The sequence below is a fragment of the Akebia trifoliata genome, chromosome 4 (assembly GCF_017979445.1).
Source record: "Akebia trifoliata isolate Shusen 1 chromosome 4, ASM1797944v1, whole genome shotgun sequence".
NCBI lineage: Eukaryota > Viridiplantae > Streptophyta > Magnoliopsida > Ranunculales > Lardizabalaceae > Akebia > Akebia trifoliata.
This window is the reverse complement of record NC_141378.1, coordinates 15022841-15083788: the sequence shown is the minus strand read 5'-3', so window position 1 is coordinate 15083788 and position 60948 is coordinate 15022841. Positions and strand designations below refer to the sequence as shown.

Sequence of the window (60948 nt, the reverse complement as noted above, 5' to 3'; positions counted from 1 at the left end):
TATCTGACGTGACATTGGCTAAAACCATAAATATGTTCATTTATGCATCCTGGGGGAAAAATCTATAGTTCTAGCACATGTCACGCTAGGGAGCATATGTCAGAGGGGGGCGTTAAAAAATCATTATTCTTTTTTAATCAACCTGATCTTGGTACATGATCCAATTAATTCAGTCAAATTTGTATTAACTTGGTCGAGCCATCTCGGATTTCACGAGTCAATATGATGGGACAATTCACATTGATCCTCTCTATAGGTTGCCCCTGAAACCAAAATGATTCACTTGAATCATTTCAATCTCAAATGAATCATTTTATTTAATTATTTAAATATTTGTTTAAACTAGCCATCTAATTATTGACATTTTAATACTTGTAATACTGTTATTGACATAAAATAAGATCTTGTGACCAAGCATCTAGTCATCCACTTTATAATAAGAAAAATTATAATATTTAAAATATAAATACCTGATATTAATAGTTTTAAACCGATTTAAGTTATTTCGATAATTCAAGACAAGATGACTCCTACTTTAAAATCATGCTTTGGTATGTAAAATATGTAAATGCATCATAGAACCATAGATCATTTGCCTCTGGATACACCAGTAAAAGATATATGATCATGCATATCCCGAGGCAAATTATCTACAATTTTGTTATGGGGGCGTAGGGAGACGTACGTCAGAGGGTGGCATCAGAAAATTATTTTTCTTAAAAAAAAATGCATCAAGAATCATTTGACTTGGGACCGAAAGAATGCCATGTTGCATTTTTTTATGACTCGAATCATTCGAATAGGGTTTTACGCTAAATCAAATATTATATATAAAATGTACAATTTCAATTAAACCCTAAACTTATAATTTTTTAATATTTCCAAGAAAAAGTCGATGATCTTATTCTTAATTTTCCCTCTAATTAGATAGACCATCCATTTCATGGATCCCTTTTGACCAAGACTATATTATCATATTAGAATTATGGACCATCAAACATTTTTAATTATTAGATACGAAAAAGGTGACTTAAACGTATGCCTTCTGACCTCAGTCATCTTTGAGAGACTAAATAACACATGATCAAAATACCATTATCTTTAACCTCTACTCAGAAACCTTTGATACTTTCTCTCTCAAAATTGGTCATCTTTAACTTCTACGGTGATTTTTCTTTTGAACTTCAAGAATAATATAAGATTTTGAAGGTAAATAGAAGATGATGGATTTTTAGATTAAAAAAATGAATTTTTTTTATAAGAGTTTGAAGACAATGGATTAAAGATGAAATTGAAAATGTTGAAAATAATTTACCTTAGAGGTTGGAGAAGATGTATTTTCGCAAGAAAAATTTGCTTGGGTTGACCATGATGACATTTTACCATTTTGGTCATTTTATGTCAGTCTTCCATGGTAGACTGATGTCTATGGGTATGTCACTAATTTGAAAACACAGGGATTCCACAAATATTCATTGAAAATGTGGAGGTCCGTGTCTAAACTTTATAATTAGGAAAAATAAAAATAAATCGATTCATCCATTTCAACCACCACTCTCATACATTCTATCTGTTTTTTCTTGAATCACACGTGTGATGTAACAGATTCCTACAAATCAGTATTGTTTACACGTGTTTCAATAGTTTGAGTTAATCCTAAGCTCAAGTCTTACAAAAATTGCTTATGAACGCATTAATAAAGAGTGATGATAATATGATTTGTCAAATGGGATACTCAATCGACTTCATGACAAGGACAAGTTCTCAATCAATAGATCTATACACCTCGGGATACACTTTTTTATGGGAAAGTATAATCATATATCCCGAGACATACATATCTATGATTCCCAAACTTGTCATGTCATGGAATTGGTTGAGTATGCCACGTGACGAGTCATATTATCAGGATTCATTAATTGATCAAGTTGGATGATTATCAATCACATTATGAAAAATACTTGAGTCCATCGATGGAAACAGTGGAATAATGATACTTAAAAAAAGACTATGTTTAGAGTATTAGAATTTTTTTTTTTTTTTTTTTTGTGAAAATTCTCAATTCAAGAAACATAATAATGATATAATCAAGTTTTGAACAATTAACATATGGAGATGACCTGTTTAACAAAATATTTAAAAGATTGAATTTGACAGGAGACAAAAGGATAAATGAACAAGTTTTGATTTGACGATAACAAACACAAGTATCGTCGTCGAAAAGAAGTGTAGGCAAAATCGAAGTTGTTCTCATAAGAACAAAGTCTCTGATACCATGAAAAGTTTATTATGAATTGAAAATCTAGATCAATGATCTCGAATTTAAATTCTTATTAAATAGAAACTTGATACATGTAGTTAAGAAATCACCTTAACTACAATATCAAATTGATTAAGTGCATCTCCATGGATCTTAATACATTATGACATAACTAATTCCATGATTTCATATTAATTAAATTAGGATAATGATTTGGTACTACTTGAAACACTCTAATACGATACAACATAAACTAATATTCTAACAATTACTTAGTAGTTACTAGTAATAGTCAAATCGATTTTATTAAAAATCCGGTCGAACCGTTTGGACCGTAAATTTGCTGATTTTCTCTCGAGCCTTTATAGACCTTTCATGGTCTTTTGATGGCACGCGTTCAACTTATTTTCTTACCAATCTTATGCTTATTTGGTGGTAGTTGGGGTTGGCAGCTTTCTTCATAAATCTCACCGAACCCCCTAGTCAAAATTACTAAAATGCCCAATAGGTCAACATCATAAATCTCACCAACCTCCTTATCAGAAATACTAAAATACCCTTACAAACCCTTTACCCACATATCATTCGTAAAATTTCTTTATTAGTTAGTGAGAGGACTAAAACATCCTCCTTGAATCTCAAAATACCCAAACATGCTTTTGCCTCCTCTCCTCAACTTCTTTTTAAGAGGAATGAATAACGTCCTCATGAAATATCAAAATATGCATTAATTTGATTCTAAATCAGATTTAATTTGTTCTAATTTGTTAAGTTGCTAATAGTTTACCTATGAAAATGAGAAAAAAAAAATCTGGAAAGATCAACTAATTGAACATATGAACTCTCTATTTCTTTAATTTGTTGTCAATTCAATTTTATTAATAATTATAATTTTAATGATATTGTTATAACATTAAAATATGAAACATTGTAATAAGGTGTACTATAATATAATTTATATTATATAAAAATTAAGAAAAAAATAAGATTTTATCATAGAAAATTTAGCTTTAATCCTAAAGAGAATGTCATTGCCTTAGTCACATATCTTCTAATTAGATTTTTTAAGTGGTATTTTGGACTTTCAATGATGAATTAGTTGTAGAAAATGATTTTATTAATGATTCTTAAGATGATTATTACTCTTATATCGAACATGATATAAAAGATAGTCTAATATAAAGATACTAATCTATATAATAAAATACAACGATAAATCCCACTCCAATTATAGTTGTAGGTATAGATGTCCCACTACAGTGGAGTGAGGTTCACACTACCCACTTTGTTATATTTCCTCTTCACCCCTAGTCGTTCCTCTCTTCTCTTTTTTCTTTACGAAAAATTCCTCCAATTATCGTTTTTCCTTTTTTTAATAAAGAATTGCTATATCCACACTAACTTTTGTTAATACCATACCAACCCCTACGTAAATCACCAAAGACTTGCACATAGTTGGTGTGTAACTCTCTTTGAATGACATCCCATTAACTTTAGAATAATTATAAAAGTACCCCCACAAATTAATAAGGGCAATCTACACCATAATCAATTTTTTTTTTTTTAATCTTATATAAGTCAAAAGTTTTAAAATGATGAGTTGAGTTTTTATGAGGATGATCTCAATGATAAATAGATCATCCTCACAAAAAATCAGTCCATTCCAAAACTTCTGACCCCATTAAAATTAATTTACAAAAAATAAAGATGATTTATGATTTTCAATTTGTTTTGTTGGAATTAAAAGTTTCGAAATTGATTGATTTTTGGTGAGGGTGATCTCCTCATCATAACGATCATCTTCACTAAAAATAAATTCATTTTAAATTTTTTTAACTTATATATGATAAAATAATTTAGTTATGGTGTGTGTTGCCTTTACTAATTCGTTGTGTACTTTTATAATAATTTTTTAAATTTATTGAAACTTTTTTTTTACCCCAACCCCAAAGAGATGCTCCTGCCGTGTGCGTGCAAACTTATCTTTCCTAGTGGTCAGATTCATCCCACTAGGGATTGTTTAGTAATTTGGCATTCCCAGTAAATTATTTACTGCTCCACAGCTCGAATTCCCCGCGCTTATAAAACCGGAAAAAAAATTAATTTCCACTCTCCTCTTTCCGTCGCCCACGAGCTTCCCGTTTCCTTCTTCCAGGTACGTAGATTCAGTAAAACACTTCTCATGTTAGAACGAAGAACTCTAGGGTTGGAGAAGTTTCATCCAAACTCATAGTTAATTAAACCTGTAAATCACCGTCAAAGAGTTTACTTTCTCTGTTATTCAATCTCATTTACGCTAAAAATATTCTTGATTTGTTGCCGATTTTGAATATATTTTGTGTGGTATTAAAAAAATGTTTAAAATTTTCGATTTTTGTTTGTAGTTGTTTTAATCTAGTTCGGCCTCATTGGAGCTTACTTTCTCTTTAATTAAATCTTATTTACGCTAAAAGTATTCTTGACCGGTTGCAGATTATGAATATATTATGTGTAATATTAGTGAAATTGTGGATCTCTTTGATTTTTGTGCGTATTTATTTCGTTCTGTTTTGATCTTGTTCGGCTTCAACGAAGCTTACTTTTTTCTGCAATTCAACTCCATTCACGCTAGAAACATTCTTGATTGGTTGCAGATTTTGAATATATTGTGTCATAATAGTAAAATGTTGGATTTCTTCGATTCTTGTTCATTGTTGTTTCGTTCTGTTATGATTCAGTTCGGATTCATTGAATCTTACTTTCTCTGCTATTTAATCTCATTTACGCAAAAAATCGTTCCTGATTGGCAGAATTTGAATATATTATGGGTAATCTTAGAAAAATGTTGGATTTCTTCCATACTTGTTCGTAGTTGTTTTGTTCTGTTTGATCCAGTTCGGCTTCATTGGAGCTCACTTTCTCTGTAATTCAACCTCATTCACGCTAAAAATATTCTTGATTGGTTGCAGATTTTGAATATTTTATGTGTGATATTAGAAAATTGTTTGATTTCTTTGATTCCTGTTCGTAGTTGTTTTGTTCTGTTTTGATCAAGTTCGGCATCATTGGAACTTACTTTCTCTGTAATTCAACCTCATTCACGCTAAAAACATTCTTGATTGTTTGCAGATTTTGAATCTATTATGTTTGATATTAGTTAAAAGTTGGATTTCTTCGATTTTTTCATAGTTATTTTTTTTTTCTGTTTAGATCCAATTCGGATTCATCGGGCAGAGGTTTTAACAGTCATTAACTTCTTCCATATTTTTTCGACATTCTTTCATTATGTTTAGGCCCAATTTGACTTCTTAAGCTTGTGATTCTAGGATTTGAAAAGTTGTTCATTTAGAGAGAAAATGTATATTGAATCCAAATTTCTCCTTTTAATAATTTTGTTTCTGATGCAGCGAAGGTATGATTGAATTCGACCATTGGATCTCTATCTGCAGCTTTGATTTATCTGAAGATAGGAGATATTTATAGAAAATTTTAAGGTGCTCTGTATCTAATTGGGGTACTGGAAGCATGGAGGCCATACATGCTCTGAGCGTACCATGTTCTACAAGGATTGGTTCCGAGAAGTTTGGACAGAAAGCGAGTGGTTTTCTGCAGTTCTCTCAAAGATATAGAGAGGACCAGACTTTTGGGATGCTTAAATCAATGGAGTTTAGACAGAATGCCCCCTTGATTCGACCTCGACTGGTTGGATTTGAGCTTTCGTGTTCTTACAAGAACTCTCATGGTGGGTAAAGAAAAATACTATTCGTAATTTTTTTAATTAGATGATATAGTAGTAGACTTGAGATTAAAATGATGATTCTTGTGGATGAAACAAATTTTATTCTTCTTTACTCACAAGGGATTACTTCGCGTAATTATATACCTTGCAATTATGGTCATGAAACATCCCATATGGTATCTCTATAAATTTAAATATGTGAGACACAGAGATGATTAGAGAACAATTAACATTTTACATTGATGGCTAATAAAAAAAGGTGTTACTCATTTTCTACCCTTCTTTTGAGTGTTTATTGATGGCTGATTACGATATTGAGATCTGACTCTCGTTTTATTTCACTCTTTTTAACTATAAGTCAGCATTGAAATGAAATCATAACTCATGACCTCACATTTCAATAACAAAGTACCATCTACTACTCTACTTGAACTAATAGCTCAACCCCAGATCAGATGGTTATGATAATCTGATTTAGTTCATTTTGACCTATGTGATCTCCTTTCTTGGATGAACTAAATGGTGGGTCCTGGTTCCCTACTTGTGCGGTGTGTGTTCAGACATTTGGTTTAGAGGTTGAAACAATTCCCATCAGCTATTCTGTAATGGACTTAATGAGGTTATGAATATATATATCCCCACCCTTCTGGGGAGACTAATCCCACAGTCACATGCACCGCCCCCTCGGAAGGTCCTACGTGCAACTGGTTGAGTCAAGGGTCAACCGGACCCTGGAAGGTGGCGCCAAGGAATTCATAGCTTGGTGGGGTTTCGAACACTTAACCTACCCTTCCTGAGGCCTTCCTGAGGAGCTTATCAAGGCTTGGCTGGCCACTAGGCCAACCCTATATATATGTGTGTGTGGGTGGGGGGGGGGTAAGGGATTATGTAGGATATTTATGTAGGATATTTTTGTTGATCAGTTGTAGCATATTTTGAGCTTGTTCTACGTGTATTGTTCTATCCTTAACGTTTCGTGTCATTTCACTTTTTTTGTAGCTTCATCATTGGAATCAGAAATAACTCATTCGTTTGTCGATGAACCTTTGGTTTTGAAGGTATGAAATTGTATTTGACCACCTTATTTTAATATTCTGTGACGAATTGAAGAATGTTGGCCTATTTCATTTGTATAATGGTATTGAGTAATTGGTCCCTTGTGGCAAGATCTTAGAACTTGAAACTGAGAAATGATTAGTGCATGTAAGATAATCTTGCACATCTATCTTATTGGATGTTAGCATAATTGCAGAAGAAGTTACAAGAAGTTTCCCCATACTTAAATGGACGCTGCATATATCTAGTTGGTCAGTTCTCTTGGCTAAAAGTTGTCCACTGCACTAGCATTATACAGTTTGTTCTAATAGTTAAGACTATGGGTGTAAAATGCAGGAATGATGGGTTCTGGAAAAACAACTGTAGGAAAGATTTTATCAGAAGTGCTTGGTTATTCGTTTTTTGATAGGTATGTGCCTGGATTATATTTTAATTTGTTGCTTTTATATGGGTTGGAAGCTAGTGGTGTATAAGTATTAGTTGCCAACGCATATGGTTGACCATAAGGTGGTCTGCCAAAGCACACCAGCTGTGAATGTGCTGCATTTTGCAGATGGATGGGATCCATCACTCCATGGGTCTCACCTTATTTATATCTAACCCAAAATCAAGTTGATATGTTAATCTTAAAAATTATTTAAAGACCCTTTCTATGGATAGGGCATAAAATGGGTCAGATTTTATCTGAAATCTGGATTTAGCAGGTTTGGACCATCAGAGTAGATCCGAATAAAAACATGGGTTGAATATGGTTTGATATCCCTTGATCCAAGTTGAATCCGGGTTAGATACAGATCCATCCCACTATTTGCCAAGATTTGAATGATAGATTGCGTTTAAAATTATATATTAAGGTTTTTCAAATGGGAAATTTTCTTAACATGCTACGGAACTCTTAAGGGTGGGCCAAATTTTAGAAAAAAAAATTAATTAAAACTTTGTTTTTAAGGGCACCTTTTGGTTCGTTGTCCTCCTCAGCTCTGCGTCTTCTCTGGCAGCTTTGCTTCTTCTCTTGCGAACCAACACACTGTTGTGTCTTCTCTAGTGAACCTCACGCACAACGCCGGCCATTCTCTGATCTCTCTTCTTTTTATCTCACTCCTTGTTTCCTCTCTTCTTCTTCTTCTTCTTCTTCTCTCTCTCTCTCTCTCTCTCTCTCTCTCACACACACACACACACACACACACACATATTCTCTGTTTTTTTTCTTCTTCTACTTCTTCTCCTTCGATCTCTTTCTTTTTTCTCTCTCTCTCCGATCACCATTGGATTTCATGGATTCTCTCTCCTGAATTGTCAGAATCGTTGGAGAATGAGAGGAGTGCAAGGGGTGCCCCACTTTGACATGGAGTGCCCACAATTTTTTTTTTAATTTTTAGAGGTGCCCCTAAAAATATGAGGGCCTTAGAGTTTCTTGGTGAGTCAATAAAATATCATTTTCTACTACTTTAATATGACATGAATTTTTATAAAATGAATGGATTATAATGATAAATAGAATAGTATAGCAATTAACAAGAAAATGTTGAATGATCCGGAATTATTCGACCCGACTGAACCCGAATCAAGCAATTTGGTTGGGTCGGATTTGGGTTCTGATTAAGTGAAGGCAAAATGATTCGGACATGGCCTATCTAGTCTGGTCCGAGTCGGATTCAGATTCAGATTAAAAAAATCGGATATGAATATGGATATACTTAGATTTGGCCCGGGTCTGACCCATTTTAAGCCTTATCTATGGACCACTTGCGACTTGCCAGATTTTCTGCAACCATCGAAACAAATGGGATAAAAAGTGTTTTGATGGTCAGCTAATGGGATATACTTTGTGATTAATGATTTCCTTGGAGGACCCAACCGAATAGTAGGTCCCATTCCCTCTATATGCTAGTTATATTGGTATGGCAGACCATTTTTCCTATTGAGTGAAACTTGGATCTCATATACACGATGTTGTTGGCTGTTGCAGCGACAAATTGGTAGAACATGCCGTTGGTGGAACTTCTGTGGCTCAGATCTTCAAACTGCATAGTGAGAAATTCTTCAGAGATAATGAGGTATTTTAGAACACTTTCCATTTGGAGGTACAACATGAAGTTTTGTTCTCCTTTAAGCATGATTTATATTTTAGAAAAATATCAAATTGATGCATATTTTACATTACTCAAAAGGTTGATGATTTTTCTTGTGTCCTTTAGAGCGATGTATTGCGGGACTTGTCTTTGATGCATCGGCTAGTTGTTGCCACTGGTGGTGGCGCAGTTATTCGGCCAATCAACTGGTATAAGAACATTGATGTATTAAAGTGTCTTTGAAATCTTCCTTGTATTTCCAAACCCATAAACAAACTTTGTCGATTTCTTTGAATTATCAGGAAATATATGAAACAGGGGCTCACAGTTTGGTTAGACGTGCCTTTGGAAGCTTTGGCAAGGAGAATTGCAGCGGTGGGGACCGATTCTCGCCCTCTTTTGCATCATGAAGCAGGTGATGCTTACACGAAGGTACTTCCATGCTGAGCCCCTGTCCAGCACAGCGAGATAATGCATCAAAATATGGGTTTTTTTATGTTGACTATTTCCCCATTTGACTTCCTTACAGGCTCTAGCACGGCTGTCAACACTTTCTGAAGAACGAGGTGAAGCCTATGCCAATGCCGACGCTAAGGTTTCTCTTGAACGTATGTTGTCTTTAACACATGACATGTTGGTGGTCTCTCTTAGTTTTAGATAAAATTGAACGGAATCCATGCAGCCACTAAGGTTTAAAATCCTGCATTGCCTCAATTTTGAGAAAAATCAGTACGAGGCATTCCGAGATAATCCCAAAACATTTAATACTTCATTTCGGTCTAGACCGACACATTCCAAAACAGCTATTGCAACCAAATTGGAAGAAGCTAAAATGTGTTTACTTTGCAGATATTGCAGCCAAATTTAGTCTTGGGGATGTATCCAATCTCACACCAACCGCAATTGCAATTGAGGTATTTTTGCCTTGCCCTTCATATCTTTCCATATTTCATCACATGTACACTATAATATTCTCTGAGTTGTATCTCATATTGGGTACGATGCAAAACCTCATGCTTTTTACCAGGAGTAATGCTGGTCTAATTTTTTTGCTGTTTAGCTGTTAAAGTAATCACAAATTATCTTTTTATAGTAGCCCATATTTTTGCAAAGTTCCATTTAGTGGCATTTTTTTCCCTCTATTTCAATTGCTGGACAATGTTCTAGTTAGACGAGTTTGATTTATTGCTTACACTTGATATCATCATGCACTCTTTTTTATGTGTTGCCAGGCACTCATACAAATTGAGAAATTTCTCGAGGGTGAGGAAGAAATGGCAGTTGCACGGAATTCCTAGGCCTCCAAGTGCCCTGGTTTTCATTTCCTTATTGTTTATGTGATCTATTGTGTTTTTCTATTTATTAGTTGACGCTGATGATGATGATGATGAAGTTGTATTCTTTGATCCAAAATGGAGATTTATGGTGGAATTGTAATATATATATATACAGACATATTACATGCTTCAATTACTCTGGAGGCATCTATATTCAGGACAATCCAGATATTAAATGGTTCTTCTAGGTTCCTACGTTTTGGGACGCATTTGTGTCCATATAACCAATGCTAAGTATTGGAAGACATACAGGCCCATGGATCAGCTCTCTTGGAACATTTAAAAAAAAAAAAAATGAAATAATGACTTGTTTATTTGTTGTAGGATGCTTAGCCGTTTTTTTTTTTTTTTTTGACCAGATGCCATGTGCAAACGCATGTATCAAAAGGGCTCATCTGTAATTTAAAATATTTATTAAAAGATTTTTGAATATTAAATAATAAAAAAGATCATTTTGTAATTTTGAAAATTAACCACCGTGATTCTAAAATGGTGGGTTGTAATTTTCTTGGTAATTGAACATAGATTATATTAAGTTTAAAAATAAAAATGGGGGTATTTATGACTAAAATTTTGGTATCGAAGTGCTTCTCCTCTGCCTTCTCTCATTATAATAGTAATGGTAAAGATAAGTAAAATTTATTCAAGAAAGAAAAGCTGTCCGAGGTGATCAGCAAGAAAGAGAATACGAGGTTCCCCCAACAGAAATAGCACACCATCTCCCAATTATAAATAAAATCCTTGGAAAAACTATACCTAATTCTTCAAAATTGAGCGTGCAAAAACACACAGAATCCAGTTGACTTGGCCAAGCTTTCGTCAACTCCTTGATATTTTAAAACAAATGGGACAAATCATCTTGGATCTTGGATGAGAAAGTGATCGGCAATTCACAATGACTATCCCGCCCATAAACTCTGAGACTAGGATCACTCACCATTTGGTCCCATGTATTAAAGCCATGCAGCTAAGAAACATGACGTTTTATCTTTTGAGGTTGGTGGAATTTAAGGAAAGAAGATGATTTGTGATGGACGCCGAATCCAAGTAATAGCTAACAGTCTAGAGTTTTCCTGTCTCTTGACATACATGCATGTATGAAAAAGTAGAATCCATAGAAAAAATTTGAAGATTTTTTTTATTAATCAAAATCATAGGAGACAAGTTTCGTTTCCATGGAATTAGATAGCAACCACTACGTCTCGATTTTTCTATATATTTTCTTTAACATTTTGATCCCAGAAAAGGGTGATTTTATTGATATCCTTGCCATCACACTTCATCAATTCTACAAGTTTTCTGTCCACCAAACAATGCATATCAACAATTGGTGGTTCTGGAGAGGATCATAATTATACCTTGTCACACTTGCCTGAGATCAATTGAAATTTTCTGAGTGTACAGTTTTAGAGAAACATCCTCCGAATTGTTCTTGCAGCAGCTCGTGAAACCAGTCTTCTAGCTAGATCAGCCGGCAAAAGAAGCAACTGCTCTTGAGACTCTGGTGGGAGCTGCCAAAGATTTATTAAAAGTTGCAAAGTTAGCAAGAATGAATACTTAATTCTCCACACGACCAAAGCAGAATCATCTGTAACTTCGGTGCATGAGTGAATTTCAACTATACAATGCATGAAAGGCTATTCCTGATGTACATTTTATCACATCATAGAGAACAAATTTTGGTCTATTAAAACAACAGAATATTGTCTTCTGGAGTGTCGCTCCGAAACTACATGGAGATATTTCTTACACGTGACAGCTAAGGTAGCAGGCCCAAAGGGCTCCACTCGTCTCATTACCTTACCCTTTCTATATGACAAGTTTTAACCCAAAAACACTATGGCACGTAGCAAAAAGACCATGTTCTTTTGCAAGAACACCTCACTTTTTTGCAGAGAAGTTTGGGCTGACGTTCCAGAAAACCGATTGCCAAAAAAAACATATTTTGAATAGTTGGTTGGCTTATGCAAACCCGTATCGATTTAAATTGGATGACATTTTAAATGGATGCCAGACATGATTGATACAGAAGGTTTGGTTTTCCGCCTTACACAATACTAATACCGCCCTAATCCTTGCTGTGGATTTATTTATGTATGTACGGATGTACCTAAATATGCATGCATACATATGTAAGATTGCTTCTTACCTCGGGAATAATAGACAAGATAGGTAAAAATTCCTGAATAGATGAAAGTTGATAGAGAACAAGTGATGCTTCCTCAGAGTACGGTTTCTGATTGTTGTTTATGTCGACATCTTTCACTTCCTATAAAAGAAGAACATGAACATGTTATATTAAAAATTGAGGCAACCAAAGTTATATTTCAAAGCGAAGTTAGAAACTATTCACCTTTTTTTAAATGGTGTGGAATTAATATATTTCATTTAATTGTTCTGTTAAATTTAACTAATCAATTTTTCAGCAATGAGAATTGTAGGATGCAAATGAAAATGTGTTTTCATAGGACAAAATACGGGTTTCCCTAAGAACAGAAAACAATGCCTCATAATTCAGATAGCATTCACGTCGAGAACCAGCTATTCTCTAGCCTTACACAACTTACACACCATATCCTATCTAAAGAGGAAATATTCAAAGACGACCCCCATAAACTTTGAAAATTTTGTTCCAATAAAATAAATAACCAAGAATGCTGAATGTTGAAAACCCTAAAAGGAGTGCTGCCAACTGCAAATACCCAAAAACAATACCAAATGAAAATGGGGAGAAGGCTTGCCTTAGGCATCTCAAAGTCCTATAGAAGCCCGCCTGACTTCTATTTACCAGAATGGAAAAAGATGGGAAGAAAAAAAATCTAGTAACCCAATTAATTCAAATCTTCCCAAACCGCTAACGGAACAAACTAACATCTTCCTGCTACAACCATTCTCAAATATCCTAGTGTAAGCTGGTTAAACATGCCATAAAAGCCCAAATCTTATTTCGTGAATATCATATACAATCCATTTGACTTGAAACTTCTCCTTGTTACATCACTCTGGGCATACGCGCAGAAAAAATAATTGATGAAATAACCGAGTGAACATCAATTGGACTGGTCAAATCATACTCAGAGATTTAGTATGAATTCCTCTTTCTTCTGTGTTATTCTTTTTATTGCTTCTTTTCTTTTCTTTACACAACAAGTATGGATTGAAAAATGCTTAACTCTTATTTACTTCTTTTTCCCTCTTTTTATTTAATTTCATTTCGCTTTGATGGATTTTCCATTATATTCAACTGAAATCTGCAATTTGTAATTCACTATTTTGGACCTTGGAGGCTTGCATAAGAGATTCAAATGCATTTTTGTTCTGAAATTGATATATTATCATTTTTTTAACCATTCAGAGATCAAATAAGCAAGTAGTTTTCTCTTACCATACTTGAGCTCTTGTTCTTCTGAAGCCCTGACAACAGTAGCATAAGGCGACGCAAAGTTCTCAAGTTGGTGAGATCATCATCATCCATTGAAAACAATGAAAAGGAGGAAGCAAATGGCAGCCTTGATGTAGCAGCAGAGGTGATTGAATCGAAGGTTGCCAAACCAAGTGCATCTAAACCCTGTGTTTATTGGCAAAGCCCAAATATATGCAACAGAAAAGCATGAATTAAAACCAATGGATAAATTTTTGCAAAGAACAAACTAAGAAGCCTTTTTTATGCGACAGGGTGTCCTCATCCCCCTTGTAAGTGGGACTAATCCCTCTTTGTACTCCCTGCTACCACAAACAGACGTATCAGATGAAGTTGCAGGCGGGGAGACTCAATCAAATGACCGTTGGGGAGCACACTCAGCTCGCTTGAAAAAAGAGTCATAGTGTTCTTTAAATCAGATAACTCCATTGCAGAAATATCATGCATATGAGTCATATCTAAGTTTCGAACATTTAGAAACATTCCACATTTATTTAAATTTTCAAAATTTGGTTTCTATCCATAAATGCATTTAGAAAAATGTGTAAAACTTAATAAAATATCCTTTAGATGGACTTATTAATCCAAGTATGTTTTAATGGCTTGCGCACAGCCTGGTTGGCAGTGATGGAATAAATTATGCTTATACCAATATGTATCAGAATGTATCATGAGATAAACAAATACTTATTGAATGTACATGCATATCATAATAAACTTGATCATTTTATTTTAAGATCTTGAAATACCATTATGTTTTGGTTGAAGCATTCTGAAAATAGCATTTTGAACCACGTTTACGGTCTACCAAAAGAGTACCTTGAATTTTGCTACCCTCTAAACGTGAGGAACCATTGACATATACTACGTAATTACAGTTTAACAGGTCCAAGAATTGTACCTTAGCAAATTCTTGAAGAAGTATTTCCCTCACAAAAGCGCCCTGCCACAGAAAAAGAAAATTCTCTTATGTGTTTCAAGATTAATCTAACCAAACGGATTAGTTGAAGAAAAAACACATCCATGCAGGGAAGTCAGTACATTTTCAGTTAATGTGAAAGACAGGACTTGCTTGAGGACCACCCTGGAATCAGCGTCCACTTCTTTCTTCACCAAAGCCTTCTCTGTTTTTGCACGAAGAGACTGCCATAAGAATATGCAACAATCTAAAGCAAATTAGATTGTGAAACTAAGAAATCGCGATGTGATACAATAAAACAACAACGAAAACTTCACAGCATTCATAATTTTATTGTTCGAAGTAATTGTAAGTGAGTCCCAACAATCCATGAGGCTTCTAAACCTTTTAAGGAACTTGGCAAGTTATCCCATGTACGTAGTCACTAATAATTTTTGTGGAAGCATTCTTCTGCTATTATTTGGAGGAAAAGTGACAATCACTGAGGCTTTTCCCAAATATGCACACATAAGTATGAAATTACCCTTGAGTAAACTAAAACATGCAACATACAAAACCATGTTCTCTTAGGGCAGGGTATGGCACCGCAACTAAGTTTATTTAATTCTTGATAACTTGGTACTAAAGAGATGAAGTTTGATGCAGATTGAGAAAAAGGAAAATTAACATAGTGTGTCTTCATCAGAGAAAATATAGAGAAGGTAGAGCTTAGAATCTTGGTGGAATACTATAGGCTTCTAAATAGAGGGAAGGATAATGGTAGAAGTGGTGTACGTTTAGAGAGAGACTTTATAGATGGTATAGTAAGTGTTACAAGACTGAGTGATGGTAATGTTGTCTATCAAACTAGTCTTAAGATAGGAGATTCTCAACACTATTCTATTAGTGCTTATGCACCCAAATATGTCTAGATGAGAATATTGGAAACTCCCAATATTACGTTCTTATATACATAAAATAACAAGAAAACTTGAGTGTTAAGCCTATACAATTGTTTATTCATGATTATCATATGATAAGCTCATGGAAGATGAAAATTTACAGTTTGCAAGTCCGACAGACTCAATATCATAAGCATGTGAACCTAGGCAGAACTGAATGCAGAAAGAGGGTTCATTTAGCTGACATCAAATCGTTGGGTTAGGACTTCAATGATGATTTAATTATTTTATCTAAGTTGTTTCAAATCATGTCAACAGCTACGCATGCATACCAATGTTTCTGCTAGTACTTGCTACTTCCATTTATACCACTGTTTAAAATGATGGTCTAGTGTTTGTTAGCTATGATTAATCAACTTTAAGGGTATCATATATGTGGCTTTTTTTTTATGAATGTGGATTTCTTAATTTAGTTTCATATATATGCATGTGTGTAAATCAAACAGGAGGCAACTGAGATGAGCAAAGGAAAAAAAGAGAAAAATCCGCACCTCAGTCAGTAAAGACTCTAGACGATCAATCCTGAACTCGCCGTCCTGGTAACATACATTTCAGGAATATGGTTTGAGGAATAACCCAATTGTATAGTCATATTATCACATTAAGGAGACCAAAAACTGGACATTAAGACAAAATAATATTAACACACCCCAAAAAAAAATTACTAAGTTAGATGCACAGTAAATTTACCTTATAAAGAAGATCTTGCAAAGATGACCTGAGCTTGGGTGAGCTGTCAGTGAGTACTTTTCTTGCAATCCACGGGTATGAACTACTCAAAACTTTGTAATCTGGATTGAAACTAATTGCAATGCCCTCCAGAACACCAAGGCTGAAATACTCAAGAAAAAGCGAAAGAAAATTGCATCAATAACTGTGTGAAGGAAGAATAAAAAAGAAAGGCAACCACTGTCCTTAGACAGCTCTAAGATGCCCAGAAACCTAGATAGATATATGATTTGTGTTCAACATATTCCGTAGGAACTGAGAAAGATCTTCAATATAATTTCCTTTTCTTCATTACAGTATGAAAATACTTTGTGGTTATGGACATTTTTCAGAGCTGGACTACTAGCGCTTTCTCCCCAAAAAGTTGAGTTCTTTAGCAGTTTCTCACCTTCGTGGTTTTTTGGGACCTTGGAGAGAAATAAACCACTGATGGGGAGCTATTGTTCACAGGGAAGGGTAACTTTTATTACGCTTTGTAATCCTCTGTAGATCTCCTCTACCTCAATGGTCTTTGTATTATTTTTTCTTCAGGATTCAACCCACTATAAATTACCATAAAAAGCACATCATGATTACCTTCGAATGACAAGAGAAAAATATGAGGGTATCTGAAATTTAAACTTGTACCTGGGAAATAATATAAATAAGAAATATTAACTACAATTAACAGAAAGCAAAAAAGAAATACTTCGGAAGGGAAGTAAAAATAAAGAAAACTAAAATGCCAACCTGTATAAAATAAGATATAAGAATGCATTTTTTTAGGGGAAGACAAATTATTCCTCCAAAAAAGAAGGAAGAAAATGCAAACAATTTGAACAGAATTCCATTTCCTTCAATTCATAACATTCTAAGAATAGTCTCTTATTGTTTGTAGAGAATAAGTAAAACATCAAAACAATTAGAGGATTCAGCCGTTGATTCTGAGTGAAATTGGGATATCGTTAGAGGAAGTATATCCTGGGTAATTAACTCAATGTTCACTCACCTACCTCAATGCTTACTCAAAGATGAGTTTTAAATGTGCACTAAAGTCCCAGAATGACTCCAACACATTGTGATCTCAAGGATGCATAATGGCACTGGATCTTTCAGATCCCCAAGTTCCATGTCAATAAAACACAGCATGGATGCAATGCATGTCATGTATGTCTTAGTTGTACACCAGTATTTTTCCAGTAATGTTTTTGTTGTTTATATCAAAAACATTTAAAGTGTCAACAGAATCACCTATGGAAGCTATTGAAATACAAGGAAAACTTAAGCTAATTCAATCAATGTGACCAAACCCATCTTACAAACCGTCACCCACACCCACGAGAGATGAGAGCGAGCAAGGGAGAGGGAGAAAGCATACTAAGTTTTCTACAAAAAGTTGTTGACTGAGAAGTGAAAGCTACAGATATGAAATACACCATAGTAGCTAGATATAGCTAGAGAACAAACTAAGTTTTCTATGATAAGCTGTTGACAGAGAAGTGAAAACAACAGATATGAAATACACCATGGTAAAAAGATATAGCTATTTGTGATAATGTGATAACTATTTCTTATTCATACACAGCACTTCATCCCAAACTCTTATCTGACAGAGTTCAATCCAGCAATATATTTTTGATTATGTGTTAATCTTCCAACCAGATCTACAGGGTGCACAAAAAGGATAATTTATTGAACTATTGTCATAACATCAAAAACGGATATCCAGACAAAAAAAAAAAGAGCATACATAGTGCGCCCCAAATTTCCTGAAAGATCTCCAAAACTTATGTTGCGGACTCCTTTGTTGACAGCATTTTGCAAGACGTCTACAAACAAAAGAAGCATTTCAGTAGGAAAATAAAAATCAATTAATATACAGACTCTCTAATATTGAATTCAAAGATCCTGAAACCTAATATGATACAAATTTCTAATTTATGTAAAGAAATTGTTGCAAGAGCAAGCTCTCTTGGGTAAGTGGCTTGAAGCCAAGATTGAAAGTCTCATGAAGAATTTTCTATGGAATGATAATACTGGTGGTAGAAAGTATCATTTGGTGAATTGGAAGTTAGTTTGCACTCCAAAGAAGAATGGAAGCCTGGGGATTAGAGGGTTAAGATTAACGAATAAAGCTCTCTTGAGTAAGTGGCTTTGGAGATTCGGGGAAGAAAGAGACAATTTGTGGAGGAGAGTGATCCAGGCTAAATATGGAGAGAAGGGATTTGGTTGGTATAGTAGTGAGGTTAGGGGAACTTACGGGTGCAGCATGTGGAGAGGTATTCTAAAGGGTGTTGATAAGTTTGATAAGGGGATTAGATTCAAAGTTAGTTTGGGGGACAAAGTTAGATTTTGGGAGGATATTTGGTGTGGAACTTCTTCTCTGTCTACCCAATACCCATCCTTGTACGCTTGCTCTTTGAAAAAAAAATAACTCGGTAAAGCAATGTCTGATCCGGGACGGGAACACAGATTCTTGGGATCTGGGATTTAGGAGGAATTTCAATGATTGGGAATTGACGAAGGTTACATATCTTCTAGATCTCCTTAATTTTATCCAATTCAGAGAGAACAAACAGGATAGAAGGGAATGGTTCAAGGCTAAGGACAAGAAGTTTTCTATCAAGTCTTTTTATAATTGCTTACTTCCATCGTGTGAGGTTTCTTTCTCTCCTTCTGTTATTTGGTCCACTCTTGTTCCTTCTAAGGTTTTGTTCTTTTTATGACTTGCCTCGTTGGGTAGAATTCTCACCTTGGATAATTTGATTTCTCGGGGGTGGATTACCCCAAATTTTTGCCATCTTTGTTCAAAGGACGGGGAGTCTGTCAATCAAATCCTTATTTATTGTTCTTTCGCCCGTGCTATTTGGATGTTCTTTTTATCTCGTTTCCAGATAGATTGGGTTCTTCCATTATCTTGGTTTGCTCTTTTAAAGGGGTGGAGTTTCAATATCTTCTCTTCTAGGAAGAGACATCTCTGGGCTATCCTTCCATCCGTTATTGCTTGGGGTATTTGGAGAGAGCGTAACAACAAGGTATTCCACAGCAAGGAGAGCTCATCTCACAAAGTGATCTTAGAGATTTTGGAATTACTTTTTCTTTGGTCCAAGATGAGTAGGACTTTGAGGGAGTGTGCTTTCAAGATTTTGTTTTTAATTGGGACGACATCGAAGATCCATAGCATCATGCTGGCTGTGCTTTTCCTTTCTTGAAAACAATATCTGTGCTTTTTAATTGTTTTTTTTACTGTCTTGTTTTCCTTTCTAGTTGTTTTTCTTGTTTTGTTGTATGGGGCTACCTCAGCCTCCTCTCTTCTTTTTCTTCTTTAATAAAATTTATATTTATCAAAAAAAAAAAAAAAAAACAAGCAAGGTCCAAAGTGAGAGAATGAATGAAAACCTGTTAATGCTTTTGTGACAGCATCCTTCTGTGCAGTCGGAGGAAGAAGCCTGCAGAAGAATTTTATGAAATTAACCAACCCTATCAATACCATCACTCAGCTCAAGATTTTCATCAGTCTAATTAGGTAAAAGGCAATTAGGATACCCAAGAGTGACAAAGTCCTCAGCCAACGCATCAAAATCACGGTTTACAAGATGGAGACAGGCTTCAATAAATCCATCTTGAAGTTCTTGTCTGAATTCACCCATCATACCAAAATCTGGTGGCAAAACTACAGTTAGTTGTCTTTCGAAAGACTAAAAAAATAAAATATGTAGATTTAACCAATCTATGGAAAGGGAATTTTTTAGAGAATTTTCTAAAATACTGAAGTTAATAACATGTAAATAGGCAATAATAAAGTAACTCTATAAGATTCCAAGAAGCATAAGTTCATGGTTCATTTTAGTGTTCTACTCGATGCAATGATTTTTTTTCAGTACCCTTTTTAGATAAGTGTAAGCATTTATTAGGGAGAGTGAGCAGAGTACAGGAGATAATAGGGCCTTAGTGACCTATAGGAGCCAAATAAAGAAAAATATCAAGCTCTGAAGGTGATTTTTGATAAAATGTTTCTACAAGTTCTGCAAGATTCACTTCAAGCTTCAAAAACTAGATTAAATTTCAGCAATGATTGGTGGAAGAGTCATGATTGGGTATGGGGAAAACCTTTCTTAGGATCTAAGCTTTCGAAGGAATCTAAATGTTTGGATTTTCAAATCTTTGGTAGGCTGCTTGACCTCATTGCAAATAAACCTCTCTCCTAGAAATGACAATGGAAGAATATAGAAAGAATCGTGATGGGACATTCTCCGCTAAATCTTTCTGTGGTATGTTAGCCTAAAACTTCATCCCTCCTCTCAGGAGCCACTATTTTGGGATTGAAAATCTATCCAAAGAGCCTTTTTTTATAGCCGGATGTCATAGATAAAATCTTAACCATCGACCATTGTATAGCCCATCAGAATATTATTGTTGGTTTTGTTTTATGCACATCAATCTGAAAGCATACCCAAGTAAGCCAGCTTTCCATCATATGTTCGTAAGAGGTTTCCAGGATGAGGATCTGCATGATAGAAACCATGTTCTAGAAGCTGAGTAAGTGAGCAATACACTCCAACCTGTCAAACACCAAGAACAGAATTCCACTTTAAGTGATTTCGTAAGAACAAAGAAAAAGGTTAACAAAATGTTCTTATCCCCTTAAGCAAAAAAGGCAATGTAGTTCTGACAATATGACCTCGACCAAGTAAAGATCCTTCACTTCAGACAATTTTTGCCCCTACACATAAAATGATCAAGAAATCAGAAATGTGGAGTTTGTAAAAGTAATAGAGTAATAGTGAAGTATAGAAGACAAAGATGGTGGCTGGAAAGCACCTCCACCCATTCCATCATAAGGACTCGACGACTAGTTTGCTCCAAGTACATTTCTGGTACAAAAACATCTTGAAGGCTCCCATACAGCTGCCTGGCTAGCCATGTCATGCAGGAGGAAGAACAGTAGCCCATTTTTAGATCTCCCACCAGTATAAACTTTGAGTTAACAAATAAAATTTTAAGTGAAGAATAACCTTTCGAGTTAAATTTTTACACAAAACTCAGCCATTCTAGGTAATAAAGATATGAACTGGTGATGGCATGGAATTTTAACAAACTTAATCATTGAGATCCTGTACATTCTACATGGTAATGATTCAGCAAATTTCAAGCAAAGTAAAGAACTTCAACAAAAACAACATTATGCAAGTGCCATGAAGTTAAAGAACACATAAAAAAAAAAGGAAGAAATGTAAGAGACAGCTTGGTGAGATACCAGACAACCAACAGTTCTTACTCCTCATCCCTTTATTTAAATGGGACTGGGTCCAGGTTTTGCATGGAAATGTTTGAGCTTAAAACTAAATTCAGGCCAGGTTTAGGGTAAGGCTGTTGGACTCTTTAGATGTGTTGAACTAGGGGAAAAAAAAAAGAAAGGGACATAATTATGTGCTGAATAAAGGGACTTAAGCTAGGGTAAAAGGGAGTGTATGGAGTTCTACAAGAATTGATTTCAACGACTTGATGGTTTATTCTAGGGATTAAACTTGGCATCTCTTTCGTAATGTTTTTTTCTTTTCTTTTCAGATATTGAAATGCTCATAACTCCCCATCCATAAGTCAGCTTGCAACCTAAATGAACCCATTAGAAAGCTCTTTTAAAGATTTTTCCAATCAAATATGTTATTATTATTTTAATCTAACAATGAAATTAGTATTTAGTCCAATCTAAAATGTGTTTAAAATAACTTTTTTAGCACTGAAATACAAAAATAATAATAAATAAAGCAATGTTACTACTTCAGCAACATGTGCTTCTCTCGTAACAGAATACAGCACAAGACAAAATGCATGTACACCCAATAAATGCTGTAAACAGAGGTGCCTTTTCAATGATGACAATGCATGTAAACCACATCCACCCTTAAAATTCTCCTACCTGAACTTTAGTCCATTCTTCGCTTCTTCCCTGTAATCCATCTCCTGCATTCAATGTGATTTACCTGTATTCAATAAAAGTCCTAAGAATATGCCCCCTCCCAACTCCAAAGCATCTAATTATTAAAAGTGTGAAGATCTACACTGAAACATAAGGTACCATCAACTTATAGAAAAATTACTCATTAAAAAGGGAAGAAAGCCAACAACGTCATGGCTAAAGCTGATGACAAGGCGGAAGTATCTAGAGAGGAAAATATCAAACAACTTAATAGGTATTATGGTGGTAAGTAGTTCAAATGTATTCAGCCCAAAACACTCATTTGGAGTGACCCTTTCAGGTAGACGAGATTAGGAGAAGGATAAATGAGCATTACAGTGATAGAGATCCAAACCCAACTGGTCTTCCCATAGCCTTGTACAAATGAAGCTAGAATGCCACCAAAATGGATTTCATGAAGATAGTTGAGGAATTCCATCAACAAGTTTTCTTTGATTGGAGGAATAATAATATCCTTCTTGTATTGATTCCATAAAGGAAGAGGAATAATCTCTTAAAGATTTCAAGCATTTGTCTATAAGATATTGTCAAAAGCTTTGACATCAAGAATGAAGAGGTATGGAGTTAGAAATTTCTCCTTTCATGGTGCTTTCATGAAAGGAAAATTTTGGAAGGAGAGTTGTTTGCTAATAAGTGTATTGGTTCTAGATTGAAGGAAGGCATGAGCAGTTTGATCCATCAAATTGATGAGGAAAAAGAAGTACAATCACGTCAATTGGAGTTCCTTAGATTGTCCTTGGGGGGAGGATGTCCTTGGGCTCAAAAAAGGTAAGATTAATAGTATTTTGTGTTGTTATAGCTTCCATCCTAGTATTCATAAATGGTGCATCAGCATTTTTTTCAAGAATTTGAGAAGACAAGCCACCAGGGTGAACCTCAATCCCTTTGCTTATCATTGTGGTGGAGGCTCCCAACCAGATGATTTGTAGGACAATTGATGGAAGTGTTTTGTATGAATTTGGGACTAATGAATTGACCTTGTTATTTCCTATCTCTTAGTTGAAGGTGATACACTAGTCTTATTGGATGCTCCAAGGATTGAATAATACATCTGAAACGTGTTTTTCACTGCTTTGAAGCGGTCTCAGGTCTTTGTATTAATCTTGCTAAAAGCCATGCATATGGAGGAGGTAATGTGGCAAATATGGGTTATGCGGCAATTTGGGGTGCCAAGTTGGAATACTTCCCGCTTCATCAATTCAAATAGCCTATTGGAAATATATATTCTTTCATAAATGGGTTATACGGCACATTTTCTTTTATGGAAATATTATTTTTCATAAAATAAATAAATAATATACATAGGATCAGGTTCGGAAACCAATGTTAGGGAACCAGCACGGACAAACGATTTGTCCTTTATAGCTTAAAAGTTTCGGATTAAGCTGATTTTTTGTGAGGATGATCTCCATGATGAAGAGATCATCCTCACAAAAAATCACCCCAATCTGAACCTTCTAACCCCATCAAAAGTGATTAGAATTGTGGACCGTCAATTTTTTACCAATAATTTGTAAACCACTTTTAAGCCATATAGGACAAAATTGGCTCCCTAACATTGGCTGCCAAATGCCACCCATATGTATATATATATAACACTATTCAGCTGAATGGGAAAAGGTCAATTCGCATAAAACTCAGGTGGTCTTAGTATTCGGCTGTTCAAGATGATAAACGTGAATCTTGTTGAAAAAATGGTTTGGACATTTGGGAGGAAACAAAGAGTCTATGAAGATATATTACTGTCAAAAAAAAATTTGATAGTGATGCCTATGGTTGGTTCTTCAACTCACCTACATTACTCTATGGGGCAATGTATTTCAAAACTCTCCAGTAGTATCCATTTTGTGCCATGCATTGGCCCCTTTGAGAGATCCTAGGAGAATCTTCAGTTAAGTGATAGCCCATTAAGCTTGAATTTCCCCTCTAAATGCCTGGTATGAGTTCAATGGAGCTCCTGTTAGCCAATTCATTATAAGCTCCCAGGATGATGTGCCCTGAAATCTCTGGTCAGGGTAAATTCAAGGGTTTTTCGAGATCCCAAACAAGTGTCCCATGTGCAGAGTCATGGATGAGACAATAGATCATATTATTATACGGTTCACTAACTACGGATATTTGAGTTTTTTTCTTCGTGTAGTTTCAGATGAGAAGGATGCGCCATAAGGAAGTGGTCAGCTAAAGCTTTTTGTCTTGAAAGGATGTCGTAGAGGCTTCTTCCAAACATGGTCTTTGGTCCATATGAAAGGAGAGAAATAATAGGTGTTTAATAACAAGGCTATTTAAACTCTACAGATTTGATTGAAAAAATCTCTTATGTTTCAAGTTATTCTCCAACCTGAGAGCTTCATGGAGTAAGATTTGATCACTTTTGTTCTTTATCACTTTTGTATTTAGATGGGATGAGACGGCCATCAGATAATCTTTGATAGTTTACAGGAGTCCTTTCTGCCCAAAATTGAAATTAGTAAGTTTCTTACTTCACTCTATACCGTAAGATAAACTTGATAACATCAAGGTTTATAAGCAAAGAAAAGAAGTACAATGCATACCCGAAAAAGACTTGATGCCCATTCATCAACCACCGCCTGCATGTAAAGTTTCTCTGGTTATCCATTTTAAGATGAAATTTGAAGAAACAGAAAAAAATTATATTCCAGATGAACTTAGAAGAGCACATAAGAATACTCCCTGAGACCCGCTTAATATAAAAGGGGAAAAGAAGCAATTTTACCTCAAACAGTACATTGCATATTACCTGTAGATCAGTATTAAACCTTGCAACTTTCCTAACCCATCCTGCAAGAAAGCGGAGGATGAAAATATCCAAGGAAATGGCAGCTTGTACTCCGGGCCTCTGCACTTTGACAGCAACCACTTGTCCACTTGGACGAAGCCTAGCTTGATAAACCTGAAAGGTCAATAAAGTAACAAAGTTTCACTAAGCTTTAGTATCCCATTCACATGAACCCAAATTGAGAACAGCAGCAGAACAGTCCACCAAAACATTCCCAACTCTAGAACAAATTATGAACCTGTCCAAGGGATGCTGCAGCTATAGGCTCTGGAGAGATCTCCGAGAAAAGCATATCAATTGGTATGCCAAACTCTTGTTCAATTGTATTAAAAGCAACTACAGAAGAGAATGGTGTTATTTGATCTTGCAACAAAGAAAGCTCATCCAGATATGCAGGTGGTATCACATCCTACAGGAAGCAATTGAATGGTAAACAGGACAGAAGTTACAAAAATGCATGACAATGACAGGTCATTAATAAACACAAACAAATTAAACCATGCACCTTTTAAAAGATGTTACTGCATTGACCAAAGTGCGTGTATGCATGTGCGCACACATCTTTACTATTATAGAGAGAAGATGGAGTAGAAGTGGTCCGACACCAAAATTTGAGTGGTCATAAACACCCCTACTTTTTATTTAAATTTAATATAATCAGGGTTATTTTAGTCAAAACCCCAGAAAATTGTAACCCTTGACCTTCGAATCACGTTTCTTAGTTTTGAAAAGTACAAAAATACCCATGTTTTACTATCTAATTTACAAAAACCCTTTAATCAAAATTTTAAATTACAAATAAGCCTTTTTGATATATGTGCGTTTGCACATGCCACCTTCTAGTGTTGATAATGCAAATACCATAATCCAACTGCAAAGAAATACAAATGCCATATCCAAATGAAAATATTTTTTTGCATCATTCCACTCCAATGGGTACTCACGTTTTTTAGCGGTTCTAATTCCATTTATTTTGGAATCGGACCCTGAACCAAATCCAAAATAAATATAATGACTATGATTCTAAGTTCCCTAAGAACCGACCCATTGGCACCCCTAGTTGAGAGATTATTTTATAAATTTCCAATAAATAATATCATTTTATAATGTGTTAAATTAAAATGTCACTCAATAATCATGGGTCTTTTTAGAAAGGGCACACGTTAAGGTGCATTAAATACTTCTTGGAAACAAGCATTTGAGAGTATTTTCGATAATAATTTTTTTAGATCAGTTTTGATTTTAAAAAAAATTTTACTTGGCAATATGTATTTAATGCACTTTGGCATGTGCCCTAAGGACACACGTTAACAAAACCTAATAATCAATTTAAAATAACATAAATATACTTAAATACTCTAAAGAGGGATGGTCAATTGATTTATATAAAGTAAACTCTTTGAAAATTGCTAGTGTCAATCCACGGTTAAAGCTCTCCGTCCATCAACATAGTGGTTGGGATGGTAGGGATTCCCAACAAAAGGGCATCCCTAGGAAAAAGAGCCCATCTATTCCTAGAAAATTTCGGTTTTCCCTCTCATCCTAGTGCTCATGTTGATGGAGAGTCTCAACCTTGGGGTGATGCTAAAAAATTCTACAAAAGAGAAAGGTAGAAATTATTTACATCAATTAATTTTTTTTCAATTCTTTTCTTTACATTAACTAACTTAAAAGGCATACTCTACTGTTCAACTTAATTGCACTGTATCCAACGAATGGCTGAGATGAGCTACTAACCTGATCCCTAACAAAACCAATCTCTATGGAGATTAGAAAAGTCCCCATTGGAAAATACTAGACTTAAATCCGGCTTATAAAAAAACAACAAGCCTACGATTGAGATGGAGAATATTCCTAAAGGTTCTCCAAATCAATCTCTAGGACATGTAACCTTCATCTCAACCGTATGTTTGACATTAGAAAGTCCTTTTATGTCTGATGTATTACCAGCTACAGAGGGATGTCACTGGAAGACAAAGATGAGTTCCAAGGAGAAATGACACACACCTGACACTGGGGATCCGTAACGACAGTTACCGAAGTCCTCCCACGTTCGACAAATCTCCGTCTTATACGACGATCCAGATTCCATGGCCGGCCTCCCCCGGTTTCCAGGTGATGATCCGACCAGAATTCCGTCCATCACCAGTACATCTTCTTCAACCTTCACCGGAGTAGAGAACATAGGTGGAGATCTCGATGGAGGTGTCTCGAGATTCTCAATTGCAGACAGAGGAGACGATGAAGATGAAGACGAGTTCGAGTGCTGTTGCAGAAGTAGTTGATGAAACTTACCAGAATCAATGGCTGGTGGTACGAACACGAATCGAGAATAATGGATCAGTGGAGAATCCATATCGAAAGGATCCGATGTTGGAGAATCGATTCCGCGGCCTGTGAATGGAGGATATCGTGATTTACTGTGCAGTAATTTGAGATTCTTCTGTGAATCAGTTGGAGAAGCGCTTCTGCTCCCTGTTATCTTCGAATTGAACACATTCATATTTGCTTTGCTTGGCTTGATTCCTTTGTTTCTGAAGCGAAAACAAAGGAATCAGAAGTACAATTACTCGAATCGAAACCAAATAATTAAAGAAAATTTGCTGAAATTCGTGGATATTAGTTTTAATTTCTCTTTTTCCCGCCAAATCGATCAAGAAAAAAGAATAAAAGAAATCAAGAACGTTCTCTGATTACTCATCAGAGCATCTCAGACCTATGAACGGAATAACAGTTTACAAGAGCTTGATCCAAAATAAAGAGCCAAAAAAAACAGAGTAATTACAGTCGAAAATAGAATTCAAGCATGTCTGAACCTGGAAATTGAATCTAGTTCCACAAAATTAAACGAGAGAAAAAAAAATCGAAGAATTTCTGAAATACCAGGACGATCGGCCGTGATTTTTCCAGTTTTTTGGGGAGATTTTCTAAATGTGACTCGATAAAACCCTAAAACATTATCCGATCCTAATAGCAATTAGAAATTAGATATATAAAGAAGTTTTTTTACGAAATTCAGCTTTTCTTTGAAAGGAAACAATCGAAAGAAAGTATACCTTGAGTTCTAAAAAGTTTCTTGAAATTCAACAACTTGATCTTAAATATCTGGAGAGTCCAGCGAAAACTCTTGCTCTAGAGTCTCAGCTTAAGAGTTTAGAGTGAAAAACTGAACTGTCGATGGCGTTTTATAGTTCGCGCGAGTAGAAAAAGCGCCTTTGAGAGAGAGAGAGAGATGTGGTCCCCTGAATAGGTGGCATCTTGAGAGAGAAAATGTGGTCCCGCTAAACACGTGGCATCATTGTCATCCACAATCAGATAACTGTTCTGCAAGAAAGCCCTTGGGGAAAAGTTGTAGAACACTGTTTAACGGTGACCATCACTACCTTTTAACTCGTATCTCCCGGAAAAGCATCTACGGTTATGTGAGCGCCAGCACATCATTGTGTCACCTTTGTATCTCCCACCCCAGCACGACTCTTGAGAAAATGCAACACCTTCCCTCTTTGTCAATAGTCTCGTACGGCGCGTACGTCCTTGATTTGGAAACCACCCAAATGAAGGGTGGGCGCTTGCCACATTGGACATGCTCTCTGGCATGCCTAAGGAAATGTGTATTAGGTCTTAACAAATTAATAGAAGACCACCTTAGCATAACAACCTAATTTGAAGGTACTTAATCCATATAGGAAGGCAGATTGGTTGGGGTGGCATTAGCAATGAGGGACCATTACATTTTCCACAACTAAAATTTTAAAGTACAAGGTGTTGGCCTGAGTAAGAGGAATTGAGTGAGATAGAAGAAGGGACGATGCCATGCTTACAAAAACTTGTTATGGATAGTTGCCCAATGTTGAAGAAGCTTCCATGTGGCTTTCAACATCTCAAATCCCTTTGTGTAAGGAGAATAATGGACATGCACGAAGACTTCATCAAGAGGTTGTGCAACCATGGTGAAGGTGAAGTAGTAGAAGGCGAAGGAGAAGTGTACTGGATGCATGATCCAAAATTGCTTTGTAAGTTTATCTATTCCCTATTTTGTAATATTAAACTACCTTAATTATTTTAGAAATATCTAAAGTTTTCCTTTGAAGTACCTTTCCCTATATAAATATCAATTTCCATGCATGGGGGAATTCCCAAAAAAGATAGAGAAAAATTGAAAGTTTTCCAAAATGTATTAAAAAATTAAGAAAATTTAACTAAAAATCAAATCTCAAGAGCTGTTTTCAATGAAATGAAATGTCATTTTTTTTTGTTGTTGTCATGATTTACAAAATTGAACGTTGGAAACTGTTCGGGGTACAATAGGCCCAAAGGCTATTATTTGGTACTGATTTCATCGTCTAATGTGTGGGTGTTTGGGACTGATTCTAAGATCTAATGCTTGGTTGATTAGAACTGTTTTCAGGTGAATGCTTTTCAATGTTTGAGGTGCTTAAATTTGGTTGACAAAATTCAAGATTTCAAGTATCTTACATTTTTGCAAGATTCATGAAAATTTGTAAAATTGAAAATTCCAGATTAGTTATTGAGTCGACTCGATGTAACGTAGGACCATAATTGCATAAGTCCTATGCTTTCAATCATTTGTTTTCATCAATTATATTCTCTTAAGAGATTAGTTTTATTTATGGCCTAAATTAGTTTTGGAAGCTTTGATAAGAAGATGCACTAAGGTCTGGAAAGCAAACTAGTGAGTGAGAACGATGTCATATCGATGCTTCTAGGGATCATTCGTAAGATAGGCTTGATCAGGTTGGTGCCTTAAATTGTTGTTGAATTTGTTTAAATGGGACATAATTGTAATTTCATACCTTTCCTTCTTTGTGTCCTTCCCCCCCTTAACTTACAGAGTGTTGGTGTTTCATATCTCTCTCTGTGTGAATTTATGGTGGATTATATACGCGTGTGCTGTGTTCTAGAGTCAAGAGAAATTTCCTCTCAAGCTTCATTAGCCTTTTCTAATCATCAAGAGATGCCACCACAAATTTCATTTTGGCATCAAAGCGAATACGATTGCCTTCTTTATTTTTGAGATCTTTTTATAAGTGTGCGTAAAATAGAACCTTATGTTATACAGACTGATAATGTGTGTGTGCAGTTCCATGGATCCTTCTTGTAATTCTTTGATTCATACATATATAGTTGGCTTCATATCTAACTTTTTGGTGTGGTGATACTCTTTGTGTATTAGTGTTTGATTAGTTTTTTTTTTTCATTGGTTCTTATTTATGGGTTGATCACACATTTGATAGATTAAGTTTTTGGATCAGTAATCCGCTCAATTAATTGCATCCAATATATTGCATCTTAAAATAAATAATCTATAACAATCTCAGACAATATTTTATAATTCACATTAATCCAGTTTTCTCATTGGAGATGAGATCTACTTAGATGCTAGATGCATGATCTTTAGCATAAAACAGGTTATGGCAAAAAAAATAGGAGAGAGATTCTATTGCCCCCACCGACTAAGATCGCCTTGCACTGCTTGTCTCACTTCAGAGGTAAAGAAGCTATAGAATATGTCACCAGGGATTTCTTAGTTCTTGAAGTAAGTTTTACCAAAGCATCGGCCACATTATTTTTCTAGCAAATATGCACATCTCAACAAATATATAATATAATTTATATACATTCTAAAATATTATCGGATCGGATCCTTATCGGATTGGGACATGGTTGATCTAGATCCGATTCAATAAGATATCAGATTGAAACTTAACCTTCCCGGATAAGATCCTTATCGAAATTCAAAACATTGATCCAAACCCGAAGTTATGAGATATATCGAAACGAATTGGATATTAGGTCTAATCCGATCCATTGACAGCCATACTTTCTATATCCGTAGATACTCGCAACTTGCAACTCCAAAGTTATTAGTTAATTCTTTTTTATAAAATAACTTATATTAATGCTACTACTTAATCGACACCTACTTCTTTGTTAATTTTTTTAATATAAAGAAAAGTGGTGTGGAAGAGATAATTAAATAGTTTAAAGAGTAGATTATTAATTAATTTATTAAATGTGTTCTCAAATGCAACCTTAAGAAATGAGGTGATAGGTAATACGATTCAGTACCTTTCTCTTCTACTCATCTTTTTGTGTTCTTTTGTTCTTCTTTGAAAGCTATAGCTTAATATTAATTCATAAAATACAGATTGACAAAAGCTAGGGCACGGGCTTACATAATGCTTCTAATAGGGAATAATAGAGTTGAAGGAAGATCCCCTAAATTCCTTGAGCAGTTATTTGCTTCTGAAAAATAGAACTCCTCTCATGAAAATTGTTATATTTGTACCTTAAATTCTATTTCGTAATTTTATTGTCACTAAAATGATTTCGCTATTCCTATATTTCCTTAGATACAATAAACAATGAAAGAAAACAGTTACTATTTTGATCCTTTTCCCTCCTAAGGTCTAAAATTACTAATGCAAAATTTATTAGTTTTAGTGTACGATCCTTGAAAGTTGAAAGTGAAATTGTTATTTTCAAATCCCATTTATTATTATTATTTTAGTTAAATTATTATATTTGATTATAAAATATCTTAATTGATGCTATTACTTGGTCAACAACTACTTCTTAGTTTAAAAATTATTTTTTTCTCCACTACTCATATATAGTATATAATTACTTGTGCACCAGACAGCCCATACCCACATGTTGTGTTTGAACAGAATGGGTCCATTTAAGTGTGGGTTTGTTGCGTAGCACTACAAGGAAATGTGTCCTGTGATTCCAAATACTCTGATTAAGTGTGATGGAAAATATTCAAATATATGGGTTTAGGACTATAGTATGGAGAATTGCTTAAATCCAATTGGTTAGAAATCTTTTGAGGATGTAAGGCCAGCCAATGGTGGGTCAAACCATTTGTATTGCAGTTTGAGTTGACTCGGGTAAATAAAATTTGTTTGAACTTCGAACCAACATGTCCTGTCCATTTAGATATATACTATCAAATTAGAGCTCGAACTAGTTGTGCCATATTTAATCTTTTTCAGAAAACAAATAGGTTGAATAATGGAGCATCCGTTGGTGGTACCGCCAAAGGATTCTCCTAATACACAAATTAAATTACTAATATTATTTTATTTAACGGCTAAGATCACTTAATGACCTAGATATTCTCACCATTGACATTTGAAAGACGTTTTTTTTTTAATCATCTTCTTTTGCATGACAAGGGGTTGAATTTTAAAGGTGAAGAGAGTTGTCTCAACTACATTGCTGATCAACAAAGTATTGTTGGAGTGATTTGTGCTGTGTTTGAATCCACAAAGAGAATTAGAAAATGGCAGTAGAAGCTTTAGTGAAGTCTGTCATCACCAAATTAAAAGACTTGGCGATTGAAGAAGGTCTCACAGAATGGCGAATCCAACGAGGAGGAATCGACAATGACATTAAGTTCATCTGCGATGAACTTTCTACGATGAAGGCAGCCCTAAGGGATGCAGAGAAGAGAAGAGTGAGAGATGAGGTAGTGAATCAGTGGGTGGCACAAGTGAGAGATGAAGCCTACAAAATAGAAGATGTTCTCGAGGAGTTCCAATTTATGATGGAAAGTTCTCTCATCGAGTCAGGAGAAGCGGCTGGGGGTTGTCTAGATATCAAGTATTGCATTCATTACATGCATACTTTCTTCAAGCAGATGGGAACCCGTCATCAATTTCATTCTCAGATTGAAATCATCAGGAAGGAGGTTGATGACATCTCTACAAGAAGGCTGCGATATATAAAGAAAATGCCAACTTACAGGTCTAGATGAGACAGCTTGAGCAATTTTGACAAATGCCTGCAAAAAAATACAGACGCTAATTTTTAAAGTCATTTATAAAGCTAATTTTCAGGCATTTATCAGCAGATTTTGTGCCAAAAAAAATCAATGAAGCCATACTTGTGTGACACATGGAGGCATACAGGTGAAAAAGAGAACAATGGGCCATTAGGCCAGCAGCCAAAATGAAAGTTGGACCTTGCCCACAAATAAGGAAGTTGAGGGTAGGGCCCAAATTTCACCTTAGCAAATAGTAGCTATAGGGAAACATATATGGAAATTTTAAGGACAACTGTAGAACCCAGAGGATGATGTGTTTCTATGGTCCTGTACGTTTAGGGATATTTAAGGTTATGGCATTCTAAATGTGGGTTCAAAACTTGCATGGTTGTTTGGTCCTTTCGATCAAGCCTTTAGGTAAATTTTCTCAACCTCCTAAACTATTGTACAAATTTTATTCTAATAAATTCTACACTAAGATATGACTAAGGAATATGTCTTGCCTGCTCCAAAACTGAGTCAGACCCACAATCTAATTCAAGTAGACCTACATCATGAATGTGTCACATTTTCCTATCTATTCAAGACACATCCAATATCCAAGTATTTCCATCACATAATGAGTCAAGAATAACAAAAGAGACTACAAATCCACTGAAAGCAAGTTTACTCAGTCAAGTCTATTTTACTTGGTGGAGTTCATTAACTTTGCTACTTATACAAACATAAGTTGGTATGTGTGTGCCAAACCATGGCTCTTTTAGAAATAAAAATAAGAAAATCAAATTATGAGGGTGTTAAACATCAGTCACCAATTCCAATAAGATAAAAGAAAATCCATTCATCCTCCAACTTGTAAGTCTGCATTTGGCTATAATATTTTCTTCGTGAACCCTCCCCCATCAAGCAAATCAAGAGGCATAAAAAAAGGGTATGTCCGTGCTAAAATATCCTTAATGAGCACGATATTGCCCCTTACATCTGCTTAAGTGAAACAAATATAAATATAATTGTTGGAGTTAGCTTTGCTTCAAACAGTAGAGATCGGCACACACATGCTTTTGAGTTTTGACAACATAATGAGCAATTAAATGAAAATGGCGATGATGGCTGTGCCCACCATTATAGAAGCTTCTGGTTACTAATCTTTCATCAATACAAAACTATATATAGTATATAATCTAAATTTCTAATAAATACGTGTCATACCAACCTATAAGTGATAAGTGCTAACTCATCATTCATTCAGTTATAATACAATGACATTACAATATAAGAAATTAAACACTAGCACAATAAACTATAGATTCTCTATATTGCACATGAAACTCTATCAATTATCCAAACAGAATTATACCAATAATTTCAAAAGTTTCTAGAAAGATCTCAAAAGTGTAGGTTACATTAATCATTTAGGATATTACAGCTTCTAATAAAGATAAGAAACGATGTCATGCGTAAAGAACTCTAAATATATTTCAGAAAGATATGTGGAGACGGATAATGTGGATCAAAGATGCATAAATATGTTTAAAATACATTAAAGATTGATCATCAAAACACACCGGACCAAGTTCGACAAATATCTCGCGAAGCTCTGCAGCTCTAACCTGCAATCATAAGCAAGCAAATCAAGAAGTTACGTATTCCTCCATGGATTTGAAATAAAATTACTTGAATTCTGCACCAAAACTACACCGAAGTACAATTATTATCGATCCAACAAATCACAGACTCCAACAAACAGAAAAATGAACCAAAATTTCAATACTTTAAACCCTAATTTCCATCAAAAGTGTCTCACCTTAAACATCTGATCTGATCGTTTCAGAACGGTATCGATATACCGAATTGCGAACCATTGTCCCAGCTTAGTACTGATCTGGAAAAGCCGACGAAGGAGAAGAAACGGTTTTCTTCGATAAATCGAAGCGATCTTCGACACATTGTACTCTACCAGAGAATCTGCCTCCAAATTGTTGATGTCGAACACATAGCCCGAATACTTGGTGAATGTGTCGACATCACGAGCAGCAGAAGCAACTATTGGCCGGAATTTTGAGCATCGGAAGCGATATATAGCCGGAATACGGTGCGAATTCCGGCTGGAAATCTCAGGTTTAGGTGAAGAGAGGAGAAATTCGGATTTTGGGGTACGATCGATTTTGAAATTGGCGGGAAGAAGGGGAGAAAATGGCGGGAGAAGAAGTAACATCTTTCTGGAAGTGGAGAACAAAAAATTATGATTAAATAAAGAAAAAATAAAAAATTATAAGATCAGAGGGACTTGTTGCAACGAATGTCGAAGCGTGGAGTTGTGAGCTGATCTCTCTCCAAGTTCAGTTTAGAGGATAAGATGAGAACAGTTCGATGTGAAGCGCGCAGAGGCCGACATGTCAAGGAGGGCATAAATTTGCTATTTCCATGAATAAAAGAAATTGATGTTGTCAACAAAAAATGCTACTTAATAACACCCACTTACACTAAGACCTATAAATAAAGCCACAAAAATTACATATAATTAGTTTTTCGGAAGGAAAAAAATTGATCAAATTATTACTAGCTAATCATAAATAAATAAATAAAATTAAAAAAATTAATCAGGAGAAATTAATAAATTTGAACTTTTGTGCATTGGCTCACCATTCACCTGATTTACAGCCGGACTAGCCTTACTGATTAGTAAGATTTCAACACTACAGTTTTCAAGATTTCATTGAAAAATTCAAACTCAAAAAAAAAAAAAAAGAAGTTGAATTTGATCGAAAGGTGTAGAAAATGGACAACTAAAGAACTCTTGAATTTGTGATTTTTTTTTCCGAATTTTATCCTTTACAACCTTGTGAAATCAAATCATACTTTCACATGCCAAAATGTGATGGGTCAAGAAATTTTGCCTTGCTAAGGTAAAAGGGAAGCATTTTTCTTCACCCAATATCTATAGGAGAAATATGAACGATTACATTTAGATTTTGTATTTAAAGTTACAGTGAATTTGTGTCCGTAAGGACATGTCAATTTCAAAGTAAATTGAGTTGGGACAAATGGATAGCACAATTTGTATACGGAACTGGTATGAGGTGTTTGGTTACAGGAGAACTGATGTCCTCGTCAAAGATTATGTATAACAGCATAATCAAGAAAAAATATTTTGATTTTATGCATGTAACAACATAATCAAGATCTTGACCGTGTAAACATAAAATCTAACTATCAATCAGATTTTATGAGCATCTTTTAGCACGTATCACACTTACATCTTAAAATGGAATCGATCAACAAACAAAGAGAAGAAATAGAACCGTAATAAAGGTACTCATTATATACGCGACTGATGTGCTAAAGGCACAAAATCATAGATCTTTTTCTACAAGACACACAAGAAAAAAAAATCTACAGTTCTATGCCATTGCCATGTCATTTGCCTACAGACCGAATATGTGTCAACACGTCCATTTATCATTAATCGAAGAACTATCATGTTCAACCAAAGATTGATATCGAGAAAAAATACATATAATTAGGAAGGTAAAAAATCACAACCACGACAAATCCAACATGATCAAGGGCTTCATAAAATATTAGAAATAAAGCCTGATTGGGTCTAAGATATATATTATAGGCAGCAAAGTGATGCATAATCTCTTGAAAAATAGAAGGAAGGAATAAGATTTATTTGACCAGCCAAGATGGTGAAAACGAAACTATACATAGTTTGCAAATAAGATAGGGAGGAAATTCTTTCTCATTAACCATGAATGATTTGCCTAACCATCATGAGCTTAATTAGACGCCGCCGACAAGCAAGTTTAAGGCCAACAACCACAAAAATCTTTGATCAGACGTGCATATAAATCACAAATCATATATGCTTTGTCATATAGAATCGGACAAAATTGACTTCCTTGGACACATCGTTCAACACTGTTAAAAAATTTGTGGTTCGCAACATGAGACGTGACATTTTATATATTTATTTTATACCCTTATGTTTTCATCAATATTTGTGACACCTCCTTGAATACACCACATGTAATCCAAAGATGAGGGTTCCATCAAAATTTTAAAGCAGGCTGCTCTTTTCAAAAAAATTTCACCAAGGAAGTCAGTTCATCATTTTCTTGACATATTTAATGTGTTGAGAGGACATTCATATTTAGGATTATGTTAATGTGTGCCCTAGGGGCACATGTTAAGATGCATTAAATATGCGTTGGAAATAAGAATTTGAGAGTATCAGTAGTAGGAAAAAAAATTGAGGATACTTAAAAAAAAAAACCCCGAACTTAGTATACGTAAAAAAAAAAAAATCATAAAATCAACGAATCTATCTAGCCTTACTAAGTTAGTAAGGATTTCATCTTACTATGGGTCCTTGGATTGAACTTGTGGCATCCGAAAACATGATTAGATACTTCAGGGTTCTAAAAGACAAAATCAAAATTCTATAAATCTCAACAATAACAACAACAACAAAATTATTTTCACTGTTGAAATTTTAATTTTAAATTTGGGGGTCAAGTGAAAATTCGGTAGCCGTCAACTTTCAAAACATTGAATCAAGCTTAAAGGATTTTTTTTTATAATTTAATTTCTTTTATATTTTTATCTGACATTTCCATGAAATCTAGAGGGCTGTGGTATTGAATTGCTAATTTGGTAATCCATTTGAGTGACACGGCTTTGGTAATCCATTTTAAGATTATGTCTTTCTCAAAATTTTGTTGATGAGTTAGGAGTTAGAATTGTGTCTGATTCTTATAATGTAGGAACGACATCTAATTGACATGTTTTGGTAGGAGTTTAAGGCACATTGCTCTTAACCAAGCCATTTTTTGAATCGTGATTGGTGTCATTAGGTTAGGTGTCTATATGGCACATTTTTGTTGGAATTAGGACACATTTGTGTTAGAAGGGATCTGTAGCACCCTGCAACATAGATCTAGCAATTGAAAGGATGCCATATTAGCCATACACTTAGATCCCACACTTAAAATAGTGGGTGTTCAGTAGCCGTTCATTTTCAAAGATATGGATCTAGAGGAAAAAAATTGTTTTTTTTTTTTTTTTTTGAAATCAGATCTAAATCATGATCACAAGAAATTGAGATGTTAATTTTTTTTTTCTAAAATAGCGCTCTCTCTTATCCATTGGATTTGTGTTACAAGAATCATGTGCTCCAAAGGATCCGCTTCCACTATGTGAAAAAGGCCCATATTTGACGGTCTTAGCCCGTCAAATTTTTCAAAATTTGACGGACCATTCCATCAAATATGCCCGTCAAATATTCTCTTGTAGAATTTTTTTTTTGACGGCCCTGGACTATCAAATTATTGAAGAATGGGCTTAAAAAAATATATATAAAAAAATCCATAGAGTATGACCATCGAATTTGGAGGTTTAACAAACAATAGAACGTTCCTCTAATTCACCAATCACAATGAACGAAATAATATAAAATAAAATAAAATAAAAAAATAAAAAACAAAAGAAAAATCATAGAACAAGAATATGATGGACATCCATATCGACCATAAAAATCAAAAGTAAAATAAAAATAAAAAATTGTGTAGGCCCATAATTATTCAGGAAATAAACTAACACATTAACAAAAATTACAGGATTTGAATCTCTATTTTGTTAGTTAAAACCATGAATTAAATTGATGAGTTTACAATTACAAGATCACAATATAAGTGATCCAACTAGAATACAAAATTGAAGCTCACTTTCGTCGGCCGCATTAGATAACGTCATAGGCTTTGGGCAAGATTACCCATCCTCTCCTTCATGGCCTGAGAAAATCCGATACCAAAACTTTTGATTCAATAAGAGGCATAGAATCTATCTTCTTTAAAAGATGGAAAGATCCTTAGCTGTACACTCTTCTGATGGGCTTCCATATATGCCTCTGTAACCAAGAGTGAGAGTTTCTACATGAACAACAAAGGATTTCAGTAAAATTAAAAATCAAAATTAGGTTGTCTAGGAAATGAAGTTCAATAGTTACACGTAAAACATGATTATACATATGCCATCCATGTGCAAATTTTTGAGAAAAATAACTAAATCCTACAGTATAACTAAATTTCTATACTTCATTTCCATGTATCATTCGTGAACAAGACAAAAAACTGTGATTGAAAGCAATGATTTGAATTGGTTTGGAAGTGTTTTAACTTGTTCGATACATGAAGAGGTCTCAGTGAGTACTAAGAAGATCCGAAAACTCAGGTTTTTAAATCATGCCAACTAAATCATTGAACTTATCATAATACACATGGATGTACAAATAACAAAAATATGGAAGATTACCTGTAATCATTTGCCAAGCTTTTCCTTATCAATAGAATCGAAGATACAAAATACATTCCAATTATTTCAGACAGAAAAAGTACAACATTGGTAGAGGACCCACTCCCAACCCTGCAAACTGCATACAAGCATATCAATAAAAAAAAAGAACTGCATATAAACAATAATTGTGAGGTAAAACATAAAACAATCAAATTCACGGAAACAAACTCTTTTAAAATTCCTACCAAGTAACATTTCAAAAATAATTTTTGCCCCGTGATTCTTCTTTCTAATATTTCAAATAGGATGAATAAGCCTTCTTTAAAAAACAGAGTAAAATGGGGTATTGTATCTTAAGAAAACTCTTCTAATTCACAGAAATAAATAAAATCAATGAAGCAACAGAAAAACCAAGTCTACCTTCATTAGATTTGTTAAGAAGCCCCGGAAAAAGATCACGACTAACATCCCAATGAATAACAGAGAGATATACTGCAACAACAAGAAAAAATATAAGTGAAAAAGAAAAAAAGATACTTGATAATCAAAAAAACACACCTCCTTGAAAACAACACTTGTGCAGGCTAACACAAGTATCATCTTTCTCCATTCCAAAGTTCTACACAAATGAGAGTCTAAGCTGAGCCAGCTAAAACAGATCTTATGTCAATAGATCATAAATTCCAGAGTAACCAGGTGGAACACTACCAAGCCATGCTAAAGAATTGGATTTCATTCTAGTTTACCATTGAACTACAAAATATAAATTTTTGAAACCAATTAGTATTAACTACAGAATTTATTAAGATCAATACCTCATAGCTTTCATCACATTCAATAACAGCATATCTTTGAGCAAGAGCACTAATATCATTCCTCATGTTGTCTGCACCATGTGTTGCATCATTCATCTCCTCTTTCAGTTGTTCAATTTGTTTGTTGTAGTCCTCCAGCGCTAAGCAAATTGCCTCCTAAAAGAGCATTGAAGAAATTCAACATTTAAATTAATATATATATATATATATATATATATATATTGAAAGATAAATAATATTGAGAGTTGGACCCCTAGCAAATGAAAAAGGGATTCAAGTGGCACTGACTAAAGTTACTCAAGCATTATGACTATCACCTGGAGGGCAAGAGCAACAGCCTCTTCAAGCATGGACATCATGCTGTATATGTGGACACAAGCACGCATCCGCTTTTCCTTGAGGCAAAGGCGCAATGCATACTAGGGATCATAAAAGAACTCTGGACCATTTGCTTGCCCTTTGACAAACTTGCATTGTAGGAAACACAGGAGTGCACTATCATCCTCCTGATTGTAACCTCACAAGATAAATTAACATGAGAAACCTTATAAGCATTACAAGTTTATCGGTGATAAAGAGATGCACATAGATAGACAGATCCTACATTCTGAAGTTGCAGCACAAAACAGCTGTGTTAAAGGCTAACAAGGTCATCCATTCACTATCACCCCTAGTCACATTCTACGTCCAGATTGTCTGCTGGCCCTAAAGATTTGATTTGTGAATCCAAGACATCATTAGTGGTTAGGGCATAGGTGATGTCAGTAAAGCAACAATGCATTACTCTCAAATAAACTGATTTAAGTTTTCTAGTTTTTAGCATGTATTTTATGTTTCATTTTCATTGACATGACCTACATTTTAAGTGTATATTTTTTTCCACTCTCGGGTGTGTCATACCCCATTTAAGCCCTGTGACCCTCTTATATTCATAGTTTTCCCCCTCTCCAATAGATCGGTCTTTTGGAGTAGTTGGTTGCTTAACAAGGTATGAGAGCTCTAGGCTCATATAGCTCACTGATTCAATTTTTTTCACCCTTATGGTTGAGGGGGAGTTTTGAGTGTATATCTAGTCAAGAAGTTTCCATTTCGTTGTATTTTTGCCATTCTATCCTTCTGTTGTGTATCCAAACTCACAACCTCATTAAGTTCTTTAACACATAAAAGGAGCCTTTTTTTCCCCTTCCGTTGACAGTAAGCTACAATTGGACTCAAAATCACATTACCTTGTACCACAGTCCAAATCAAGAAGTCAACCCATTCGTGTAGCAGAGATGAGGATGTTGAGATGGATGAGAGGAAAAACTATGAAAGATCAAATCAGAAACGAACACATTAGGGAAAATGTAGTAGTTCCAAAATGCGATAAGCAAAGAAAAAGTCAGCTGAGATCAAATCAGAAACTATTCAAGTGGTCCAATTTTTTGCAGTGAGTCGTTCTATATTTGGTTTAGTAGATGAAATCCGAGTACGGTTAGAGAGATGCATCAACACATACAATACTAGAAGGGGGTACCACTTGGAAAAGGTGGGACTAAATTAAAACTTTCCAGATTTCAACTCATGTGAACAAGGATTTACCCAAGAGAGGATGCATGATAGTTATCTTGGCTTGGACATAAGTTATTCTAAACAGTTAGGGGCACGTCTAAAAGAACTTACATAGAAACCATGAATGTTTTGAGCTCTAGAAAGGTAGGTAAACTTGACTACGCCGGGTCAGCCTTTTGAAAAATCATGGATGCAGTAGCGAGTGCTACTGTGGTCTCTGCCGCTACATCAGAGCCCGGATTCCCCGACGAAACAGAGTAGACAGAGCGAACAGTGTCCATGTCCTCGGGACGCTCCCAGCACTTATGATAGGCATTTGGATCACCCACACTGACATAAAGCTTGCCTGGGGTAGCAGTGGCACACTTGAGAAGGTAGTCTGTGGCCCATATGCCCTCCATATTCAAGTGTGCCCCATGACAACATTATAGTGGAATACTCATTTCAAGGCGTACCTTCTATGGGTTATGTAACTTTTTCATAATGGTCTCTCTTTTTTATGTCTATGAATTCTCTCTTGGTATTACTGCATCTAATGCAATGTTTACCTATAGGAACTAGGGGGGAGCAACTGCAAATATTATTTCTGACCTCCTACCCTTTGAAGCTTATAGGTAGAATTACAATGAAAATCCCATGGTTAGCTTGAGAATTATGGTTTGTCTTTTAAGTATGCAACACACTACTCATTGATTACATGAATTCTCAAAGACATAATAGAGGTAATTGCAATTGCCAAGCAATCATCTGCACCACTAACATCTTTTGTTACTCTTTTGATCCATTAGCGAATTTGCTTCACCGTTCATAAATTCATTACCTAAACTATGGGTATATCTGACAGCAACGTTACTCTGCCACTTATTAGTACTTGTACAATTTTGGCCACTCAGAGTCATGTAAGATGAAATGGGATACTACACCTAAGGAAGGTAGTCATATATACCCATAGTTGAGCAAAGTAAGGAAGGTAGTCATATAATATTACTCTACCAGGAGTGGGAGTAGGCAATTAGTAAAAAAAAAAACAATTATGTGAATCTAATTAGAAATACCTTTATTCTATTCACAGGAGATGAAGCTTTAATACCATTTGATTCGCTGCCAGAAGAACTACCACAGTCTGAAGCAGCAGTCTAAAATTAAAAACCAGCAACACAACAATACGAAGTCGAAACAATTGAAATAAAATAGTTGGCAAGCAACAAAACCCTATGCATTTCTTCAAAGAGCCCATCATACACCAGAAATGAAACAACACTATCTTTCTGTTTTTCATTTTCTTGTTTGGGTTGTTTTGAGCTTTGGTAAACGGAAATGTTACCTTATTACTATGTTTTTAAGTTTTCGATAGTTTATTTACTTTATGCCGTTTGCACTCTTAAGTATTTTATTTTTTGTTGCTCTATACAAATGTTAGAATGGTAAAAAGGAACCATGGCTAGAGTGGAAGGAAAGGGAAAGGGAAATGGAATAAGTGACAGTGGCTGGCCTACAATGGTATGTACATGGTCATAGTCTCAAAGTCGGAGTACGGGTTTAAAACGGCAAGGAAAAACTTCAGGAAAAATGAAGAAAACGAAAAAAAAAAGACATAAAAGATAAAAAATTATGAAAAAGGTATATATCTAATTATACATAAGACATTTATTTTAACTTATTCTATGTTTTCATTATAACATCTTCTCAAACATAATTATAAATGTTATGATGCCCAAAAAAGTTTACTCATCAACAAATCTATTGTTCAAAATAAGGCACTATTGAAAAAATGAAAAATCATAACATCAAGATATTAGCATCAAATCCCATATTTCTACATTTATGAATCACCAAATTATGTTATGTCTCAAATCGCACATCAAAGAAAAAAGTGTTTATTTGTTATTTTATTTTTTAAGAAAAACACAACTTTTTAAAAAAGTCTGTTTTTTTATCGATTTAATCGTCTAAGATACAAGTCCTGTTTTAAACGCCTTTTTTTCAACAACAACAAAAAAACATCGTTTTTTGTTACTATGGGTACGTATACGCTTAATATCGATTTTTTTCCTTTAATAATTATGTGTAGCCTTCAAATTCGTTATTTACTCGTAATAATTAGTGTGCTCACCTTCAATTTCTTTATTGTGTTCTCTTCTGTATCTAGGATATCTCAATGTGCTTCGTAGTTTAACAAATATTTTGTTGTGTTTTAAAATAATATCTAGGATACGCACACGATGATAAATTTGTCAAAAATTCAATCACTCTCTCTCACACATGAACCCATTTGTCACTCCTGCTTGATAACTTTCCACCGTGTAAGGAACACATACACGTGCAGAAGAACCATCAATCCTATCTACACACCAATCGTGGAGTCTATCGATTCTAGTTCCGAATGGCTCAAATACTAAACTACCTAAAACAGGTATCTATATATGTAGACAGTTCCGAATGGCCCAAAACCTTCGCAAGTATTTTCAATGAATGATCTTTTTCAAGTCTTTCCATCTACTTTGCCTCTAGTAAAGTTAAAACCAAAAGGAGATAAAGTCCACATCCGAACTGCTTGGGGACAACCATTGGACTAGTTACCAACATTTTAAACCAATTAAATAAACATAAACCCGCTACAACGACAATCAATGGTAACATGGCTAGATATACACATATATAAAAAGCCAAAAGCAGTAACAAAGATGCTCAAAATACCAACCAGAGTCATCAAAAAATATTAGACTTCTAATTTAAATAAAATAAGTAAACTTGAAGAAGATCATGACTATATAAATAGAGGAATTGTTTGTGTAAGTTGGGAACCATTTAACAGCTACATACAAAACCAGATCAGAATAGATAATGCCTCCAATTCACTTCAACAGAATACTAGCACACAAACAACAAACAAAAAACATATAATAAAAATCTAAAATACGTAAAACATCATATAAATGATCTATTTTATCTAAAATATTAGTTAGAGAAATGCAATTAATTTCTAAAAAGTAAACAAATCTGAGAGTAATGTTAAAACAATGAATCTCATGATCATCAACGAAAAAAATATATGAAAATTAAATAAGGAATCGAACAAACCTACAACATCCAATCCAGAATTATCGACAGATCACCAAAATATTTAGATCAAGTATCGAAACAAAATCTCAAATTCTAAATATTTTTTGCAACAACTTACCTGATCTCCAAAGCTTATAAAATTTAATAAAATCCTAAAACATGATAACGAAGCAATTGAATCGAACTCTTTTAGAGATTAAGAACACCAACATACAATCAAAAAATCTTGCAGATTTCAAAAAACTCTGAAACAGATCGACAGGAGAAGAAATAGTGATGATGTTCATGTATCTCACTTTTGTAAATCAAATTAAAATGATATGAAATCCTAATCGGTGGAAAAAAAAGAAACCGAATAACAAAATTACCTTTCAACTTGAAGAATCTGAGAACAACTCTTCGGTAAATACATCAAATTTTGTTTTGTTCTTAGGTTTTGTTTCGTGAAAAATTAACACATTTGGGAAATAGAAAACCAAAATTTATATGTTTTGTGGAATCAAAAATCTTAGATCTAATCTTCAACAACCTGAACAGAGTTATGGATCTACCAATCTAAGAGAAAGGAGAAAGAGAGACTCACCTTCAAAAATAATAGAGAACTTCTTCTTCACTCCATCGTTTCCAATCTTGAAAGACCGAGAGATCACTACGAGAGTTCAGAGATTGAGCGATTAGATAAAGAAAGATCGATAGATCAAATAGAGGGAGAGACGAGATCGATCAAGAGACGAGATCGAGGGAGACGGAGGGATAGGGATACAGAGAGAGGGAGAGAGAGAGAGACATTCGAGAGAGACACACATAGAGTGATTGAGTGAGTGAGTGAGAGAGACTAAGTGGCAATCGCAGATGTGGTCTGGGGATATGAAATTTGTCATCCACGGGCCGCGGAATTTGGGTATTAAAATTCGACGGGCCCGGCCCAACAATTTTTTTCATTAAAACTTCGGATTTTCACGTAGTGTTCCATTTATATTGTCATGTTCCTATAATAAAGCGAAGTTGTCTACATGGCACGTTTTTGTTAGAGTTTGAAACACCTAGGGTTCTTAAGTTTTAAACAAGCCGTGCATGCAACCTGATGTGTTTATTTCAGTAAAATTGTGCCACATAGACATCTAACATTATTATAGGAATGGGATATTGAGATCGTGACTCTTTTTTCTATATGACATGCATCCCAATGTATTTATTTTGAGTCTTGATAATATAACTTGTTAGGTAGCATACTCAATCAACTCCGTGACGTGATAAGTTTGGGAGTCGTAGATTTGTACATATCGGGATACACGATTGTACTTTCTCATAAAAAGTATATCCTAAGATATATAGATCTATGATTCCCGAATTTGTCCACATCAAGGAATTGATAGAGTATTCCACTTGACGAGTCATATTATCACGACTCATTTATTTTCAAAAAAAATAAATTCAGGAGTTGTGATGAATGCATGCAATTGGTACCCAACTGACGTGGCAAGGGTAGATAATCTTTTTCTTCCAGATACATGAAAAAAAGATTTGCGGTTCTATACCTTTACCATGTTTTTTTTTATAACCGAGGGAGTATCCCATCAACACTCTCAAGTAAACGTGACAGACTAATCTCCCTTGGGGGCCCCGCATGACCAACCCCATACGAGTTTTAAGGGGACGAACCCAAACCCATTAAGTGCCACACATGGTGGTGGGAAGGGGACGAACCCAAACCCAACTAAGTGCATTCATCATTATTCATTTTTTAATATACACTTGCCATGTAGACACTGTATTACATTGTTTTAGAAACGGGATACCGTATTGGATCGTGACTCTTCGAATAACTTTTCTTCTAGAGTGCTGATTTTTGGACTCAACTTGACCGGGGGACTCAAAACTAACCAACGTGGCATGGGCAAAGAATCATAGATTTTGATCTGTTGTGTATCCCGAGCAAAAAAATCTACCATTCTTTATGCATGATACGTCAGTGAGTTTTTGAGTCCCGGCTGTCCGGCTGAGTTCAAAAATCATTAGTCTTTATTCTAGGCATTTCGAGTACCTGACAAAAGTTTCTCTAGAAGAGTCGAAAGACAAACTTCCAGAAACTCCATTTCGAGAAGTTATAACGTCCGCATAATATCATTATCTGCAGTTCACACTACCCTCGTTTTACAATCCAGTATGTAACGTACGTGGCACATTATAGACTTAGAAGCTTTCTGAACCAACCAACACGTGTCAAACCTTTAACCACGTGGTGTCTACTATTCATTGTTGCTCGACATGTAGACGTTCAAACATGGCTGCCTCGTTAAACGTGTAAAGAGATGCTGTTGCTTTTATAAAATGACGAAGAAGAAGAGCTTAAGAGATGACCATCACGGCCCAAACTGTGGAGCCCAGCCCTTTGCAGTGGACGATGATGGCTTCCTCCTTGGCATCATGGTTTGGTGTATCGTATAGTCGCGAAGTGTGGGAGCCCATGGAGTTTGTGGGTACTGGAGTTTGGATTACTCTAGAAGCCGGCACGTGCAAGCTCTTGATGATGTCACCAACTATGTCATCGCTGTGTTGATGTTCCTGGTTAGTTTTTTTTACATTAATGGACTAAAGTAGACACAGTGCGTATGTGCTAAATGTGCACACTCATCACCAGTTTTGTTTTATTTAGGAAAAAATTATAGTGCACGCCGAGGTTGGACACTTGACAAACGGCTGAGATGAGATGGAAAGACATTTCCTAGGGTTCTCAACCGAAACAGATCACTAGGAAAGCTGTGTTTTCCTTTCCACATCAGATCTTCTTTGGACGTCGTTAGACCCTAGGAAAAAGTGTTGATCTCGGTGTGACTCTTGAAAACCAGGAGCACTATAAGCTCCAATAGTCCTTATGTACCGACGCAAGTTAGCACGAGACTACACTCTATGCATCTGGTGCACCTTAGAAATTGCTGTTTTGTTTCTATATCATTATTCCAGATCCTATATTCAGGGAATACTGGAAGTTATTCTACTACTGGTGCCCTTCACCTGCCACGTGGAGAATTCATAAACTAAAGATTGCCGAACTTTTCCGACGAATGGAGTGATTTTTTACTCACAAAATTTCTCGTGATAGTGCTCAAAGACTCTCTAACATGTGATCGTGGTAATTTTGTAAATTGGGGATGCATTCAATGCAGGGGCTCATGTGATAGGGGATCTCGGTTTGAGTAATGCTGGGCTGACACAGCCTGGACACAGTGATTCTCTCAGTTCTGACGTGGATCCTAAACCATGTCACCCACCTAATAAGTCAACTGTCATGTCATTAAGTGAAATCTAAAAATAAAATAAAAAATCAGCGTCTTCTCCTCTTCCTCCCTGTAAAGTCTTCTCATTTTCCTCTTTGTTTCTTGCAACGGCTCTCTCAACTATGCATGGTCAGTTGACTCTCTGTCTCTCTCTCTCTCTAAGTTAGATAAGTCTAGTTCAACAAGATCCTTCCATGTGCAAAGCCGTGATGGAAATCGGGTTGCAAATTTGACAGATACTATCCAAAGAGACTTGAGTTGAAAAGGAGGAAGCTAGTTGGAGATCACATTTAAAATTAATGAAGTTGAATCCATGTCTAGTACTTGGAAATCAATCTAGTTAGATTGTTGACTCATAGTATCAAGATTGCTTCTAACTGTTTTTACAAATACAGCTGAAACACCTATCTAAGAATTGATCTTTTACAAAAGATCTCTATGTGTGGTTCAGAACCCACCCTACTTGTGTATCCTAGATTAAAGTTTCCTTCAACAACATCTTACAAATTGGACTAGAGAATAAAGTAGTTTTGATTCTACCTCCCAATCATAAATTTATTAAAATTTGATTCCAATTTACTTTTGGAGCATCCTCAAATTGAAAATATATTGAAATATTTCTACAAATAAGAAAATAACACTACTTTATTAGAAATGATGAAAATATTGTGGAAATTTATTTTGACTATATTCAAACAGGGAAAGAAGAGGAGAAGCCATAACAAGAAGAGAAGAGGAGAAGACATGATAGGGAGAGAAGAGGAGAACCGGAGAAGACGCTTTTTTTTTTTTTTTTTTCATTTAATGCGTGGCAGCTGACTCATTAAATGGGTGACGTGGCTTAATATCCACGTCAGATCTGTGAGAATCACAGTATCTAGGTTGTGTCAACCCAACATTACTCTTTTTTTTACGTACTCTAATTTCAACCGCTTTTTTCTATGACTGACACGTGCGTGAAAAGATAGCTGAAGTTGGTTAGCTATCGAACTCCTTATGTACATGATCTTACATGAGAGAATCAATCTTAGCGAAGTCCAAAATCCAGATACGTACGTGCATATGAGAAAGTGAAACGGAAGAAATGAAAGTGGAAGTTATTGGGTGCACGATAGTCTTGTGTGCCATAGTGTCCCCCGGGTGCATGTTAGTAAGATCAGTTCTGACCAAAATAAGCGGCTTTTGGAACTCACGTTCATTGGTTTGCAGGGGTGAGGAAAGAAGAGGTGCAGGTGGACTTGGATGTGGGCATGACACTTCAGATAAGGTGGGAACACATGCAACAAAAGGAGGATCGAATGACAAGTGGCACAATGCCGAGATGACACGTGGCAGCTTGATGAAGAGCATAAAGATCCCCGAAAATTCTAAATTGCATGAGATGAAGTGGACGATGGAGAATGGGGTGTTAACTGTAACCGTGCCTAAAAAAGAAACCATGGAATCAAAACGGCTAGAAATTTTAGAATGTTTGTAAATATGGCGTAGTAAGGAAATCCATGTCACGTGTGAACGGTGAGCTTCACAATGATACTTATTACTTATATGTGCGCTCCGTGTCTAGTCAGTGTTGTAAATGTGTGTAAAAGAATGCAGTTTCTCTCTTTTACTATTTTAGCTTTCGAACCTCGTTAGACGCTTGGGTTATTCACTCACTTGGACGTCTTTATTTCAAGAAGAAAAACACATAGTGCTGCAAGCACTGTGACGCCAAGAAGGGCCGTGGTGTCACGGTTGTATTCTTTCGAAGCGAGGTCGTGCAGCGCAAGGGGGTCAAATCCACTTGCAAGCCTATAAAATAATCGTACACCACACACACGTAGCTAGCAAACAAGTAAATGAGGCAACACAAGGTAAAATCCGAAGGTAATTTTGTTGATATAATATTGATTACACGGAGTAACGCGTTACAAAAGCAAGAGATGCATTACAAAGCAATAGATGATCCTATGACACGCGGGACTTCCACGAAGCTGGGCTTCAAGGACTTCAACAACGTGGGTGTAGGCCGGGGATTGGGATAGCACTGACACCCTTCCTACAAAGTATATGCTAAGTCTTTCCCAGGTTTCCAGAAGGAAACATCAAAAGTAGAGGCCGGTCATACTCCCTTATTACGAAAATGCCACTAAGCTAACAAGTATGCCCTACCACGGGGCTGACATGTACCCTAAGCTAACAGATATGCCCTGGTATGAGGGCTGACATGACTTCATAACGAGCCTTACATGATATTACGTAGGTGCTCCCGGGTAGCTCCGGTGCGAGTATACACCTAACTCTAGGTGACGAAAGTTATGGCCGTCACACATGGGCAATTGACCCAAAACCAATCATCTTCAAGTCCAAAGTTTACCGTTAACTATAATTTGCCCCCTGGCAGAAAATCCTGGCTCCGCCCCTGGTTGCAAGACCAAACAACATTTCATGTAGAGAAAAAAATAAAAAAATAAGTTAAAAATGAATCATTTCACCTTCTCTTTATCATTTTAATTTAGTTCGGGTACATTTTTTTATTATTCTTCTAATTTTAGTGAAATAAATTTATCAATCGGGTAACCATAAGATACCCGTCGCCCATCCGGAACTTGAGTGAGACGCGATCCTTATCAGGTATTTAAGATAACGAAAAATGATCAGGTTCATAATGGTAGATCAAAAATGGACTAAACATTTCAAGCACATTGGGTAATCAGGTAATTGGGTACCCATTGACACATCACATTCCTATTGTTCCGCCTGTACTATTCGTCCACATGCACTAAAGGACAACCCAAAGTAACAAAAATACCCGCATTGAGATGTTTTTCAATACAAGTAGATAGGGATAGAGCCAGGATTTTCTTGTAGTGGGGGTAAACTATGGTTAGTTGTATAGTGATGATGAATGATTTTAGGGAAAAATTAAGAGGTTTTTAGTTAAAAATTGAAAAAAATGATATTCAGATAATTTCCAATAAATATTTGAGAAGTCCCAATCAAAACAAAATGTCATCAACAAACATTTGAAGGGGTGAGGGAGTGAGGACAAATGGGACATGAAATTAGTTGAAAATATAGGGGTGTTTCAAAGTTTGTGAGGGCAAAAATTAGAGGGAGGTGAGGGTGTGGGGGAAAATGGGGACAAATGGAGCATGTAATTAGTTGAAAATATAAAGGTGTCTCAAACTTCTGTGGAGGCAAAAATTGGAGGGAGGTGAGGGTGTGGGGGCAAATGGGGAGAGAGGTGAGGGAGTGGGGACAAATGGGGCAAATGGGGACAAATGGAGCATGTAATTAGTTGAAAATATAAGGGTGTCTCAAACTTCTGTGGAGGCAAAAATTGGAAGGAGGTGAGGGTGTGGGGGCAAATGGGGAGAGAGATGAAGGAGTGGGGACAAATGGGGTATGTAATTAGTTGAAAATATAGGGGTGTCTCAAAGTTTTGTGGGGGCAATTGCCCTCACCAGCTCCTTACTAGCTCCGCCCCTGCATGTGGATCAATAGAAATGTGGGGTTCTTAAAAAAGGGCACTGTATACACCTCTACATTTTTATTGGTCCACATGTATTAAAAATTCCACTTAATCCTAATAACCAATTAGAGTGGACTTCCTTCTAAGTATTTTGGTAATTGGGCTGTAAATTTGATTTAGTTTTGATTGTTGGTGAATTTCTTACTTCTCCTAGCAATGAAAACGTGGGCGTCTACCTACATGGATCCATGTCTTGAAAATAGGCCTAATCTAAAGCCTAGTAGTATACAATTCAGATTTTTCCATCAGCCGGACCATTATTTCTACCCCAGAAGTCACAGCCAACACTTCTATACGGTCCCAAACCGTTGGATTTTTCTCGAGGTCTTTTATAGCGATTCCGAAGAAGAATTTAACGGTGTCAACCTAATTGAAACGTGCGTCCTCCCAACAAGTCAACTTTTACCTAAATACCTAAAAAGGAGAGAAAAAGAAGCCTCCTTTAAATCGGACATTATTTTAGCATTTTTAATGAGTTACATTTAAACTACTCTCATAATTGGGATTCTCATATCTTCTCAAACAGATGACATACCACTTGACATTGGTTTTCTATAAGAGGCTCAAAAGAAAAAGAATTTAAATGTCCTTTTTCTCAATCTATTATCAAAACCCTTGATTTTTTATGAAATGTTACTAGAATTTGCCCATACAGCTGACATAAACATTTTTTGTAGGACTAAGGAGGTGGAAGGGGAAAGATAATTTACAAAAGGAAAATGTTAAACTGATTACATTCAACATTGAGCTGATGTGGCAATGGGTAGAGAACCTTAATTTTTTTTTACCTTGTATCTCTAGAAAAAAAAATTACATATAAATCTTTGGCCATTGCCACATAAGCACAACGTTGAACGCAATGTCAAATGAAGTTAGCTTAGAATATCTATATATAAAATTGAATAGGTATTATTGGATAAGAGGAATGACAGTATACAAAATGGATAGGGATACTCTGGAAATGGAGAGTAGATAAAATGTAAGGGTAAATTACAATTTGACCCCTTATAATTTGGTATAATTTCATTTTGACTTCTTAATATTTTGATAATTACACTTACATCCTTAATAATATTCTAAGGGGTTTACTTACCCCCCTTTCCATTTAATTTCTGCCAACCTAACAGTTAAATTCGTTTTGTAAAGATCATTTTATCCTTTTAAAATTTTTGTTCTTTTTTATAAATAAAAATATGCTTGTGAAAAAATGGGTTCAATGAATGCTTACTTGGGGGCATTTTGATTATTATTAAAAAAATTTAATTAAAATAATAGAAAATAATAGGGTAAAATAACAAAATAAAATTTTCGATTTTACTCTATCAGTGGAAAGGGAGGAAAGCACAATTATCATAACATTAGGGGTTAAAAATGAAATTATGCCAAACTACAGTGAGTCAAAGTGTTATTTACCTAAAATATAATAAAGTTAAAAGCTGTCATCCACATATATTATGATATTAAATCTCAACTACTATTTACGAAGAGATAAAGGAAGGGGGGCAATTTCATGTTTTGTTATATATTATTTTAAATGATTTATTATTTATTATTTTTAGGCTTGTGATAAAAATGTCATGTTTGATTTTTTTGATAAATATAATATATTTATATTCTTATATTATATATTTTTGAATAATGCAAAAGTAACATTAAAATATACATCGTGGGGGACAAAAATGTCTGTGACGATGTACATTTCAATGTTACTCCAACACGACTCTACATTTTTATTTCATTCATTAGAGGTGATTCCTGGGTCATGGATTTGACTCAAATGAATTGACATTCAAACCAACAGATATTTAAAATTATCATTATAGTAATAAAGATATAGTCATGACTCTTGACTTGTGCTTGCTTGGGGCTGCTGTGTTATTCTAACGTGATCCTTGACGACCAGGTAGATGTGCCGTCGACATTATTTCTAATCTCAGGTACATTACAAATAACCTGTACTGGTTATTTCTTACAAGCTTTTATAGGAAATGAAAATCAAAAGAAAGATGGTCAAACCATTAATAACACAAACTTCTCTATAAATACCTCCGAAGATTTATCTAATGAGAATCAAAAGGAAATTGGATTGCCTTTTATGTTAAGAAAAGGATTCAAAGATGAAGGGTTTTCTGATGCTAGCTCTAGTGTTTCTGATGTTGGATGTAATCTTTACATCCATGGCTTTAGCAAAGATCCATCATCATGATTTTGTTGTAAGTAATATATGTATATATTTATCATCCATGGCTTTAGTGAAGATCCATTATCATATTTATCTTAAAAAAATATATGTTATATTATTTTTTGTTTAACACAAAAAAAAAAGTAAGTTTTATATTTTAATTATACAAGGATATTTAAGTAAGTATATATGTTTATCATCCATGGCTTTAGTGAAGATCCATTATCATATTTATCTTTAAAAAATATATGTTATATTATTTTTTGTTTAACACAAAAAAAAAGTAAGTTTTATATTTTAATTATACAAGGATATTTAAGTAAGTATATATATTTATCATCCATGGCTTTAGTGAAGATCCATTATCATATTTATCTTTAAAAAATATATGTTATATTATTTTTTGTTTAACACAAAAAAAAAGTAAGTTTTATATTTTAATTATACAATGATATTTAAGTAAGTAAGTATATATATATATATATATATATATATATATATATATATAATATATATATATAAATCATTAGAGCAAATATATGAGATAATCCTTTAATTTTAAACTAGAAGGTATCATGTGCAAACCATGTACGAAGGGGTAAGTCTAACTTTTTAAAGAACTAGGGGGAGATATTTAACTGTTCAAAATTTACATAGGAATAAGTCAAAAAACGTAATAGCGTTTGAATGCAAAACTATTATACATTGGCATTTTGTTCTCTACTAGAAGGTGGCATGCGCAGTACAAACACACATGTATCAAAAAGACTTATCATTAATTAATTTAAAATATTAATTTAAATATTTTTTAAAATATTATTATATAGTAGAAAGAAATTTTTTATAATTTTGAAAATAAACCAACGTGATTCTAAGTTGTGGAGTATAATTTTCTTGATTTTTAACTAAAATGATTCTAATTTTATCAATTTAAATATATAATTATATATGTACATATGCACATATGTTAGTGTGTGTAGAAAGAAATTTTTTATAGTAGAAAGAAATTTTTTATAATTTTGAAAACAAACCAACGTGATTCTAAGTTGTGGAGTATAATTTTCTTGATTTTTAACTAAAATGATTCTAATTTTATCAATTTAAATATATAATTATATATGTATATATGCACATATGTTAGTGTGTGTATATATATATATATATTGTTTTTTTTTTTTTTTTTGGATGATTATATAATTCATGTTTATATTTTTTTCATAAACAGGTGACAGAAACTCCATATAATAGGCTATGTAGTACCAAGAACATATTGGCAATAAATGGGAAATTTCCGGGGCCCACCATATATGCTAATAAAGGAGATACAGTGATCATCAACGTTTACAACAAAGGAAATCTTAACGTCACTCTTCATTGGTATCACTCGCCCTCTCTTCGTTTCTCCTATTTTTTCTTTTCATTAACCGTATCGGTATTGGACCGACCAAGCCCTGATCCCATCCAATAATATGTTAAAAAAATATAAATGAACTAATATTATATAGAGTCGTGCTGGAGTAACCTTAAACTTGACATCGATTAAGACATTGGGCGCACAGAACTATAGATGCTTCTCACTCGTATCTAGATGAAAAACATCTATAGTTGTAGATACATCCACGTTAGCAATGTTTGAAACGATGTCAATTTCAATGTTACTTCAGCATTTTTCTATTATATATATCGTGCATACATTTTTGTTAAGAGTCATCATAAATGCACGTGGTTTTAATACACGGCTGATGTGACAAGGGTAAATCATAAATCTTTTTCATTGGGATACACAAGAAAAAGATGTGCGGTTCTGTACCCTTGTCATGTCAGCCGCATATCAAAACTGTATGCATTTATGATTATTCTTTTGTTAAATCTAATTTGATCGGATCCTACAACTATCAGATCAAATTCCTATTAAAAGTGGCCTCCACATCGATCCAATCCAAGCACATCCATAGAAAGTTCAAGCAAACATATTAGATAGTCCTAATAGTTATTTTTCTCTATCCAACACAATGTGAAAAAAGTACATATTCGACTTATCAAGGAGTCAAATTTGTTATTGTCAAATCTTTTTTTTTTTCGACTGACCAAAACTGTTAAATTAATGGAGAAGCCATCAAATCTTGGGAACATAAAAAATTTCAACTGCCTTGAACTGTCGAAATTCGATTTCTAAACTTTATGGGTTTTGGCTTGTTGAATTTTTCAATTTTCATGTAAAGCAATATGTCCCTCTAAGCATAAATTTCTCTTAGTATTTCATTAAAAAAATGAAAAATTAACAATATTGTGAATAAACACATTTTTCAGATATTTCAAGTACAGAAAATTACTTAAAACGCCTCGACGAAGGGATTTCTTTCTAAATAATCCCTAAGTTTCAAGTAATATCTTAATAGTAAATTTAATAATAAAAAATTATTTCTTAATATTTCATTATTGTCGAGCTCACCACTTTATATGGTCTAATTCAACATTTTTATTTTCGAACTCACCAGTTTTTATTGTTGAACTCGACAATAATTAAACATGACTTAAAAGCGTTAGTTCATCAATAATGATATTCGAACTCAAAATATTAATATTATTAAACTCGATGATTTTTGTTATATTATTGACGAACTTGACGCTTTTACTTAGTCATATTTAAATACTCTTGAGTTCGATAATATTTTTATAAAAAATCGTCGAACTCAACAATAAAAATGTTAAACTAGACAATAAAAAGTGATAAACTCAATACTAAGTGACGAGTTTGATAATACAAATATGGAATTAAACGATAGAATTGGTGAACTTGATATTGTAAATGTGATCCAATTTTTTATTTTTTTTACTTTGATATTGGGTAAATCTCTTTGAAATATTCAAAATGCATAAATAATAGTTGCAAAATAGACACTCAAATCAAAAGTTACAATGTAATCATCAAAATTTCCGAATTTCAATTTTGTTTTCATTTTTATTTTATTTATAAATTATCAAAATAAATTTTTTTTTAAAATGTAAATGTTCAAAATTATGAGTATATAATTCTCCATTTGTCATTCAGCATAAAAAAATCGTCATTGAAAAACATAAATATGTGAAGAGGATGAGAAAAATGATAGTTTTGTAACTCAAAACCATTATAACGAAAGATGAGGTTCACTAGGTTAGGGACTAATAAGAAATAATATTTTTAACTAAATAGACTATTAAGATACTTTCAAAAAATTAAGGACTATTAAGAAAGGATTCTCTGTCAAGTCCTTTTAAGTAACTCTTAGGAATCAGTAACCACATTAAAATTGTTTGTATGAATTTTTTTAACGATACTTTAAAGACAAACTAATTACAAATCTCATTGACGAATGAAAATTTCATCTCATAGGTCTACACACTAAAAATCAGTTTGATTGGTTATGTCTACTCGTTATTAGAAGATAAATATTCATTGATGAACCCCAAGGGTGGGTGAGATGGTCAAGATCATGCATCAAGAACTAGAAGTCTTGAGTTCGAATGTGTCCCACCTTAAAAGTCATCCTTAGGGATTTATCCTAAAAATTACTTGATTAGTGCGTGAGAAGGGGATTGCACATGTCCCAAGCATTAGTTTGGTACTTTTAAGTCCAAATACCTATGTTCCCCCCTCTCTCTCTCACCAAAAATATATATATATTTCATGGATTAATGAAACAACATTTCTCCGGATATCAAATCTTTTGATTTAGACATGCTAAGTGACACAATTTAAGTAGTCCCCCTGCATATAAGAGTCAAGAACTAACATTGTTCTTTTTATCTTTTGTAGGCATGGAGTAAAACAACCAAGGAATCCTTGGTCCGATGGTCCTAATTATATCACACAGTGCCCAATACAACCTGGAAGGAATTTTCGCTACACCATGATTTTATCGAACGAAGAAGGGACGCTGTGGTGGCATGCGCACAGTGATTGGACTCGAGCAACAGTACATGGAGCTATTGTTGTTTATCCCAAGCCCGGGTCCACTTATCCCTTCCCCAAGCCTTACAAAGAAGTCCCAATCATACTAGGTAAAAAAACAATAACCTTTGATCCAATGGCTAAGGTTGAGTAATCATCCAATCAGATTGATCAACGGCTCAGATTTGTAACTGTGTGTGGGGTCATATATGTTTTGGTTTAATGTAGGTTCATGGTGGAAGAGGGACGTGATGGAGGTATTAGATGAAGCTATAGAAACTGGTGGAGAACCGGAGGCCTCAGATGCTCACACTATAAACGGTCAACCAGGCGATCTATACCCTTGCTCCAAACGAGGTACATATACTTTTGCTGTTGCAGTACGACCGTGTAAATATTCTTTCATTCCATGGAGTGACTAGGGCTGTCAATGGATCTCATCCGGATTGGATCATCGTTGATTTGGTACCAATCCGCTAAGGACTAGATAGGACCAGAATCGATCTGATAAAATTGGGATCAGACTCTTATTGGATAGGTCGGCTCTCAATATTAAGATCCAAACCAAATCCAATAACATTCGGATTAGGATTAGGTTCCGATCAGGATTGGATCAAACACAATTTGATATAATAAAAAAATCTAAATAAACTTCATATATGTAAACAAAATAAACTATGTACTTCCTCATATTTTATTGGATTGGATCCTTAGTCGTAATCCAAATCCTCGATTCAGACTTCAAGTGATCGGATCGGAAGGAATTAGATATCGAGTCTGATCCGATTTGTTCTGATCCATTGGCATCCCTAGGAGCAGGGGAGTAGATCCTTTGTAGTCCGATTTTTTTGTAGCTCTTTGTAGTTAATATCTACGGTTGAAGTTGTGCGACATCATCAAGAAGGTAGCATACACTTGTTTAAATTTAGGACTCTAGTGACCGTCTATTTCAACACTAAATCTAAAACACTAAAAAATAATTTTTTTTGTCAAATTTGACCTAAACCATGAGCACAAGAGGATTAAGTTGTTTTTGAGATTTGAATGCTGAAGAAAATAATATTTTGTAGGCGGTGAAGGATAAAAATATTACCATATTTCATGATTAATTGGTAAATCATCGATTAATTCATCAATTTAGTTGGCTAATATTACCCTTATTTGAAGAAGTTTTATGAATTTTGGGAAATTTTTGTGACTATGCCTAGGATTGACATTGCAGAAGGACTCGTTGCACTTCACACAATAACACTGACTCTTAAGCATGTTTGATGCAGGAACATTTCGAATGTTTGTGGAGCAAAACAAAACCTATCTCCTTCGCTTGGTAAATGCAGGAATCAACAATGAACTCTTCTTCTCAATAGCTCAACATCAACTTACTATAGTTGGAAGAGATGGGTCTTACTTAAAACCATTTAAAACCAGCTACATCATGATAACTCCAGGTCAAACCATGGACATCCTCTTAACTACTAATCAACCTCTTAATCAATATTACATGGCAGCTGGACCTTATTCCAGTGGTGTTAATGTCGGTTTCGATAACACTACTACGACTGCCACCCTACACTACATTGGCAACTACACCCCTCCATCATCACCACCCCTCCCTGCCCTCCCTTGCTACAATGACACACAAGCCGCAACCAACTTCACGATTCACCTCAAGAGCTTAGTGAGTAACAACCATCCAATTAACGTTCCATTAAAGATGGTTACACAAATGTTTATTACGATCTCCGTTAACACATTGCCTTGCCCTAATAATTCATGTCAAGCACCCAATGGAACACGATTTTCGGCTAGCTTGAACAACATGAGTTTTGTGGACCCATCGATCGATGTATTGAAAGCTTACTACAACATGATTAATGGAGTTTATACAAGTAATTTCCCTAAGAAGCCGCCTTCCAATTTTAATTTTACAGCCAATAATTTTCCTTCGAACCTCTTTACGCCAACGGTTGGTACTAGGGTGATGGTTTTGGACTATAATTCTACTGTGGAGATTGTTTTTCAAGGAACAAACTTGCTTGCTGGGGAGAATCATCCAATTCATCTACATGGGTATAGTTTTTATGTGGTTGGATTTGGTTTTGGGAATTTCGATAAAGAGAAGGACCCGTTAACCTATAATTTGGTCGATCCACCTAAAGTAAATACGGTCGGGGTCCCTAAAAATGGATGGGCGACCATCAGATTCCGAGCAGACAACCCTGGTGAGTTTATTATATTTATTATTGCAAACCAACTTATAGATCATAAATTGTGTATTATTTTAGAAAGACATTTCTAAGATATGATGGAAAGACATTCCTTGGGATTCTAAAAAACGAATCCTTGGGAAATGTGTACTAATCCTTGGGTTGGTATAGTTTTGTAAATTTAGGAAAAATAATTCAAATGAAATTAAAAAATTACCATACATTAAATTATGAAAATACCACAAACATACTTATATTATAAGTTGATAATACATGGACATTTTAGTTTTAATTTTCTGAAGAAATGTGTATGAAATATTAATAATTATTTTTTGCATGATTTTCTCAGGGGTGTGGTTGATGCACTGTCATTTGGATCGTCACCTTACTTGGGGTATGGATACTGTGTTCATAGTTAAGAATGGCAATACCTCAGAAGCTCAAATATTAAAGCCACCTCCGGATATGCCTCCATGTTGAGGGTTGTCATCGTTAACTCTCAATGCAGACATTAGTGGAGCTATAGCTCATATTGGGTGCAAAACATTCTTTGATTTAGGATATCATTTCAATTATTGAGACATCAGAAAATAAATTATGATTGTTTTAAGATATAATTTGATGTTAATAAATGTTAAGAGGTATGATTTATTAAATAATGAAATTTGTATAACAATGGTTTGTTTTTTTTTTTTTACTTCCATGGAAATGTCATTCGCAAGTGTATGATTGAGGATTCTTAATGGAAAATCATTTTCTCTAAAGAAATTATTTTTCTTGTCATTGTGGAAAAGTATTATTCAAATGTAAGGGTGTTTATTGAGATTAAGTCACCTAAGATTTAGAAAGTAAACCTAGAATCTAATTAACCTAAATGGCTAAATCACTAAAACAGTTTAAATAAATAACTTAATCATCAATACATCCTAATGTAAAAAATAAGAATTGATATATACTAAATACATGTCATCTCTAACCTATCATTTATGATAAAGAGTCCAGTTCCAATACACTTAGGGTTGAGGATTGAAACTCTCCTATACTTCAAAACATGCCTAGACAATTAATATCATAAAAGGTCTCTTATTATTATTATTATTATTTATTTT

At 34.7% G+C, this 60948-nt stretch overlaps 5 protein-coding genes and 1 long non-coding RNA gene across 16 annotated transcripts; 3 read left to right on the top strand and 3 right to left on the bottom strand.

Annotated features, from left to right (window-relative positions):
- Window positions 1–4283: 4283 nt before the first annotated feature.
- LOC147404064 (shikimate kinase 3, chloroplastic-like) lies at window positions 4284–10625 on the top strand. 2 transcript variants are annotated; one of them, XM_086439904.1, is made up of 11 exons: window positions 4284–4415; window positions 5647–5981; window positions 6978–7036; window positions 7231–7285; window positions 7371–7443; window positions 9004–9091; window positions 9233–9315; window positions 9409–9538; window positions 9636–9714; window positions 9956–10020; window positions 10339–10625. In XM_086439904.1, exons 2-11 carry the CDS (start codon window positions 5765–5767, stop codon window positions 10402–10404), a joined length of 915 nt encoding a protein of 304 aa, XP_086296030.1. In that variant the 5' UTR covers window positions 4284–4415; window positions 5647–5764; the 3' UTR covers window positions 10405–10625. The 2 variants fall into 2 exon arrangements, with proteins under 2 accessions (XP_086296030.1, XP_086296031.1); XM_086439905.1 differs by having other exon boundaries at window positions 4330–4415; window positions 5652–5981.
- A 1214-nt stretch (window positions 10626–11839) lies between these two features.
- On the bottom strand, window positions 11840–35405 carry LOC147404062 (Protein kinase superfamily protein). The gene is made up of 21 exons (XM_086439903.1): window positions 34806–35405; window positions 34567–34611; window positions 32981–33019; window positions 25448–25618; window positions 25171–25323; window positions 24965–25000; window positions 22353–22396; window positions 21254–21344; window positions 21114–21155; window positions 20886–20994; window positions 19979–20093; window positions 19832–19881; window positions 18183–18261; window positions 17030–17080; window positions 16415–16556; window positions 16216–16260; window positions 14906–15007; window positions 14766–14807; window positions 13829–14011; window positions 12593–12712; window positions 11840–11954 (listed from the first exon to the last, which is right to left on the bottom strand). Exons 1-21 carry the CDS (start codon window positions 35214–35216, stop codon window positions 11850–11852), a joined length of 2175 nt encoding a protein of 724 aa, XP_086296029.1. The 5' UTR covers window positions 35217–35405; the 3' UTR covers window positions 11840–11849.
- Window positions 26248–28426, bottom strand: LOC147404063 (uncharacterized). The gene is made up of 2 exons (XM_086437704.1): window positions 28266–28426; window positions 26248–27743 (listed from the first exon to the last, which is right to left on the bottom strand). The coding sequence occupies exon 2, from the start codon at window positions 27710–27712 to the stop codon at window positions 27173–27175; it is 540 nt and encodes a 179-aa protein (XP_086293830.1). The 5' UTR covers window positions 27713–27743; window positions 28266–28426; the 3' UTR covers window positions 26248–27172.
- Window positions 35406–38553: 3148 nt separating the features above from the next.
- On the bottom strand, window positions 38554–45684 carry LOC147404061 (vacuolar sorting protein 18-like). Of its 10 annotated transcripts, XM_086439902.1 has the most exons (8): window positions 45311–45684; window positions 42720–42787; window positions 40431–40619; window positions 40114–40269; window positions 39857–39947; window positions 39719–39790; window positions 39317–39434; window positions 38554–38934 (listed from the first exon to the last, which is right to left on the bottom strand). In XM_086439902.1, the coding sequence occupies exons 5-8, from the start codon at window positions 39906–39908 to the stop codon at window positions 38874–38876; spliced, it is 303 nt and encodes a 100-aa protein (XP_086296028.1). In that variant the 5' UTR covers window positions 39909–39947; window positions 40114–40269; window positions 40431–40619; window positions 42720–42787; window positions 45311–45684; the 3' UTR covers window positions 38554–38873. The 10 variants fall into 10 exon arrangements, 9 of the variants coding, with proteins under 9 accessions (XP_086296028.1, XP_086296027.1, XP_086296026.1 ...); XM_086439901.1 differs by having other exon boundaries at window positions 39857–40269; window positions 45311–45683; XM_086439900.1 differs by lacking the exon at window positions 39857–39947 and having other exon boundaries at window positions 39317–39427; window positions 45311–45679.
- Window positions 45685–47072: 1388 nt separating this feature from the next.
- Window positions 47073–49639, top strand: LOC147404060 (uncharacterized). The gene is made up of 2 exons (XR_015177690.1): window positions 47073–47295; window positions 49215–49639. It is a non-coding gene; the product is annotated as an uncharacterized LOC147404060 (long non-coding RNA).
- Window positions 49640–53548: 3909 nt separating this feature from the next.
- On the top strand, window positions 53549–60512 carry LOC147404059 (laccase-14-like). Its single transcript, XM_086439893.1, has 6 exons — window positions 53549–53732; window positions 54927–55078; window positions 57498–57742; window positions 57861–57989; window positions 58910–59854; window positions 60189–60512. The coding sequence occupies exons 1-6, from the start codon at window positions 53637–53639 to the stop codon at window positions 60317–60319; spliced, it is 1698 nt and encodes a 565-aa protein (XP_086296019.1). The 5' UTR covers window positions 53549–53636; the 3' UTR covers window positions 60320–60512.
- Window positions 60513–60948: the final 436 nt, after the last annotated feature.

Excerpts from the sequence above, each read along its gene's own strand:
- LOC147404062 (XM_086439903.1), bottom strand. The coding sequence starts at position 35,216 with ATGTTACTTCTTCTCCCGCCATTTTCTCCCCTTCTTCCCGCCAATTTC. Across the intron at positions 21,156-21,253 it reads TTATGATGGAATGGGTGGAG|GGGCAAAAATTGTCTGAAGT; the intron begins GTGCTTTCCAGC and ends TTTTATGTGTAG. Across the intron at positions 16,261-16,414 it reads TGCAAGATCTTCTTTATAAG|GACGGCGAGTTCAGGATTGA; the intron begins GTAAATTTACTG and ends GTATGTTACCAG.
- LOC147404064 (XM_086439904.1), top strand. The coding sequence starts at position 5,765 with ATGGAGGCCATACATGCTCTGAGCGTACCATGTTCTACAAGGATTGGT. Across the intron at positions 9,092-9,232 it reads AATTCTTCAGAGATAATGAG|AGCGATGTATTGCGGGACTT; the intron begins GTATTTTAGAAC and ends TGTGTCCTTTAG. Across the intron at positions 9,715-9,955 it reads CGCTAAGGTTTCTCTTGAAC|ATATTGCAGCCAAATTTAGT; the intron begins GTATGTTGTCTT and ends TTTACTTTGCAG.
- LOC147404061 (XM_086439895.1), bottom strand. The coding sequence starts at position 40,499 with ATGCGTGCTTGTGTCCACATATACAGCATGATGTCCATGCTTGAAGAG. Across the intron at positions 39,791-40,113 it reads AATGTGATGAAAGCTATGAG|TATATCTCTCTGTTATTCAT; the intron begins GTATTGATCTTA and ends TTGTTGTTGCAG. Across the intron at positions 39,435-39,718 it reads TCTTAACAAATCTAATGAAG|TTTGCAGGGTTGGGAGTGGG; the intron begins GTAGACTTGGTT and ends GCTTGTATGCAG.
- LOC147404063 (XM_086437704.1), bottom strand. The coding sequence starts at position 27,712 with ATGAATGTGTTCAATTCGAAGATAACAGGGAGCAGAAGCGCTTCTCCA.
- LOC147404059 (XM_086439893.1), top strand. The coding sequence starts at position 53,637 with ATGAAGGGTTTTCTGATGCTAGCTCTAGTGTTTCTGATGTTGGATGTA. Across the intron at positions 53,733-54,926 it reads TCCATCATCATGATTTTGTT|GTGACAGAAACTCCATATAA; the intron begins GTAAGTAATATA and ends TTTCATAAACAG. Across the intron at positions 57,990-58,909 it reads ATACCCTTGCTCCAAACGAG|GAACATTTCGAATGTTTGTG; the intron begins GTACATATACTT and ends TGTTTGATGCAG.